Source organism: Oncorhynchus clarkii, chromosome 19, assembly GCF_045791955.1.
Source record: "Oncorhynchus clarkii lewisi isolate Uvic-CL-2024 chromosome 19, UVic_Ocla_1.0, whole genome shotgun sequence".
Taxonomy (NCBI): domain Eukaryota; kingdom Metazoa; phylum Chordata; class Actinopteri; order Salmoniformes; family Salmonidae; genus Oncorhynchus; species Oncorhynchus clarkii.
In genome coordinates this window covers 42,298,830-42,359,777 of record NC_092165.1, presented here as the reverse complement: position 1 = coordinate 42,359,777, position 60,948 = coordinate 42,298,830, and the positions used below count along the sequence as shown (strand labels likewise).

At 42.1% G+C, this 60,948-nt stretch overlaps 3 protein-coding genes across 4 annotated transcripts; 2 read left to right on the top strand and 1 right to left on the bottom strand.

Moving 5' to 3' along the window:
• Window positions 1-3,148: 3,148 nt before the first annotated feature.
• On the bottom strand, window positions 3,149-38,300 carry LOC139375229 (apoptosis-resistant E3 ubiquitin protein ligase 1-like). 2 transcript variants are annotated; one of them, XM_071116824.1, is made up of 23 exons: window positions 38,233-38,300; window positions 34,006-34,065; window positions 31,484-31,697; window positions 30,771-30,939; window positions 23,668-23,888; window positions 17,337-17,408; window positions 13,147-13,373; window positions 11,913-12,150; window positions 11,010-11,179; window positions 10,713-10,893; window positions 10,214-10,467; window positions 10,019-10,096; window positions 9,762-9,903; window positions 9,529-9,650; window positions 9,329-9,404; window positions 9,130-9,239; window positions 8,827-9,006; window positions 5,621-5,743; window positions 5,295-5,424; window positions 5,119-5,177; window positions 4,880-4,969; window positions 4,573-4,748; window positions 3,149-4,379 (listed from the first exon to the last, which is right to left on the bottom strand). In XM_071116824.1, the coding sequence occupies exons 3-23, from the start codon at window positions 31,629-31,631 to the stop codon at window positions 4,277-4,279; spliced, it is 3,069 nt and encodes a 1,022-aa protein (XP_070972925.1). In that variant the 5' UTR covers window positions 31,632-31,697; window positions 34,006-34,065; window positions 38,233-38,300; the 3' UTR covers window positions 3,149-4,276. The 2 variants fall into 2 exon arrangements, with proteins under 2 accessions (XP_070972925.1, XP_070972926.1); XM_071116825.1 differs by lacking the exon at window positions 34,006-34,065 and having other exon boundaries at window positions 38,233-38,291.
• LOC139375230 (rRNA-processing protein FCF1 homolog) lies at window positions 38,297-41,359 on the top strand. Its single transcript, XM_071116827.1, has 8 exons — window positions 38,297-38,389; window positions 38,640-38,704; window positions 38,951-39,022; window positions 40,148-40,296; window positions 40,391-40,463; window positions 40,596-40,683; window positions 40,803-40,897; window positions 41,038-41,359. Exons 1-8 carry the CDS (start codon window positions 38,387-38,389, stop codon window positions 41,084-41,086), a joined length of 594 nt encoding a protein of 197 aa, XP_070972928.1. The 5' UTR covers window positions 38,297-38,386; the 3' UTR covers window positions 41,087-41,359.
• A 320-nt stretch (window positions 41,360-41,679) lies between these two features.
• LOC139375228 (tubulinyl-Tyr carboxypeptidase 1-like) lies at window positions 41,680-50,556 on the top strand. The gene is made up of 7 exons (XM_071116823.1): window positions 41,680-42,798; window positions 43,430-43,518; window positions 45,199-45,255; window positions 45,904-45,978; window positions 46,450-46,831; window positions 47,811-47,920; window positions 48,180-50,556. Exons 1-7 carry the CDS (start codon window positions 42,580-42,582, stop codon window positions 48,250-48,252), a joined length of 1,005 nt encoding a protein of 334 aa, XP_070972924.1. The 5' UTR covers window positions 41,680-42,579; the 3' UTR covers window positions 48,253-50,556.
• The last annotated feature ends 10,392 nt before the right edge of the window (window positions 50,557-60,948 follow it).

Sequence of the window (60,948 nt, the reverse complement as noted above, 5' to 3'; positions counted from 1 at the left end):
CAGAACAAGCAGTATGGCTGGTGGCATTGTCGTGCTAGAGGGTTCTGTCAGGATGAGCCTGCAGGAAGGGTACCACATGAGGGAGGAGGATGTCTTCCCTGTAACGCGCAGCATTGAGATTGCCTGCAATGACAATAAGCTCAGTCCGAAGATGCTGTGACACACTGCCCCAGACCATGACGGACACTCCACCTCCAAATCGATCCCACTCCAGAGTACAGGCCTCAGTGTAACGCTCATTCCTTCAACGATAAACACAAATCCGACTATCACCCCTGGTGAGACAAAACCGCGACTTGTCAGTGAAAAGCTCTTTTTGCCAGTCCTGTCTGGTCCAGCGACGGTGGGTTTGTGCCCATAGGCACGTTGTTGCGGTGATGTCTGGTGAGGACCAGCCTTACAATAGGCCTACAAGCCCTCAGTCCAGCCTCTCTCAGCCTATTGCAGACAGTCTGAGCACTGATGGAGAGATTGTGCGTTCCTGGTGTAACTCGGGCAGTTGTTGTTACCATCCTGTACCTGTCCTGCAGGTGTGATGTTCGGATGTATCGATCCTGTGCAGGTGTTGTTACAAGTGGTCTACCACTGCGAGGACGATCAGCTGTCTGTCCTATCTCCCTGTAGCGCTGTCTTAGGCGTCTCACAGTACGGACATTGCAATTTATTGCCCTGGCCACATCTGCAGTCCTCATGCCACCTTGCAACATGCCTAAGGCACGTTCACGCAGATGAGCAGGGACCTTGGGCATTTTTCTTTTGGTGTTTTTCAGAGTCAATAGAAAGGCCTCTTTAGTGTCTTAAGTTTTCATGACCGTGTCCTTAATTGCCTACCGTCTGTAAGCTGTTAGTGTCTTAAAGACTGTTCTACAGGTGCATGTTCATTAATTGTTCATGGTTCATTGAACAAGCATGGGAAAAAGTGTTTCAATCCTTTACATTGAAGATCTGGGAAGTTATTTGGATTTTTACCAATTATCTTTTAAATACAGGGTCCTGAAAAAGGGATGTTTCTTTTTTTGCTGAGTTTAAGTTTCATGTGGTCTTCTGCTAGTGTCCAGCTAGGAATCCTTGAAACAGTCACCAGCAAATCTCAGCCTCCTTAAACAAAGACAAATTGACACAAAATGTAATAATCTCCATCACGTTTTAATTCCATGAACAATAAAGGGACTGCAGAGCAGGAACCCTGACATCCATCAGCCCACAGTTTTGTCATTTATTTGACACATAAAAAATTCCCACCTCCAAGCTGTAGGCAACTATGTCACAATATGTACACCGATCCAAAACCAAACCACACCAACCACTGAGCTTTCCCCATCACTTGAGCTGGAATCTTAAACACTGAGAGCAGGACCTGCTTATGAGTGAAACACTATCTGAACAATAACTTTAAAATCACAGCTGCCGTTTCTTTTTACATCTTCATTTTTTTTTATTATCTGAACTGCATTTAAACTATTTACACTTTTGTAAATGCACATGGTTTGTATAAGAATATTTAATATCTTGATTCCTATAGTACAATGCAATGCTACTTCTGCCAAGTCTTGTGTCTGACAGCAGCTACCATTTTAGTTGACTAGGTCATCTGATTAGTCTAACATTTCAATGCCCATAGACTTTCAGTCATTGCACTGACGCTAGTTAGCATCGGGAAACTACCTCTAACTGGACACAGAGACATACAAATGGTATCCACGAGTTCATCTGACTCTGGGAAAGTAGACAAAATCCATAAGTATCCCTTTAAGACTTTGCCCTAGGCAAATCATGGTGGAGGATGAAAGCTCACTGTGTCTCAAAGGAGAAATTCTGAGTGACTGGGAGGTGTGTGCAGTCAACCCCAGCAGCAATAACAAAAACCCAGCACCCTTAAGAGGTTCCCAATAAGGTAAAGTTATTCTGTTAGTACGAGGAGCTTGGGAAAGTGATACGTGCATTCTGTTCAACAAGAGTGAGGTGATGTTTAACTAAGTGGAAATCTCTTAGTGGCTGCAAATGCTAGGAGAGTTGAATAACAATAACGTAACCCGTCATGGGTTTGCATTTGTGGTAAGTTGTGAGGCTAAAGATTCAGGTGAATACAAAAAATACAATAATATTGCATACGAATGTGTCTGCTTTAGTCTACTGTGCTATGTTCTAGATGTTGGCTTTCCTAACTAGCCTGTACATGTGGGTAGCTGCACACTGCAATATGGGGTATCTGTACTTTACTATTTATATGTTTGACTACTTTTACCTCACTACATTGTTTAAGAAAATATTGTACTTTTTACTCCATACATTTACCTTGACACCCAAAAGTACTTGTTTCGTTTTGGATGCTTAGCTGGGCATGAAAATGGTCCAATTCACACACTTATCCATTGAACATCCCTGGTCATCCCATCACTGCCTCTGATCTGGTGGACTCACTAAACACACAGGCTTAGTTTGTAAATGATGTCTGAATGTTGGAGTGTGACCCTGGCCATGCCTAAATAAATAAAACAACTAGAAAATGGTGCCATCTTGTTAGCTTAATTTGAAATTATTTACACTTTTACTTTTGATACTTAAGTATATTTTAGCAATTACATTTACTTTTGATAGTTAGTATATTTTAAACCAAATATTTGTAGACTTTTATTCAAGTGGAATTTTACTGGGTGACTTTTACTTGAGTCATTTTCTAATAAAGCATCTTTACTTTTACTCAAGTATGAAAATTGGGTACTTTTTCCAATCCTGAAGAAATATTCATCTTGTGTTTCCTGTCTCAGTATCCATTACTCAGGTGGCTTATCTACTGAGTTGTAGGAGTCAGAGACAGCACACTATGGGTAGTAGTTAGAGAGGAGGCAGCTGAGATCACACAACCATGGGCAGGGACACAGAGGCACAGGGACACACACACAGGGGATGCATAGATGAGATGCGGAGGTAAACCCAGACAAGACGGTGAATGAAAACCAACAGTCAAGAGCACAAGACATGACAGCTATCAAGATAACCTTGAGTTCCAATCTCTTCACATGTTAACATCCAATTGATATTCCCATGTCAAACTGCAAAAACTACCAACAGTAATATCACTGTTGTTATACTAGTCTAGGCTTCGTTTAACTACACACTTCTCCAGATTAAGTCAGAGGCAAAGGGCTTGAATAAGGCAGGTTTTAAAACCAAAAACTGTTACGGCTCAAGACAAATAGCATTGTCATCAACAAGTCATCAACGGTATGGGTGAAAACAACATAAATCAGTCCATAAGTTAAAACAGACACACTGACATGGGGTAGCAAACCGTTTGTTCTTTTGAAAACCCATGTATTTGTAAACTGAAGTCATTGTGGATGTGAAACGATGATAACTAAAAAATACATGAAATCAGCTGTAATGTGTTAAACTCCCACCAATAAAAAAGTATGACCTCAAAGATCTAACAAGTACCTTTAGTCCCTTCTGTTTGAAAATATATCTGAACTGTTGCTATGACAACCTTTTAACATGCATGTACACATATTGAAATGAAAGAGTGATATAATATATACTGTATATACATTTGACATTTTAATCATTTAGCAGAGCGACTTAAAGTATGAGTACATACATTTTCATACTTTTCGCAGTATATACACACACATCCTTCCCTGATCAGGTAAGGCCAAAGTGCTATGGGGTGCGCAGCTTCTCCACACTTTGTGTAGGCTGCTTTTGCATTTAAATGTTCCTCAGCTTTTTTCCAAAATAAAATTCAAAAAACCAAAACAACACCAAGCTCACTAGGCTCTTTAACTAGCTCTATATTCTGTCTCAAAAACATAAAATTAAACAGCTCTAACATCTAGAATAAAACTACCCAGCCTTTTCTAACACTAGGTCATGTTCTTAATTAGAAAAGCAAACATTGTACAGTATATACACATAGTGCAGACACCTGACGACGTCCCAGAGCCTACTGGACTTCCTGTGGAATTCCTTTAATGCCCTCTACCGCTGAAAGAGGATCATGGGTAGCCCGTGTGAGTCGAGGAGGGATGTCCATTGTCCAAAGCAGATGGAGCGGGTAACAGGCGTACCAGGGGCCTGGTTGGTGCTGGTGTCATTGGTACCACACTGCTGTATGAGCAGGACCACAGTGTGACCAGAGTCTGGGGGTGAGCTCCAGGGATAGGGCCACTCAGAGTCTGGGGGTGAGCTCCAGGGATAGGGCCACTCAGAGTCAGGGGGTGAGCTCCAGGGATAGGGCCACTCAGAGTCTGGGGGTGAGCTCCAGGGATAGGGCCACTCAGAGCATGCCGAAGCCCTCACTGCCCTCACTGATGGCCAGCTTCAGCATCTTGTGCAGCTCCTCATAGGAATCATAGGTGGGGAGGCAAAGCTGGTTAAAACTAGAGAGAGAAGAATTCACAGATAGTCAGTCACTTTACAGTTTTTTATGAGACAAGTAGTGTGTCTGTGCATTACTCAAGTAAAGAACTGAAACCGACTGTATAGCACATGTATAAGAATGTGTAAGAGTGCATGTGTATGTGTCTGAGTGTGTGTGTGTTTGTGAGGGTGCGTGCATGCCCGTCCACTCACCAGGTGTGTGCGGTGGGCAGGGTGCTGTGTGTGGGAGCAGCAATGATCTGGAATGAGGGGCAGAGGGTGTTGAAGCCCCCAGGGGGAAGCTGGGAGGAGCCGGTGGTGAACTGCAGCAGGCGAGCCAACTCCTCCTGGGTGAAGCTGGACACCACGGCCCAGAACCACTTCATCACCTAGCACAACACAACACAGTCAGCATGGTGCACAACAGTAACACGTTTGACACATCTCAATCAATATAACGCTGTAGCAAAGCAGTGTCGTTCACCATCTACTATGGCTCCGACCAGGTGGTGTCACACACCTTCTCTCTGAAGTGCCACGACCCTCCTACGACCACAGCATGGGCCTTGAAGTCCTGGACATTGATGTCTCCTGTACCGCACATCAACAGCTGGGGACAAACAGACATTTAGACATTACAGTGCCATAGGCCTGAGATTTAGAAAGTAGGACACGGCATGCAAGCTTGGAAAGTTTGATAGGGGATGTAATTAGAGACAAAATCAGTTTGTTTTTCAGTTTGAGTTTTATTCAACATACCTCCAGCTCATTCTCATCAAATATGGCCAGGAGGTTCTCCGGAACAAGTTCATTCAAACCTGCAATTCACAAAACAGTTCATTGCCAAAAGCTTGGTTGCCTATCCCCTTAAAGACATTCCAGATTAGATACAGGGGTGAAATGACTCCATAATATATGGGTGTTTGTATCCCTACCTTTGAGAAAGTGCTCCACTTCGTCTCGCACCTGACTGGCGAGCCTGTACTGGGCCAGCAGGTTCAGATAATGCATCTTGTTCTCATTGTTGACAGCAATCTGAGCTCCTCCAGATATCAGCTCCACCACCTGAAGAGTGACAGAGTAACAGAGCTCAGGACATGACTGACAACACACCCACACTCAAACCCCGCACTGCCTTTCTAGGAGTACTAAGCAGTCTGCCAAGGAAATAATTATTCTGTTTTGTTAGTGCTTTCTTTTTTCTGTGAGATGACATTGTGGATAAGGGAAGTCATGTCAAACAGAAAGGTTCCCTCGTCACCTTCTCCAGCTGTCCTGACTTGTACTTTTCCTCAGCAAACACCAGGTCCATTTCACTGACATCATTGTTTAGGATGAAGCAGACTTTCGTTTTGTAGAACTCCTGATCATCCGTCTCAAAGTACTGCCGTGGAAAATTAAATACAAAAACAGGAAAATAGATTTAAAATAAACGTGTCATTCTAACTTGGTGAAACAACAAGGATGACTTATCCACTTAGAGCAGCAGGATGAGATCTTAATATGTTCTAGAAACACCACAATATACACCTCATACGCTATGAAATAAACAGATCGCCTTTCTAACCAGCCAAAGCATTGGGAGAGAGGTAGGCATTGGGAGAGAGGTAGGCATTGGGAGAGAGGTAAACATTGGGAGAGAGGTAACCATTGGGAGAGAGGTAGGCATTGGGAGAGAGGTAAGTATTGGGAAAGAGGTAAGTATTGGGAGAGATGTAAGCATTGGGAGAGAGGTAAGTATTGGGAGAGAGGTAAGTATTGGGAGAGAGGTAAGTATTGGGAGAGAGGTAAGCATTGGGAGAGAGGTAAGCATTGGGAGAGAGGTAGGCATTGGGAGAGAGGTAAACATTGGGAGAGAGGTAAGCATTGGGAGAGAGGTAAGCATTGGGAGAGAGGTAAGTATTGGGAGAGAGGTAGGCATTGGGAGAGAGGTAAGCATTGGGAGAGAGGTAGGCATTGGGAGAGAGGTAAACATTGGGAGAGAGGTAAGCATTGGGAGAGAGGTAAGTATTGGGAGAGAGGTAGGCATTGGGAGAGAGGTAGGCATTGGGAGAGAGGTAAGCATTGGGAGAGAGGTAGGCATTGGGAGAGAGGTAAACATTGGGAGAGAGGTAAGCATTGGGAGAGAGGTAAGTATTGGGAGAGAGGTAGGCATTGGGAGAGAGGTAAGCATTGGGAGAGAGGTAAACATTGGGAGAGAGGTAAGCATTGGGAGAGAGGTAAGCATTGGGAGAGAGGTAAGTATTGGGAGAGAGGTAGGCATTGGGAGAGAGGTAAGCATTGGGAGAGAGGTAGGCATTGGGAGAGAGGTAAACATTGGGAGAGAGGTAAGCATTGGGAGAGAGGTAAGTATTGGGAGAGAGGTAGGCATTGGGAGAGAGGTAAGCATTGGGAGAGAGGTAGGCATTGGGAGAGAGGTAAGTATTGGGAGAGAGGTAAGTATTGGGAGAGAGGTAAGTATTGGGAGAGAGGTAGGCATTGGGAGAGAGGTAAACATTGAGAGAGAGGTAAGCATTGGGAGAGAGGTAAGTATTGGGAGAGAGGTAAGTGTTGGGAGAGAGGTAAGCATTGGGAGAGAGGTAAGCATTGGGAGAGAGGTAAGCATTGGGAGAGAGGTAAGCATTGGGAGAGAGGTAAGCATTGGGAGAGAGGTAAACATTGGGAGAGAGGTAAGCATTGGGAGAGAGGTAAACATTGGGAGAGAGGTAAGCATTGGGAGAGAGGTAAGCATTTGGAGAGAGGTAAGTTTCGGGAGAGAGGTAAGCATTTGGAGAGAGGTAAGTATTGGGAGAGAGGTCCATCTCTAGGTCCTCAGAGGATGTGGGACTGAGACGGAGGACATACAGTGCCTTGCGAAAGTATTCGGCCCCCTTGAACTTTGCGACCTTTTGCCACATTTCAGGCTTCAAACATAAAGATATAAAACTGTATTTTTTTGTGAAGAATCAACAACAAGTGGGACACAATCATGAAGTGGAACGACATTTATTGGATATTTCAAACTTTTTTAACAAATCAAAAACTGAAAAATTGGGCGTGCAAAATTATTCAGCCCCTTTACTTTCAGTGCAGCAAACTCTCTCCAGAAGTTCAGTGAGGATCTCTGAATGATCCAATGTTGACCTAAATGACTAATGATGATAAATACAATCCACCTGTGTGTAATCAAGTCTCCGTATAAATGCACCTGCACTGTGATAGTCTCAGAGGTCCGTTAAAAGCGCAGAGAGCATCATGAAGAACAAGGAACATACCAGGCAGGTCCGAGATACTGTTGTGAAGAAGTTTAAAGCCGGATTTGGATACAAAAAGATTTCCCAAGCTTTAAACATCCCAAGGAGCACCGTGCAAGCGATAATATTGAAATGGAAGAAGTATCAGACCACTGCAAATCTACCAAGACCTGGCCGTCCCTCTAAACTTTCAGCTCATACAAGGAGAAGACTGATCAGAGATGCAGCCAAGAGGCCCATGATCACTCTGGATGAACTGCAGAGATCTACAGCTGAGGTGGGAGACTCTGTCCATAGGACAACAATCAGTCGTATATTGCACAAATCTGGCCTTTATGGAAGAGTGGCAAGAAGAAAGCCATTTCTTAAAGATATCCATAAAAAGTGTCGGTTAAAGTTTGCCACAAGCCACCTGGGAGACACACCAAACATGTGGAAGAAGGTGTTCTGGTCAGATGAAACCAAAATTGAACTTTTTGGCAACAATGCAAAACGTTATGTTTGGCGTAAAAGCAACACAGCTGAACACACCATCCCCACTGTCAAACATGGTGGTGGCAGCATCATGGTTTGGGCCTGCTTTTCTTCAGCAGGGACAGGGAAGATGGTTAAAATTGATGGGAAGATGGATGGAGCCAAATACAGGATCATTCTGGAAGAAAACCTGATGGAGTCTGCAAAAGACCTGAGACTGGGACGGAGATTTGTCTTCCAACAAGACAATGATCCAAAACATAAAGCAAAATCTACAATGGAATGGTTCAAAAATAAACATATCCAGGTGTTAGAATGGCCAAGTCAAAGTCCAGACCTGAATCCAATCGAGAATCTGTGGAAAGAACTGAAAACTGCTGTTCACAAATGCTCTCCATCCAACCTCACTGAGCTCGAGCTGTTTTGCAAGGAGGAATGGGAAAAAATGTCAGTCTCTCGATGTGCAAAACTGATAGAGACATACCCCAAGCGACTTACAGCTGTAATCGCAGCAAAAGGTGGCGCTACAAAGTATTAACTTAAGGGGGCTGAATAATTTTGCACGCCCAATTTTTCAGTTTTTGATTTGTTAAAAAAGTTTGAAATATCCAATAAATGTTGTTCCACTTCATGATTGTGTCCCACTTGTTGTTGATTCTTCACAAAAAAATACAGTTTTATATCTTTATGTTTGAAGCCTGAAATGTGGCAAAAGGTCGCAAAGTTCAAGGGGGCCGAATACTTTCGCAAGGCACTGTACTTTGTAGTTCATCCTGAGTCCGATGAGCTGGGCCAGGAAGGAGCGGGTGAAGCGAGCGCGGACCAGCTGCTTGTAGGCCCCGCCCAGGGCTGACTCGTACAGGCACTTCCCCACCACGCGCCCCGCAAACTCATACATCTTCAGACGCAGGTGGACCGGCCGCTCAGCGTTGGGGTGGACCTGAGAAGATAGACGGACAGACACAGTACCTCACTATCCTATTGGCTAACCCCAGCACTAGGTCACTGAATCCTGGCCTTAGCCGTATTGTTCTAGTTGTGCTGGTGAGAAGGGAGGTCTTACCAGGCCCTGGTTGTCGTCACTGAAGCGAGTAAACAGCTGATTGGTGGTGTCAAACAGCGTCTTACAGACGAGCTCAAACCACTCCCTTCGCGGCCCTCCCCAGTCCAGAGCTAGGGGCCCACACAACACATATACTGCGTCATTCAACAGCCCTCCCCACACAACACCAGCTGACTGGCCTGTCATCTGCTGATCTTACCTTCCTCATCCTGGAACACCACCTCAAAGTTCTTACTCCAGTCCGACACGGAGAAGTTCCGGGTGGATTTCAGAGACTGGGGAGAGATAGACATGTTAAAACACTGTCATTTTCACACTCAATATCACCTTACGAGTCTGCAGTAGCAGTTCTTAATCTCACTGCGGCTCTGAAAATAGTTACACTGTGGGTTCACTCACAGAGTCCAGGATGCAGTGGCGTGTGATCTTCAGGCAGGTCTTGGTGCGAGGTCTCTTGGAGTGGATGTGTCTGAGCTCCCTCTGGAAGAAGCTCACCTTGTCCTGGAACGTCTCCGAGCCACCTGCCAACGGCACAAAAACCATCCAGTCTCAATGCTTCTACAGAGGCCAAAAACGATCTATACCAGGTACACCCCCCAGTGTTACTGGACTTGAAAAGGAGGGATACCAACCAATATTCTTGTGCAGGAAACGGATGAAGGTGGCAGCCATGATGTTTCTGTCTTTACAGCTCAGCTCCACTGGCGGCTGGATCCCATCATCCACCACTAGAGTCAAGTACTTGTGAACGGGGTCAGGGCCATAGTATGTGAACTGAAGGGGCAGAAAGACGAGGGTGAACACACAAGCTCATTAAACCTACTGCTAAAGGTCAGACAATATTATGTGGAAATCACACGGTGTGTCACAGCATCGCTGCTTGTCCTACCTTTGTCCCTGGGCAAACTCGAAAGGTGAAAAGGCGCCATGGAATGATTTTCAGGTAAAACTCCTTCACTGACAGTTGCTGTGTAGCAGAAAAGTAAATGGTCCAGTCAATGACAGAAGTCTGCAACAAACCCGGCTGTAGAGCATGTGGTATGTCTGGTCAATACAAAATCCTTTCTATCCTCTCTTCACCCACCTTTGGCGATATGTAGCAGTAGACCTTTTTTGGTTTCTTGACCTTCTCCGGCTGGCCCTCTACAGGGGAGTCATGCTCGTCCTCCTCGTCCCCCATGGAGGGCCGTCTCTGAGGGGCCATCAGAGCCGAGGCTGGGAGCTGCCACGAGGAGTTACTGTAGTTACTGTAGTTCCCTGTGCCGTAGAGGTACGCCTCAAAGTAGATGCTGATCCCTGTGGTGGACACGTTCTTCTCCACACACTTCTTCTCATTCTCTGTTTGGTGGAAGGGTAGCAATTGAAACAAAAGAGTGATATGAGAACCCTACAACCACAGCTTTTCCTCCACCAAGACGAAAGTCTAGACTCTACATGTATTTCACTGTGGAGTATCTCATTTTGAGTATGATAGGCTGAAAATACATGTAGCAACTTGGTGAAATACCATTTGATCCACTATCCTATCACCTTCCTTCACATGGGCCTGTTCAATCATATCCTAAAATAGGACCCTTACTCACCACTGAGAACAATGATGTCGAACTCCCCGTTGCTGAGGGGCAGGTCGGTATAGGAGATGCGTGCCCGGAAACAGCCCTTCTTCCTCAGGGTGATTTTCAGCAGTACCTGGCACAGCTGCTTGTTGGATGACACTGACTTACAGTAGTACTCCTCCAGGCTGTCGTCATCCACCGTGCCCAGCTGAGAGGAGGAAGACACAAAATTGATTCCCATTGTCCAATTCCACAGTCTAAAATCAGGAAACAAATTAATTTATTCTGTTGTATGAGTGTTGTGTCGTGATATTGGGTTCTTACCGAGTGGACGTGGACGCTGTAGTTGACTTCGTCTATCAGTGAGGTGGAATTACTGGTGGGGTTGCCATATTCGTCCCGAGGCTCGATCTGCAGGGTATGCTGCTGGCCATATACTAAGACCAGGGTGGAGAAGTGGTAGGCTATCTTCGTTTTGGACGGGTCCACTGTCCCTGAAATGGACACAGAACATGTGGGGAAGAGATGAGCATTCAGGGGATATCTCAAATTAAAGTATGTAGTGTTTACCAGTACAATACATACATAGGGCCTGAGACAACAGAGGAAAAACAGCTTTCATTTACACAAAGATCCAAGTTGCTTCCATGTGAAGGGATCGTTTCAACACTTGTCAAACATAATTGAGCAAAGCTGTAGAGCATAATACAAATATTTCCAAAAATTGTAATAAACAATCAGATTCAAATAAAATGTTCAGGAAAATATCGATATTGCCTTAAATCAATGTTATGATCATCATCACCTCGTGCTATATTTCGTAAACAAAGCCGAACTACAAAACATATTGTGATGATGAATACTATTAACATACTTATTATCATGTTATGAGGACAAGCAATGGAAAGAACATTGGAAGAAACGTTCAGTGGTATCAATTCTGGTCTGGGTGGTCATTAATCATTCTTACTGCGCAACGTCAAAGTTCTGTTCTTTATCATAAGCAAAAACACAATTATCAATATCAATTACTTAAACGTCCTCATGTCATCCATGCTTCGCATGTATATTACAAATACAGCACAGTCCAGTCCTGAGATGAGTTAGTCACACAGTCCAGTCCTGAGATGGGTTAGTCACACAGTCCAGTCCTGAGATGGGTTAGTCACACAGTCCAGTCCTGAGATGGGTTAGTCACACAGTCCAAAAGGTCATGACTTTCTTTACCTGATTTGAATATCTTGTAGTAAGGGCTGTAGGCCACGTTGAGTCCTCCCAGTTTGACAGCTACCTCATAGCGTCCGGCCTTGCGGACAGTGAAGGCCAGTTTGACCACATTGGACTCTGGCTCCTGCAGAACCTCCTGGGTGATGGGAATGTCTAGGGCCAGCTCTATGTGAGTGATGTTGACCCTTAACCCCACGGGTCGGTGGGCAGGGAAGGGCTGGCCGTTCTTGTAGAAGAGCTATGGTAGAGAGTCAGAGCAAACCATGACAAACCATGGCAGGATGTCTAGTACCACAACTTGTGCCAACAATCTATTCTCACCTTGATATTGAATTGTATATTGTATTGTTGGGAAAAAGCTAGCAAGTAAGCATTTCACTGTACTGTTTTACACCCGCTGTGTTCCGTGCACGTGACAAATAAACCCGAAACTTCATTGTGTGCTTTATGTCCCCAATAAAAACCCAACCGACAAGACAAATAACAGAATCACTGACTAAAATCCGCAGAAACAAAAAAGTGTATCCCTCCTCTACATTCTCTTTAAAGGCCCATTGCGGTAAAACCTGATTTTCCTGTTTTTTTCTCTCTACACTATGAGGTTGGAATAATACTGTGAAATTGTGAAAATTATGATAATGCATTTTTAGTGTGAGACCTGCTTAAAAAGAATACCTGAAGATTTAGTGGGATGGAGTTTTTGCCAATTAGTTAATAGAGAGTTCCAACCCCCCCTTGGGGTTTCACAAAGAAGAAAAACATATCGCATGACTGAAACTTAAAGGAAAACTCCACCCCAAAACAATATTTTGGTATTTGTTTCATTAGTCCATTGTTGACAGTCCCAAAATGTGAGGGATAACTTTAACCCTTCTCCAAACCTTTCTGCCAATAACAGCTTGTTTTCAGTTTTTCCCTCCCCACTCAAACCACTCACAGACAGTCCTAGCAACATTATTGCTTGAGAAATTGCTCTTTGCTAAGTAGCATGTTTTGTTTATTTTTGACCATTTGAATTGAAAACAACCACAGTAAGGTACTTAATTGTTACCCAGAAATGATTTGATATTGAGATAAAAACGTCTACATTGGACCTTTAATATTTGAGGTGGGTGGTTGTGCTCTAATTGTAGTTTCAGAATTGTACTTTCAGAAATTGAACTCTTAAAATCCAGAAATGACTGAAGTATCCTAGATATGTGATTTCCAGCAGATGGGTAGGAAAGGATCTTACATGAACACGAAAGCTCATAGTCTGGCCCACTTCCTGTGGGTCCTTCCAATCCCAGGACACCTTGCAGGAGCGTGGGTCCAGGTAGTTCCCTCGTACATAGTCATAGATGCTGCGGTCACCCCTTCTCCCGGGATCCTCATTCTGCAGGAAGCTAACCACCCGCGCAGCAAGCTCACATAGGAACTTGATGGTAAAGACAAACGCTATGATGGAAACAGTAATTCCACCTGCCAGGGGGAGACATTCAGTCAGAGACCTTGTTTGAACACACTGAATGTGATTAAATGCACAGCATACTGAGGATGGCTCATAGAGGTCTTCACGGGTCCAACAGACCATAACATTTGGAGATCTGACACGGGACCCAAGCGGGTCCAGGTCCTAAATTCAGACTTTTGTCTCGGATCTGTGACGAGTCTGATATAATTGGCACGGGTCTCGGGTATGTGCAATTCAAATTGATTTACCGACTGGACCTGATTGGACCTGTCCTCTGTTAATTTACTGTTTGTGTGATGAGAAATGTGCGAGCTTGTTATCTCTGTTAGCCAATTGCAACTCAATAAATTGTATAGTTATGCTTGACTGAAAATGGTTCCAGCTGCTCACCTCACCTGCTGGAGAGAGACAGTAAAATGAGCCTTGGCCTAGGCTACTGTTGATTGTGAAGTTATTTTTCATTGAAGTAAAACGAAAGTTAGAGGAGAAAGAGTACAGTAAAAAGAAGCCGACAAGGGTAATGTCCTCGGGGACAAGGTTAAATATTATAGTGGACAAAGATGAGAAGAATGTTGGTGGCCAAAGGGACTGTGTGCAACTCACTATTCAGGTTTGATGCAATTGTCTACCTACCATTAATTTATTTCCATATTTATTATTGAATGTTTAGTCATTATTATTACTGTAAATACTTTGTATTATTATTGTAGGCCTATTTTATCATCTAAACGGGTTCTCTGCATAGCCTATGCAAGTTTTTTTTTCATTTTGTTGAGACATTTTCATTGGCTAAATTAAGTTTGTCTTTTCAATTTTGTGATCCGTATTTAGTTTAAGGTTAAAAGTAGGCCCGTTGTATAATAAATAGCATTAACCTATTACTGTAATTTGTTGAGTAGGCCTACGGTAGGCAATGACCTTTGTTGGTATTAGCTGCAATATACATTGCATTTGGAAAGTATTCAGACACCTTGACTTTTCCCACATTTTGTTACGTTACAGCCTTATTCTAAAATTCATTAAATATTTCTTCCCCCCTCATCAATCTACATGCAATACCCCATACACACAATACCCCATAATGACAAAGCAAAAACTGCAAAAAAAATAGCAAATTTGTGCAAATTTGTTAAAAATAGAAATATCACATTTACATAAGTAAAGTTCAGATCCTTTACTCAGTACTTTGTTGAAGCACCTTTGGCAGCGATTAAAGCCTTGAGTCTTCTTGGGTATAGACGCTACAAGCTTGGCACACCTGTATTTGGGGAGTTTCTCCCATTCCTCTCTGCAGATCATCTCAAGCTCTGTCAGGTTGGATGGGGAGCGTTGCTGCAAAGCTATTTTCAGATCTCTCCAGAGATGTTCGATCGTGTTCAAGTCCCGGCTCTGGCTGGGCCACTCAAGGACATTCAGAGACTTGTCCCGAAGCCACTCCTGCGTTGTCTTGGCTGTGTCCTTAGGGTCATTTTCCTGTTGGAACCTTCGAACAGTCTGAGGTCCTGAGCACTCTGGAGCAGGTTTTCATCAATCATCAATCCTGACAAGTCTCCCAGTCCATGCCGCAGAAAGAAATCCCCACAGCATGATGCTGCCACCACCATGCTTCACTGTGCGGAATGTTGCCAGATTTCCTCCAGATGTGACGCTTGGCATTCAGGCTAAAGAGTTCAATCTTGGTTTCATCAGACCAGAGAATCTTGTTTCTCATTGTCTGAGAGTCTTTTGGTGCCTTTTGGCAAACACCAAGAGGGCTGTTATGTGCTTTTTTACTGAGGAGTGGCTTCCGTCTGGCCACTCTACCATGAAGGCCTGATTGGTGGAGTGCTGCAGAGATGGTTGTCCTTCTGGAAGGTTCTCCCATCTCCTCAGAAGAACTCTAGAGCTCTGTCAGAGTGACCATTGGGTTCTTGGACACCCATCTGACCAAGGCCCTTCTCCCCCAATTGCTCAGTTTGGCCGGGCGGACAGAACTAGGAAGTGTCTTGGTGGTTCCAAACTTCTTCCATTTAAGAATGTTAGAGGCCACTGTGTTCTTGGGGACCTTCAATGCTGCAGAAATGTTTTGGTACCCTTCCCCAGATCTGTGCCTCAACAAAATCCTGTCTTGGAGCTCTTTGGACAATTCCTTCAACCTCATGGCTTGGTTTTTGCTCTGACATGAACTGTCAACTGTGGGACCTTATATAGACAGGTGTGTGACTTACAAAATCATGTCCAATCAATTGAATTTACCACAGGTGGACTACAATCAAGTTGTAGAAACATCTCAAGGATGATCAATGGAAACAGGATGCACCTAAGCTCAATTTCGAGTCTCATAGCAAATGGTCTGAATACTTAAGTAAATAAGGTATTTCTGTTTTTATTTTAAATACATTTGCAAAAATGTCTAAAATCCTGTTTTCGCTTTGTCACTATGGGGTATTGTGTGTAGATTGCTGAGGATTGTTTTGTGTTGAATCCATTTTAGAATAAGTCTGTAACGTAACAAAATGTGGAGTCTGGATACTTTTTCCGAAGGCAGTGTAAGCCTGTTCAAAACTTTTTGGAATGTTTTATTCTGTTGAGCCATTTTCGGTGGCCAAATGAAGTTCCAGCTGTAATGTTGTGTTTGCCGCAATATAACAAAATGACCGGTATTCCCGGTAGGCCTACTATGCTACTCGCACACAAACCATGAAAAGGAAGAACCAAAGAGGGCAAAATGCAAAACTTTATTTAATGCAGCAATATAATAACCTGTTCGTATTTTCACTAGAAACAATGACTTGACTTACTTGTGATATTACCCTAATAAAGTTTTGTGACGGTTTGGTGTGGTATGACTATTATTAGGCTTAGCTACTGCAGGCCTTTGACTGCGGTGTGCACTGGCACTCCAAGTGACTCCGACAGTTGAACTTGAGGTGAGGCAGAATGTTTTAGGCCTACCAGACTTACTCCTTTAATCTAACAATCACAGGAGGTTGGTGGCACCTTCATTGAGTAGGACTGGCTCGTGGTAATTACTGGACACTATAAAGTTTTGGACTTTGAAACAACAAATTTAGTTTTTTTGTAATTGGTTATTTGGCGTTTGGACAAACGGTGGATAATTTGGCCAATATCACTTGTTTACTAATGGCGCTGGCAGCGCCAAGTTGGAGGTTTCTTTCTACTATTGGATATGAACGGGTCTCTCGGCTCCGAACCAGTATGGGTCTGTTTTCCATGGTCTTTTCGGAAAGGGTCTGACTGTCCTCGGGTCCCTTCGGAACGGGTCTCCGTTTTTGGAAATTAAATGTATGCATATCGGGTTGGGTGGGAAAGCCACGGATCCATCCAACGTTTTGGACCCGTGAAGATCTAATGGCTCATGCTGATCTTATTAGTGGAGAGACCATTTGCAATGCAATTGTAGAAAATTTACTTCAAAGAATGCTTTAAAGGGATTGTTCACTTTCATCCAAAAGTATCTACATTGATTCTGAAGCTCAAACAGTCACTTATAGAAGCTTTGAACAAAGCGAATATCGAACCCATGACTTGATTGGGATTTGTGCCACCAATGCCAAAAGTTTAGCATGTGGAAACAGTGCCATACCTTCTCCATAGAATACTTACAGGGTAAGGAAACCCATTTTGTATTTTTTAGTGAACTACCCCTTTAAGGTCTATTTCCTTGAATGTGCTGTGGAGAAGCAGTAATTGTATGGGTAAAGCCTTGAAATCTTGGGACACACAAACAGTATCTGTAGTTCAAATATATTATATATATATACACAGTATATCTGATTTTTCTTTGATTATTTATTATTATAAAAAATATTTAAAAAATTACATATTTTACTAGGCAAGTTTCAACTGTACTAATATTTTCAACAAGTACCTCCTGATAATTCTAATGACAGGTTAGTTTAGGCCCCAGGCCTTGCTAACAGGCGCCCATCCCCTACTTCAAATGGCTACTGTCAGTAGAACTCACTCACCAATCACGTAAAACATGAGGTCCCTTATCAGAAAGCACAGTGCTACAGTACAGCCAAATATAAAAGCTCCCGCTGAAAGAGAAACAAAGACAGGCATCATACTTTACTTGACTTTCACAGCACAGAAAAAGCTTTTGACAGACATTTCATAATAATCTGATGTGCCCTACGCCCAGGGCACTAAAGTGGTCGCATAAGCTCCTACATATTTTGCTGTGTGACCTGACATTTTATTTTGGGAGCACCAGTGCGACCAGGACAAAAATGACCCTGATAATGACTGTTGTAATGATAGGTTTCACTGTGCAGTTGTTTCTGAGTACCTTAAGAGACAAAAGTGAGCACAGATTTGTTCAATCCAAAGCCTACATGTAAATAATATTAAAAAATATTAAAGAATGTATCAGTGACTTTCTGAAGATGTAACGGCAGGGGAATGCCTGTGTCTACCACTTTGTGTAGCCAGTAATCAAATCAAATCTGATTTGTCACATACACATGGTTAGCAGATGTTAATGCGAGTGTAGTGAAATGCTTGTACTTCTAGTTCCGACAATGCAGTAATAACCAACGAGTAATCTAACCTAAGAATTTCACAACAACTACTTTATACACACAAGTGTAAAGGGATTAAGAATATGTAAATAAAGATATATGATTGAGTGATGGTACAGAACGGCATAGGCAAGATGCAGTAGATGGTATCGAGTACATTAGAAACATATGAGATGAGTAATTTAGGGTATGTAAACATATTAAGTGGCATTGTTTAAAGTGGCTAGTGATACATTTTGTACATAATCTTTTCCAATATTAAAGTGGCTGGAGTTGAGTCAGTATGTTGGCAGCAGCCACTCAATGTTAGTGGTGGCTGTTTAACAGTCTGATGGCCTTGAGATAGAAGCTGTTTTTCAGTCTCTCGGTCCCTGCTTTGATGCACCTGTACTGACCTCACCTTCTGGATGATAGAGGGGTGAACAGGCAGTGGCTCGGGTGGTTGTTGTCCTTGAAGATCTTTATGGCCTTCCTGTGACATCGGGGGGTGTAGGTGTCCTGGAGGGCAGGTAGTTTGCCCCCAGTGATGCGTTGTGCAGACCTCACTATCCTCTGGAGAGCCTTACGGTTGTGGGCGGAGCAGTTGCCGTACCAGGCGGTGATACAGCCCGACAGGATGCTCTCGATTGTGCATCTGTAAAAGTTTGTGAGTGCTTTTGGTGACAAGCTGAATTTCTTCAGCCTCCTGAGGTTGAAGAGGTGCCGCTGCGCCTTCTTCACCACGCTGTCTGTGTGGGTGGACCAATTCAGTTTGTCAGTGATGTGTACGCCAAGGAACTTAAAACTTACCACCCTCTCCACTACTGTCCCGTCGATGTGGATAGGGGGGTGCTCCCTCTGCTGTTTCCTGAAGTCCACGATAATCTCCTTTGTTTTGTTGACATTGAGTGTAAGGTTATTTTCCTGACACCACACTCCGAGGGCCCTCACCTCCTCCCTGTAGGCCGTCTCGTCGTTGTTGGTAATCAAGCCTACCACTGTAGTGTCGTCTGCAAACTTGATGATTGAGTTGGAGGCGTGCATCGCCACGCAGTCGTGGGTGAACAGGGAGTACAGGAGAGGGCTCAGAACGCACCCTTGTGGGGCCCCAGTGTTGAGGATCAGCGGGGTGGAGATGTTGTTACCTACCCTCACCACCTGGGTGGGGGCGGCCCGTCAGGAAGTCCAGTACCCAATTGCACAGGGCGGGGTCGAGACCCAGGGTCTCGAGCTTGATGACGAGTTTGGAGGGTACTATGGTGTTAAATGCTGAACTGGAGTCGATGAACAGCATTCTCACATAGGTATTCCTCTTGTCCAGATGGGTTAGGGCAGTGTGCAGTGTGGTTGCGATTGCGTCGTCTGTGGACCTGTTGGGGCGGTAAGCAAATTGGAGTGGGTCTAGGGTGTCAGGTAGGGTGGAGGTGATATGGTCCTTGACTAGTCTCTCAAAGCACTTCATGATGACGGAAGTGAGTGCTACGGGGCGATAGTCGTTTAGCTAAGTTACCTTAGCTTTCTTGGGAACAGGAACAATGGTGGCCCTCTTAAAGCATGTGGGAACAGCAGACTGGGATAAGGATTGATTTAATATGTCCGTAAACACACCAGCCAGCTGGTCTGCGCATGCTCTGAGGACGCGGCTGGGGATGCCGCCTGGGCCTGCAGCCTTGCGAGGGTTAACACGTTTAAATGTTTTACGCACGTCGGCTGCAGTGAAGGAGAGTCCACAGGTTTTGGTAGCGGGCCGTGTCAGTGGCACTGTATTGTCCTCAAAGCGAGAAAATAAGTTGTTTAGTCTGTCTGGGAGCAAGACATCCTGGTCCGCAACGGCCACATACCTCTTGTGTCTGAGCCGTTGAATTGCGACTCTACTTTGTCTCTATACTGACGCTTAGCTTGTTTGATTGCCTTGCGGAGGGAATAGCTACAGTGTTTGTACTCGGTCATGTTTCTGGTCACCTTGCCCTGGTTAAAAGCAGTGGTTCACGCTTTCAGTTTTGCGTGAATGCTGCCATCAATCCACGGTTTCTGGTTTGGGAATGTTTTAATAGTTGCTGTGGGTACGACATCAACGATGCACTTGCTTATAAACTCGCTCACCGAATCAGCGTATTCATCAATGTTGTTGTTTGACGCAATGTGGAACATATCCCAATCCACGTGATCGAAGCAATCTTGAAGCAGATTGGTTGGACCAGCGTTGAACAGACCTGAGCTCGGGAGCTTTCTGTTTTAGTCTCTGCCTATAGGCAGGGAGCAACAAAATTGAGTCGTGGTCAGCTTTTCCGAAAGGAGGACGGGGGAGGGCCTTATATGCGTCGCGGAAGTTATAATAACAATGATCCTGAGTTTTACCAACCCTGGTAGAACAATCAATATGCTGATAGAATTTAGGGAGTCTTGTTTTCAGATTAGCCTTGTTAAAATCCCCAGCTACAATGAATGCAGCCTCAGGATATGTGGTTTCCAGTTTACATAGAGTAAAATAAAGTTCGTTCAGGGCCATCGATGTGTCTGCTTGGGGGGGAATATATGTGGCTGTGATTATAATCGAAGATAATTCTCTTGGTAGATAATGCGGTCGACATTTGATTGTGAGGAATTCTAAGTCAGGTGAACAGAAGGACTTGAGTTCCTTTATGTTGTTATGATCACACCACGTCACGTTAATCATAAGGCATACCCCCCCGCCCCTTTTCTTACCAGAAAGATGCTTGTTTCTGTCGGCGCGATGCGTGAAGAAACCAGTTGGCTGTGCCGACTCCGATAGTGTGTCTCGAGTGAGCCATGTTTCCGTGAAGCAAAGAACGTTACAGTCTCTTATGTCTCTCTGGAATGCTACTCTTGCTAAGATTTCATCAACCTTGTTGTCAAAAGACTGGACATTGGCGAGTAGTATGCTAGGGAGTGGTGCGCGATGTGCCCGTCTCCGGAGCCTGACCAGAAGACCGCTTCGTCTGCCCCTTTTACAGCGTCGTTGTTTTGGTTCGCCGGCTGGGATCCGATCCATTGTCCTGGGCAAAACACAGGATCCGCTTCGGGAAAGTCGTATTCCTGGTCGTAATGATGGTGAGTTGACGTTGCTCTTATATCCAGTAGTTCCTCCCGACTGTATGTAATAAAACCTAAGATTACCTGGGGTACCAATTTAAGAAATAACACGTAAAAAAAACCAAATACTGAATAGTTTCCTGGGAACGCGAAGCGAGGCAGCCTTCTCTGTCGGCGCCAGATGTGTACCACATGCCAAAACAGTCATTTATAAAGGCTTTAACATAAAACTTTCCATATTAAATGGAGGCAGGCTTACCTGGCAGAATGATATGATATAATGATGATTTGTATCAATCGGATGCTATTTTTTTTTCTATCAAACTCTGCTATTGAGCATGCAGTACAGAAACACCGCCAGCCAAACACCAGTTTCTTGAGTTCAATTGAAATTAAAGGTAAACTATGTTTTTCTTTTCTTCCTTAGATCTCAAAAGTGGTCTCCTGATATGGTTAAAATGGTTGTGCAATTCAAATGATATATTCTCTACAGATCACTTAATTGGAGTGCCAGAATGAACTATTTAACAATTCAAAGTATGATGCTACAAGTCTATACAGATGCTTGTGGCATAATAAAACCCAATCAGAAAGTTTTACTTCAGACTTAGAACATCCAATTTTACGTTTAAAATTTGTTTAAAATAATTGTGATTTTGAGAGTGAAATCTGAAAAAAGAACTGGTGGAATTTCGAAATCTGGAAAAACAAAACCGAGAAAATGTTTTTGTTGCGGCTTTTGGTGTTATTAGGGAGAATACATGTATTGGCTGGTAGATTATTTTTTTATCTACCTGCCACAGTGGCTCTTGGACCAAAAAGTTAGTTTTTAGGCCCTGTTCATAAACCATGTCACAGGTTATTCCAAAACCAGCATTTGTTTACACCTTGTTCAGTCATGTAACCTCATTAGCTAGCTAGCTAACAACCTGGTTACTTTATCAGTATATCTAAACATTTGGAGGCAAAGAAAGAAGCGAAAAGGGATAGCTTCTTTATAAGATCAATGATCATAGCAATGAATGAATGACTGATCACTTGCATGTCATCACTCACAAACTTGACGACCTTAAAGAGACAGTTTAGAATTTTCGATGTAATGCGCTTCAATAGATAGTGCTTTTGCACAATGTAGAAACATAATATTACACAAATGACTGTAATTATCAACATTTTAGCTTTTTATAATAAACAAATGTCTTTACCGGGTTAAATATTTGTTTCTAGAGCACAACATGTAACAAGTAGCAAGAATTCATATACACCCAATATGCTAGATCTCAATCAATTCAAAAATATATATATATCTTCTGGTGCTCCTAGATTTGACATTTTAAGTGATTTTTATTTATTTAGAGCACTGCCTACGCCCTTCATTCTCACGGGCTTGGAGGATTGACCTTTTTATTTCACTTTTGCTTTCTGATATAGCTGTAGATAATAAACCTTTAAAACTAGAACACATACCCATGTTGGACTCTGCATCCAGGACATTAATCCGAAAGTCTAATTGGTCCATGTTGTCCTGCACTAGCCAAGCACAGTAGTGTGTGGACAATCTGTGTATTCACCGATGCGTTACACCACAAAGCCAAATCAAGCTTTTCCAGAAATAGGACTTAGGCTATTCTTGGCATCAGAGAAGATACCTATCATAGGTAGCATAGCTATTTGCTTAGTGGGAGTGTACAAGCCAATGAGAATCGGTGTGTACTACAGTATGTAAATTAGGATAGGCTAAGAAATTGTACATGAGAATTGTAATGTAACAACATAGGCCTAGGCTACTTTCTTTCACATTATGTCTTAACTGTCTTAATATGGCCCTGTAGTAACAGTCAACTTCTCCTTTACAACACCTAGTTTTGTTCATCTGTGTGGCTATTGCTTAATAAAAAGTTCAATGCTAGGTCCTTGCAATTAGGGCTGGCATAATTACCATATAACCGTGTAACCGATGGTTAGGATGAGGGCCACCATGAAAATAAAATAACTGTCATAATGAACAGCTGACTGAAGTACTATCACCATCCTTAGGTGCCGATACGATATTTATTGTGATTATCACGATTCTATATGTGTTGCGATTCGATACAGTGAATTTAATTGTGAATCGATGTTCCAGACATTTTGCTCACCACATGTCTGTTGCAGAGGGACAAGAGAGAGCCATGAGAAAACTAGTTTTGATCAGTCATGGAAATAAAAGTGCTGAAAACAAATTTGCTGCATATTTAAAACGATAAGAGAACAAGCTATGAAGGACAAATACTGGAGTGTTGGTGCAGGTACATCCAACTGGCACTAACATTATATTGCGATATTGTATCTTGACGACGATACGATAACGTCAAAAATAATATCCCCATCACTATTAACAACATTCATGAAACGTTGTTGCTCCTTGAAGAAAGTAGCAACAAACAAGTCTTCAACGCAGCAGCAACACAAATAGAAATATAATGAATTTAACAGGCTTGGAACTAACTTTGGCAATTTCACTGGAGAAGTTATGGGTACCTGATGCGATAATTTCCATGGTAATGTAGACTGTTCATTCAAATTATGTTAACTGATGTGTAGCACATATTGAAGGGTACAATTCCTGCTTTTACTTCCTGCTTTGCTCTTATGGATACACTTGCAAAGGCCGCCAGTCACAGCCCTACTTGCAACGCATCAGTATCTTCTACAGCCAGTGTCTAAAATCACTCTTAAGCCATGGCAGACGCATTGCACTCACCGATAGACCACTTCTCATTCAGGCGCCTTTCAGCAAGGCTGTGCACAAGTTGGATCTCGTAGTCCTGGTCGCGGCTCCCCCTAGAGGCCTGGAGAACCTTGACGCCCGTGGACAGCTTGATGTAGTCTTCGTAGTAGTATCCCCACGCAGCAAGAGAGAGCTGCAACTGGCTGTCAAACTGGGCTAGATCATCCAGAGTCATACAACCCAAGGTCTTCAGTCTTCAGTTGGACCACAGTGCAATATGATCAAACACAGAGAAAAAACAGTCAATTGTATTCATTCACCTCTAGCATGGCCACAGTCTCAAAAAGGATAATACACAGAACGACTGAACAAGTAGAACCTGACTTTAAAGCTGGGTTGTAGTCTGTTATTGCTTTAAATATTGTGTACTTTATCATGCATGCAAAGCAAATATTGATCTATCACCCTGTTCTGCAATGTACCACAGTAACCTTAACATGATCTACTAGGTTAAATTTACATTAAGCCTTTAAGGGGCAAGTAAATAATAATAATAATTTATTAAATTTGTAAAGCGCTTTTCATTATCCAGGAATAATCTCAAAGTGCATAAAATAACAATTTAAATAGAAAAACAGTTAAAAAAAACAAAATATATATATTGAACAAAAATATAAACTCAATATGCAACAATTTCAATGATTTTACTGAGTTACAGTTCATATAAGGAAATCAGTCAATTGAAATACATATATTAGCCCCTAATCTAAGGATTTCACATGACTGGGCAGGGGCGCGGCCATGGGTGGGCCTGGGCGGCCATAGCAGGAAGAGAATGGGTCCTAGCACCTGTGGGACACCACAGGTTATGGTGGACTCCACTGATCTTGCCTCACCAAGGGTGGCGCACTGCTTGTGGTTAGAGATGTAGGAGGTAAACCATAGAGAATGGCACCAAATGGGGTGGCTGCAGTTTTACGGGCTCCTGACCAATTGTGCTATTTTGTGTTTTTTTTTTTTAGTTTTCTTCTTTATTTTGTACATAATTATTCCGCCATCGTTTATTATGACCGAAAAGAGCTTCTGAACATCAGTACTGTGATTACTCACCTCAAACTGGACTAGGATTTTTTCATTAATGAGTCAGACACAAAGGATATACTGCTCCTCCTGGACCAGGCCCAAATCCCTGTCATTTGTATGAAGAGGAGACGCCGTTACAAAGGTCGAAGAGCCAGATGGCTGGCGAGACTGCGCTGGCGAGTAGATAATCCGCCTTTACCCTCCGTTTTACTGCTAAACGTGTAATCACTGGAGAATAAATTGGATGAGCTCCGTAAGATCAGGAGGGGTAGTGTGTCTCTTTGATAACAACAGCTGGTGCGCAATCTCGAAATATTAAGGAAGTCTCATGCTTTTGCTCGCCTGAATTAGAGTGTCTCATAATAAGCTGTAGACCCCACTATTTACCAAGAGAGTTTTCATCTATATTCTTCATAGCTGTCTATTTACCACCACAAACCGATGCTGGCACTAAGACAGCACTCAGCGAGCTGTATAAGGCCATAAGCAAACAAGAAAATGCTTATCCAGAGGCTGTGCCGGGAACTTTAATGCAGGAAACCTAAAACCCATGTCACATGTGCAACTCGCCCTCCATTAGGAAAATCTGACAATAACTATATCCTCCTGATTCCTGCTTACAAGCAAACACTCAAACAGGAAGTAGCATCGACCTGGTCAATACGGAAGTGGTCTGATGAAGCAGATGCTAAGCTACGGGACTGTTTCTGGAATACGTTCCGGGATGCATCCAATGGCATTGAAGAGTATACCACATCAGTCACTGGCTTCATTAATGTATCGACAATGTTGTCCACACAGTGACAGTACCGGTACCCCTTGTATATTATTGCTATTTTATTGTGTTACAATTTTTCCTTTAGTTCAGCAAACTTTTTTTTAAACTCTGCACTGTTGGTTAAAACCTCTACGGGATCGGTGTCCCCCCATGGGACGGTTGAGCTAACGTGCACTAATGTGATTAACATGACGTTGTAACTAACAAGAACATTTCCCAGGACATAGACATGTCTTATATGGGGAGAAAGCTTAAATTATTGTTAATCGAACTGCACTGTCCAATTTACAGTAGCTATTACAGTGAAAAAATACCATGCTATTGTTTGAGGAGAGTGCACAACAACAACAAAAACTTTTATCATGGCAACTGGTTGATACATTCACCTCTGAAGATAAATAACGTACTTAAATTCAGCAATCTTGCTCTGATTTGTCATTCTGAGGGTCCCAGAGTTAAAATGTAGCATAGTTTTGTCAAATAAAATCTATTTCTATATTAAAATGTAGGAACTGGGTTCTACAGTTTGAACTTCTGCTATGTCTGCCACCTTGCTTCAGGTCCTGAGCTACAGGCAGTTAGATTTGGGTATATAATTTTAGGCAAAAATTAAAATAAAGGGTGCGATCCTTAATTAAGGGCTTGTAAATAAGCTTTTCCCTGTTGTATTCGGCGACCTGATTAGAGTTTAGGGCAGTCCCACAGATGGCAGTGTGCTCTCTGAGGCGCTGCAGTAGAATGTGTGATCTACTGTGTCGAAAGCAGTACTAAGGTCCAAAAGAAGGAGGAGTCAGAGTGGGGTTAGAGTTGGAGGATACAATGTTCTCTCGGATGGTGTTGATTTTAGCCTTGAAGAACTCAGAAAATCTGTTGCATTTTTCAGTAGTTGCTGTCGGAGGGCCAGAGTCTGTAGGATGGAGAAGACGACTGATGGTGGAAAACAAAGTCCTATGATTTCCTCGGTCGTTGTCAGAGTAGAAGGTGGAGTGGGCTGCTTTTAATGCTTTTAAATAACAAGCCTGGTATTCTTTATAGACCAGTAGATGGACAAATAGGCCAGCACTTCTCCACAGACGCTCTCGCTTGTGGCCATGGGTCTTCATGCTAAGCAGCTCCTCTGTGAACCATGGGGAGAACTGTTTGGAAGGATACTTTTTCAAGGGCAAGGCTGTTTAAGGTGTTCCTTAGAGTGCTGTTATACAGGTCAACCATCTATCTCATCAGGGATATCAGACTCATGACAGTCAGCTTGTAGGAGAGGGCAAACAGACTCCGGGAAGACGGACGTGTCAAGGGACTTGTTGTTTTTGAATTTAATAGTGCACTTATGGCAGAGCTGAAGTGCAGGAGTACTCACAGACATTGTAATGGCCCTATGGCCAGATACACATCTCATGCACATCCAGGTCTGAGGCAGGGACGTCTCCAGTGATGAAGTCTAAATAGTGTTAATTGCTGAAGGATGGGGCTGGAGAAATGTAGCTACTCTCAAATTCATAAACAGAGCTATGGATGCAAGGACTGACCATCCTATTAGATTACAGTTTTAAACATGTTTTGAGGCTATACAGTGTTTGTTTACAATTACTTTGTTTGAAAACAAAGGAGTAAAATACGTTTATATTTTGGGTTCTGATGGGGTAAGAAAATTGCCCCTTAGGGATTTATTTATAAGTTACAGTGACAAGAAAAAGTATGTGAACCCTTTGGAATTACCTGGATTTGTGTATAAATTGGTCATCAAATTTGATCTGATCTTCATCTAAGTCACAACAATAGACAAACATAGTGAGCTTAAACTAATAACACACAAATTATTGTATTTTTCTTGTCTATATTCAAATCGAAGTTTATTTGTCACGTGCGCCAAATACAACAGTGAAATCCTTACTTAATACATCACTTAAACATTCACAGTGTAGGTTGGAAAAGTATGTGAACCCCTAGACTAATGACTTCTCTAAAAGCTAATTGTAGTCAGGAGTCAGCTAACCTGGAGTCCAATCAATGAGATGAGATTGGAGATGTTGGTTAGAGCTGCCTTGACCTATAAAAAACACTCACAAAATGTGAGTTTGCTATTCACAAGCAGCATTACCTGATGTGAACCATGCCTCGAACAAAATAGATCTCAGAAGACCTAAGATTAAGAATTGTTGTCTCGCATGAAGCTGGAAAGCGTTACAAAAGTATCTCTAAAAGCCTTAATGTTCATCAGTCCACGATAAGACAAATTGTCTATAAATGGAGAAAGTCCAGCACTGTTGCTACTAGTGTCTGTCCTGCAAAGATGACTGCAAGAGCACAGCGCAATGCTCAATGAGGTTAAGAAGATTAAGAAGAATCCTAGAGTGTCAGCTAAAGAAATCTCTGGAACATGCTAACATCTCTGTTGACGAGTATACGACATGTAAAACACTAAACAAGAATGGTGTTCATGGGAGGACACCACGGAAAAAGCCACTGCTGTCCAAAAAAACATGTATTTATTTTACCTTTATTTAACTAGGCAAGTCAGTTAAGAACAAATTATTATTTTCAATGATGGCCTAGGAACAGTGGGTTAACTGCCTTGTTCAGGGGCAGAATGACATACAGGGGCAAAAAAGTATTTAGTCAGCCACCAATTGTGCAAGTTCTCCCACTTAAAAAGATGAGAGAGGCCTGTAATTTTCATCATAGGTACACTTCAACTATGACAGACAAAATGAGAAGAAAAAAAATCCAGAAAATCACATTGTAGGATTTTTAATGAATTTATTTTCAAATTATGGTGGAAAATAAGTATTTGGTCAATAACAAAAGCTTATCTCAATACTTTGTTATATACCCTTTGTTGGCAATGACAGAGGTCAAACGTTTTCTGTAAGTCTTCACAAGGTTTTCACACACTGTTGCTGGTATTTTGTCCCATTCCTCCATGCAGATCTCCTCTAGAGCAGTGATGTTTTGGGGCTGTTGCTGGGCAACACGGACTTTCAACTCCCTCCAAAGATTTTCTATGGGGTTGAGATCTGGAGACTGGCTAGGCCACTACAGGACCTTGAAATGCTTCTTCCGAAGCCACTCTTTCGTTGCCCGGGCGGTTTGTTTGGGATCATTGTCATGCTGAAAGACCCAGCCATGTTTCATCTTCAATGCCCTTGCTGATGGAAGGAGGTTGTCACTCAAAATCTCACGATACATGGCCCCATTCATTCTCCTTTACACGGATCAGTCGTCCTGGTCCCTTTGCAGAAAAACAGCCCCAAAGGATGATGTTTCCACCCCCATGCTTCACAGTAGGTATGGTGTTCTTTGGATGCAACTCAGCATTCTTTGTCCTCCAAACACGACGAGTTCAGTTTTTACCAAAAAGTTCTATTTTGGTTTCATCTGACCATATAACATTCTCCCAATCTTCTTCTTAATCATCCAAATGCTCTCTGGCAAACTTCAGACGGGCCTGGACATGTACTGGCTTAAGCAGGGGGACACGTCTGGCACTGCAGGATTTGAGTCCCTGGCGGCGTAGTGTGTTACTGATGGTAGGCTTTGTTACTTTGGTCCCAGCTCTCTGCAGGCCATTCACTAGGCCCCCCCGTGTGGTTCTGGGATTTTTGCTCACCGTTCTTGTGATCATTTTGACCCCACGGGGTGAGATCTTGTGTGTTATTAGTTTAAGCAGACTGTGTTTGTCTATTGTTATGACCTAGATGAAGATCAGATAACATTTTATGACCAATTTATGCAGAAATCCAGTTATTTCCAAAGGGTTCACATACTTTTTCTTGCCACTGTATATTCTTCAAAAATCAAATGAGTATATATCATGAATTTAAATGTCAAAAAATGTACGTAGCTCTCGCAGATTGCCCCTTTAAGGTTCATATAAAGTAAAATAGTGTGGTATGTATTGAGTCATGATGAAATGGCTTCCTCCACTGACAGATGTATAAAATGGTATATGGGTAATCTACTCAAGGAACAAAAGCTTCCCATAGTTCACAGCTGCTGTAGCTACAAGAAACAAAGTATAGTAACCACTATAACCCAGCTGCTCATGTTCACAATTACTTCAGGTAGGGAGTGAGTGTCACTGCTCAGACAGAGGTGAACTCATACTGTACTACAGTAATATGCAGAGGAGGTCAGTTAACAATCCCATTTGTATGACTAGCCCATGAATCACAATGAAATATCTGAATGTGATGCAACTGAAAACCGATATTTATTCAAACATTAGACAGAAAAAAGGGTCTGCTACTCCGTCCACTGAGAGCTACCCCCATATCCGCAGCATTGCATAACATCTACCATATTGTATGAGTAACAACACCTTAAAGCGGCATTCAGCAGTTGAAACAATAACAAAGCCGACTCCCCGCCCCGTTTCGGTAAAAAGCTGAAGGATGGGGCAGGAGAAATGTAACCAGTCTCAAAATCATAGACAAAGCTATGGACGCAATGACTGACCATCCATGAGATCACAATTTTTAACCATGTTGAGGCTTTATAGTGTTTGTTTACACTTACTAATTTACAAACATTGGAGTAAAACAAGCTAATACCACAGTTGAATCTAGCTCATGAGGCAATTATAAGTTATATTTTCAAGAATAAATGGGTACATATAATACATGTATAAGTTTTTTAAAAATGGCTGTAGCAACTGTGGATTGCCTCTTTAAGTGACCCTCTGAAATATGGTTTCCCAAACTTGGTCCTAGGGCCTAACCCCTAGGTGCACGTTTTGGTTTTTGCCCTTGCACTACACAGCTGATTCAAATAACCAACTCATCATCAAGCTTTGTTTGTTTAAATCAGCTGTGTAGTGATAGGGCAAAAACTCAAATGTGCACCCAGGGGGGGCCCTGGGACCGAGTTTGGGAAATGCTGCTCGGAAACACTGCAGCCACTGAGCTTAATGTCACCAAGTGCAGCCAGCCATGAATGGGGATGCTGCCCCCAAGTGGACATAAAAACACATCTTCTAAGGCTGTTATTCTATCTCTCAGAGAAAGACAGAAAGTGAAAGAGGGACCTCAGTGTTTCACAAAATGAGTGAATTCAGTAAGATGTTAGTGCACTAACTGTAAGTCTCTCTGGATAAGAGCATCTGCTAAATGACTCAAATGGAAAAAAAGTCATGCAGAATCGTTTAGTAATGTTAATTGTGTTTATGTGATGGGTTTGAATCTGCCCATGACAGGTGAGAGGTAGGTAGTGCTATTCTGGTAATAATTAGTTGCATGCTTGTGTAGTGGCACTGACAACATGGTGGTGGTATGCTTACGTATGATAGTAGTGCTCAAGGCTCTGAGAGCAGAGCCACTCCTGGAAGGCAAAGTCTCGCAGCAGCTGGATATGAGCCTCTGCGATGTCTCTCCAGCGCCGCTTCTCTCTCACCACGTACTCCAGACGAGTCAGAATACTCAGGCTCAGCTCCTCCAGAGTCTCCACATCTACACACACAGGCAAAGACAGACACAGACAAATCAGCCAGAGCAGAGAAGGATCTAGTCTATAGCCTGCCTTATCATAAATAAATTCACCTCAACAACACCAGATTGAGGCCAAGATAAGAATATACTCCTACCTGCAAACAGGCAGGCCCTAAATCACTAAAACCACACCATCATGAGCTTTGGGAAATTACACTAACCTAAAACCAAGACCTCTACCTCTTCAACGGCAGAGAATGAGCTAAATAATTTCACCCATTGGCTGAACATTCAAGAAAATATCCTTTGAACTGTGTAGGCTTTTGTACAAACTCCAATGGATGAGTAAATTCAAAGATTATCAATTCCCCTTGTTGTAAAAGAACTGGGATGCTGTGAATCAACTACAGAATAAATCAATGAAGATGTTACTGTGTTTGGTTGCAATCACATTAGCCTCTGGCTTCTTTACATCAGCAATAGTTCAGAGATACCAAACTGACACTGTTCCATGTCATTCATAAACGCTGGATCTTATCAAGTTGCTGATATTTTGTCAACTGACCTTCAAGTAAGTGTTTGTATTCGGAGAGACTGTGGCCTTGAATCCATTCTTCAATCTGACTTTCTTTGCCTTTCTTCCAGCGCACCTCCCAGAAGAAGATCCACGAGACTGAGCAGAAGAGGAAAGTCAGCAAAAAGCGGAGGTCCATCAGACCATCTTCAGCTCTGACTCAGACTCTTCTGCTCCCCACATAGGCTGGGCCAGGTCCAAAATACTGCACAATAAAATAAAAAGTTGCAAATTATGTTCATTCTCCAGCTTCTTCACTGGTAAAGAGCTATAGCAACAACAACAAAAACATCACAGGTTTAAGTCAGGCAGCTCATGAAAGGTAAGCCTAAACAATGACCAAGACAATTAAAAAGTTGTGACCATGCTCATCTAGCAACTAAGGTGCTTTCATTATACAGTAGCAGCATAGCCAGAGAAGGCATGCATGAATGTTAATGTCTCACACTGGAGGAGTGTTGAATGATGGGATAGGACATGTAATCCAGATGACATATGCATGAACTGGCAAGGTTCTTAAAATGTCTCATTACTTTTATCTCATAATCTAAACTAAAGACCACCAAAGTCCACAGCGACAAAAACATAGAATAAATGCATTGGCAACACCCATAGACATAGATTGTCTACAAGAACAACATCCCCACAAGATGCATATTTGCTACAGCACCCCTAATAATTGGTGTACAAAATTCCCCACACATTTCCAGACTCCCCACCAACCACCAGTCACCCCCACTTCCTGCAGGGGCGTTATTTCCTTCCCCCACACATTTAAGTAGGCACACCGGTAACTAATCAGTGTTGAGGTCAGGATAAAGATGAGTCTGTGACAGTAGGAGTGAAGTATTTGGAAAAAGTGCACCCTTGCCTTTTGGCTGATCCATTTGTGGTTTCAAGGTGGGTGCTGTGGAGTCAGTGAGGGTAACCAGAAGTGGTCTTGTGATAATTGTTTGTGTTTCTGCTGGGCAGAGGGAGCAGGCGCTCCGCATTAAATGAATGTGGGTAAGATATTTGTTTGCTCAAGAAAAAAAAGTGATTACTGGAATAGCAGTAAATGTAAAAGTTACCTAACGGAAGGGGAAGATTCTGGTGTTTGTGATGCTCGTTGTTTGGTGCGACGCAGACAGGGTGGCGTGAATGGTGAAACAGAAGTCGTTGTCTGTTCTTTTGAGTTTTGTTTGAGTCTTTGCCAGACAAAGTGATGTTAGGATATGTAAGTTAAACTGTATGAGATTTTGTGCCGACTACATTACGTTGTTGCAGGTGTCAAGCTTATGGGCATGTGGCAGCAGTGTGTAGGAGGGAGGTTCCTAGGTGTGCAGAAGGGCATTAGACAAAGGACTGTGTAGAAATGGGGAAAGTAGTGGTATGTGGCAATTGTAGGGGTGCCCATGGGCCTGGGGATAAGAAATGTCCCGTGCGAGAGGCAGGTTGAGGTTTCCAGGGATAGAGTAGTGCCGAAGTTGTCATATGCTGCGGCAGTGAAGAAAGTAGAGGAAGATGGGTCAAGGGGGAGGGATCCTGGAGTGGTGTCAGTAGTAGATCTGTACCAGTACAGAGGGATAGGATAACAAGTGATAGATGTTTCAGTAAGACTGGATTTTTAGCATTTATAGCAATGGTTATCAACTGTACTGCAGGGATGGAAGGTCATTTGCAGAAAATTGAGGTTGTGGTGGCAGCTGCAGAGTATTTGGGTGTGCGAGACTTGACATCAGAAGAGTTGCATGGTGTGTTAAGTGATGGTGTCCCATCCTTTCAGGTTGTTGGTCTGAAGTAGGACTAAATAGATTTAAATAGTGGAGTAGTGTGGTATTTTTTTAAAGTTTTTGTGTGTAGTGATTTTTTTTCTTTTTCTTCCCCAAGCAAAGTATATGGGAGTTGTACTCCAGTCTAGTAGGTGGCAGTAATGCAACATTTATTAGATGCCAACCACCCTTACCCTCATTGAAGAAGTAATCAATGTTGATACCTCATGGACTGGTAGTGTGATGTGTTTGGAAGATGTGTTATGTGCTAATATATTCCTTTCACCTGGATGAGGTACTAAGTTTGTCCTCTTTCCTTTTGGTGTTGACTTCCTTGGTCAGTGTGATTTGTTTGTCTTTTGTTTGACCACAGCCTTTGTTAGCTTGCCTTAGCCATTATACTAACGTGTACAAAGAACTGTGATAATATAACATCTGTGGTGTTAGGAGTAATACTTATGTGTTGTGCTGATGTAGCATATTCCTTATTTGAGTCCCAGAAACCATCCAACTGTCATCATAATTTAATAAAAGCTCAAAAGGTCTCTCTTTGTGTTCTTGCAGACACACCCATTTGCATTGCCTCCCACACATCCCTTAGTTTCTTTTACCTATTTTTCATGGTGCCGAAACCTGGGTTGGTAACGCAATGGGGGAGGGGGCTACCAACCAGCTAAGCTTTACCCGGGCCAGCTACCGGTCCAGCCTTGCCAGGCCCAAGTCCAACAACCAGCTCAGCCTTACCAGGCCCCCTACACCTACCTTGAGCTGCCGGCCAGCTACCCCCAGCCAAGATGGGAGGGATACCAGTTGCAGGTGGTTCTACAAAAAAACATAAATTCAGAAATATTAAATCAAGTTTTTTTGTACAGAGTACGATCTTGTTTTGTACAGAGTAAGATCTTCCCCTTGCATGCGTGTAGATCTTTGTTTTGGTCGCACTGTGATGCGCCGTCATCTACTTCTACACGTGGCTGCGTTGCATAAAAATGTCTAGTTCCTGCAAAGATGCTGGGAAATGCTAGATGTGGTTTGCTGGCTTTTGTAGAACCACTTGCAACTGGAAACTGACATTTCTAAGATACTTAGTTTTTGAGTCCATTTTAAAAGTATCTCCATGAACAGGTTAGTTTAAAAATCTACGGTGGCGGTTTGTATGGGGCTTTCCTGTTATGGACACCAAAAGTAATTGGCTCCCGAGTGGCGCAGCGGTCTAAGGCACTACATCTCACTGCTAGAGGTGTCACCACAGACCCTGGTTCGATTCCAGGCTGTCTCACAACAGGGCATGATTGGGAGTCCCATAGAGCAGCGCACAATTGGCCCAGAATTTGTTCTTAACTGACTTGCCTAGTTAAAAAAAAAAAAAAAATTAATAAAAATATGACATTGTCTGGGGTACAATCTGTAGCTTGATGTTGACCACTAGCTCAAGCTCAACCTCGACAAGACGGAGCTCCTCTTCCTCCCGGGGAAGGCCTGCCCGCTCAACTTCTCCATCACAATTGACAACTCCACTGTGTCCCCGTAGCAGAGTGCAAAGAACCCTGACCCTGGACAACACCGTCGTTCTCTGCACACATCACAGCACACTCGCTCCTGCAGCTTCATGCTCTATGACATCCGTAGAGTACAACCCTACCTCACACAGGAAGCGGCTTGAGGAAGCGGCGCAGGTCCTAATCCAGACACTTATCTTCCATCTGGACGTCATCTTCCATCTGCAAGTCACTGTTGGCTGGGCTACCCGCTTGTGCCATCAAACCCCTGCCATTTATCAAGAACGCTGTAGCCTGCCAGGTGTTCAACTGTCTCAAGTTCTTCCATGTCACCCCGCTCCTCCGCATACTACACTGGCTTCCAGTCGACGCTCGCGTCCACAAGACCATGGCACTTGCTTATGGAGCAGCAAGAGGAATTGCCCTTCTCGAAATTCAGGTTATGCTCAAACCCTACACCTCAACATGAGTACTCTGTTCTGCCACCTCTGGTCTCTTGGCCCTCCCACCCCAACAGGAGGGCAGCTCAACTCGGACCAGTCCAAGCTCTTCTCCGTCCTGGCACCCTAATGATGGAACTAGCTTCCCCCTGAAGCTAGGACAGCAGAGTCCCTGCCCATCTTCTGAAACCCTATCTCTTCAGAGCATCTTAAATAATGTCACAGCACCCCCCCTCCCCCCTTTTTTTTGCCTTTTGTGAACTATACTGAACAAAAGTATAAAAGCAAAAATGTCTACGATTTTACTGAGTTAGTTTTAAAGGTAGTCAGTCAATTTAAATAAATTCATTAGGCCGTAATCTACTGAACTGAATGGCATGAACTGGAACAGGCTGCCAATCCAGAGCATTCCAAACATGCTGAATGGGTGACATGTCTGGTCATGGAAGAACTGGGAAATGTTGAGCTTCCAGGAATTGTGTACAGGTCCTTGAGGCATGGGGCTGTGTATTATGCTGAAACATGAGGTGAGGGCGGCGGATGAATGGCATGACAATGGGCCTCGGGATCTCGTCCCGGTATCTGTGTATTCAAATTGCCATAGATTCAAATCAAATCAAATGTATTTAAAAAATGCCTGCCCACACCATAACCCCAAAGCCACCATTGAGCACTCTGTTCACAATGTTGACATCGGCACACCGCTCGCCCAAACAATGCCATACAGATTTGCAGTTTTGAGGCCGGTTGGGCGTACTGCCAAATGCTCTAAAATTACGTTGGAGGCAGCTTATGGTAGAGAAATAAACATGAAATTCTATGGCAACGGATCAGGTGGAAATTCCTGAAGTCAGCATGCCAATTGCACACTCCCTCAACTTTACATCTGTGGCATTGTGTTGTGTGACAAAACTGCATATTTTAGTGGCCTTTTACTATCCACAGCACAAGGTGCACCTGTGTAATGATCATGCTTTTTAATCAGCTTTTTGATATGCCACACCAGTCAGGTGGGTGGATTATATTGGCAAAGAAGAAATGCTCACTAACAGGGATGTAAACACATTTTTGTAGAGTATTTGAGATAAGCCTTTTGTGCATATGGAACATTTCTTTGATCTTTAATTTCAGCTCATGAAACTTGGGACACTTTGTTGCGCTTTATATTTTTGTTCCGTGATCCCCCCTTACTAGCTCTGACTTTGCTGATAGCTAGTTTATTGAGGAAAATGTACTGTGACATGTGGTTGTCCCACCTATCTACCTTACCGTGAATACATTAAAACGCTCTGGATAAGAGCGTCTGCTAAATCTAATGAAATTTGATTTGTCACATGTGCCGAATAGAACAGGTGTAGACTTTACAGTGAAATGTTTACTTTACAAGCCCATAACCAACAATGCCGTTTTCCCCAAAAAATAAGAAATAAAAGCAACAAATAATTAAAGAGCAGTAGTAAAATATAAATAGCGAGGCTATATATATACATGGGGTACCGTTACAGATTCAAGGTGTGGGGGCACTGGTTAGTCGAGGAAATTGAGGTTACATGTAGGTAGAGTTATTAAAGTGACTATGCACAGATAGAGTAGCAGCAGCGTAAAAGAGAGGGGGGAGGGATGCAAATAGTCTGGGTAGCCATTTGATTAGATGTTCTGGAGTATTATGACTTGGGGGTAGAAGCTGTTTAGATGCCTCTTGGACCTAGACTTGGCGCTCCGGTACCACTTGCCATGCGGTAGTAGAGAGATCAGTCTATGACTAGGGTGGCTGAAGTCTTTTTAGGGCCGTCCTCTGACACCACCTGGTATAGAGGTCCTGGATGGCAGCACTGATTTTCGGGGGGGGGGGGGGGGCTTAGCCCTTTCCACACAGCCCCTCACCCACTAGGCTGTATTTGTTTTGCTTTAAAGTATGTTCTACATTTGGGGCGGCTATAGAAAATTCCCCACCCACGTCCAGTCAACGCTGCGGGGTGGTACTTCCTTCCCTACACCATTAAGTAAGCACACCTGCACTTAATCAATGTTGATACCGCTTGGGAGATGTTATGTGCTAATATAGACTTTTCCTATTATTTTCACCTGGATGATTTATTTACTAAGTTTGTCGTCTTTCCATTTGGTGTTGAAGTCCTTGGTCAGTGTGATTTATTTGCATGGTGTTTGACAACTGCCTTTGTTAGCTTGCTTTCCTCAATGTTGAGCTACCTTTGAATATATATATATATATATATATATATATATATATATATATATATATATATATATATATATATATATATATATATATATGACGTGTTTAGCTATTATTCAGTTGTACTGATGCAGCCTATTCCAACTGTCATCCTGATTTAATAAATGGCTACCCTCTCATTGTGTTTTTGCAGACACGCCCATTGAGTTGCCTCCCACACATCCCCTTAGTTTCTTTGAGCTATTTTTCCGATGGGGAAACCTTCAAGGGTGAAATTATACCTGCTTTGCATATGACCCCTAATGAATGACAACTAGATCACGGAAGCTCTCTATCATTAAGGAGGTTGTTGGGCAGCAGATCACAGACCTGATAACTCCAGGAACGCTGTAAAATGGAAGTTTAAGTAATCAATATGCCTTGCTAAATGCTGGCTCCTTGGGTGTACGTGATACGTTACCTGGCTGGTTGGGAAATGTCGATCAATTAATGAGACAGCAGCAGCTAACTGTCGTTAGCTCAATACTCCATGTGTGTTTAGACAATACATCAATATCAACAACCAAAGTGATTCATGTGTTTTAGGCTATGCACACTGGCAGGGATTATAGTCAGCTAGCTACAACATAAATTCCTTCAGGACAAGTACAGACCAACTAGCTAGCTTGTTGCTGATACTGTAGCCTACGTTAGCTACCTACGACGTACGTTAAGCCGTCAATGTCAACTCAAAATCGAAATGTGGTATTCCAAAGCCAAATTCAGTGTTACATGTAATAATTCACCGCTCACGCATAGCTACGTTCAAATACATCAGATAAATCAATTTTAATTGTAAGAATAACAGTCCTACCTTGAATGTATTTATTATATTTAACTAGCTAGCGGCAACCGGAAGCCGAGATGCGCAGGGAAACAAACGTCGATTGTTGATGACGTTCAGACACAGTCACACGAGGGCTGTAGGCAGTTATACAAGTCAGCTGTTGTATTTTTAAAAACAAAACATGGTAAGTCGTACGATAATTGATCAAAATACAAGGCCATCATTTAAATATAGACCGTGGTTCTTGATTCGGCAGTTGGAATAATTTAAAATCTATTTCAATTGATGGGAGTTCGTATGCCTTTTTTTGCTCTGCTAGCTTAGCTGGCTAACAGTAGTCACTTGACTTGAGCTAACTGAAGTGTGCAGTTTTGCATAAACTTAGCAAACGCTATTCTTTACTTCTGACTTGTATTTCCATATGTTTACTTTAGGGGAAACGGAAGACAAAGAAGTTTGCATCAATGAAGAGAATGATAAGCTTGAAAGATCAGAGAATGTGAGTTTCTGCCAATGATGTTAGCTAGCACGAATATGAATCATTCACACCGTCTAGTTGGACTGATAAACCATGTCAATGTTGTGGATTAGCTAAACGTCAAACTAACAAGTTGGCATGGATTGTCAGAAATATCAGATAGATGGCTTCCTTAGACTCACTCATTTATTTAGTTTGACTAAGACATACTTTATCATGATATATTCCAGTTGAGTCCTCATGGTATTGACTCCTGAGTTTCTTTAGAAACGAGAAAGATCGTGCCAAAGTACAAGAGACAAAGAAAAAGGATCCATCAAAAATAAAGGAAAAAGAAGTGTAAGTAGCTTCACAAGTAGGCTGGTTGCCATTTCTGTTCAGCTATTAGAATCTACTCCTTGCCACTCCTTTCATTTGCCAAAGAGCAACTGGCCTTTCAGCAATCATCAAATAGGAACATTCTATGGTTAATGAGCCCGAGGAGATCAGAGGATTTTATCCTGATTTGATAACTCTCACAGCTATCATCCAATCACGTTTATACAGATTACACTTTGGAAAACATTCTAACTTAATTCATACATTTGATTGTAAACATTGGAACATTGGGCATTATGATGTAATACATTTCCTTGTAAACATAAACATTGGGCACATGGAGAATAGAGGATTCCCGTTCATTTCATTTTTGCCACCAGCCAATGTGATTTCATCACACGAGAAGTTCTTGTGTGATGTGGAGATGCATCAATTGCGCAAGAAGGGAACCGTGAAGACTTGTAAATTAAAGTTAATTCATTGGCTGGGCTATTAATCCACCATTTGTATGCTAGCCTGTGTATTAGTCCTAGCTTACTATAGTTTAGCATTATGTATAATGTAGCATATGCCTACTTTTTGATGGACTACAGCCAAGATTTGAAGGCGAGCCTAGGTTATGAATACGTTTTTAGGAAGAAATATGATTTGTGAGTGTCAGATGCTCTGGTGGCTATGATTGGTGGGTCATTTTACGTTGTCTGTGAGTTTGAATTCTCTCAATATCCATTCAGAAAGTTTTCTAAAGTAGCCTGTCTGTACTCCCAAGTCATGGTGATCAGCATATGTGCGATGAATGACGACAGGTGCCGGTTTTGCGTTTCTTTTCTCTCATTAATGGGATGTAGCTGAAGAAAACACAGCTCGATAGAATCTTGTAGGCTAATATTTTCCCTATTATTTCTCTCATTGCGGAGTTCTCTCTAGCTACTTTGAGCAATGGATGCCGAAAGGCCAGTCTCTTTGGCAAATGCAAGGAGTGGAATGTTAGCTAAAAGGACTGGTACCCAGACTACTTCACAAATATCAGAACAAACAAATACACCCATAACTCTTAACTAATATTCAGTATATTATGGACAAATGATTGATTATAGGTTGATACCTTCTTACTGTGTGTTCACACATTTATTTTCCTACCTGCAGTCCAAAATATCCATCGTGCCTGTTCTTCCAGTACAACACTCAGCTTGGTCCCCCTTATCACATCCTGGTCGACACCAATTTCATTAACTTCTCCATCAAGGCTAAACTGGACATAGTTCAGTCAATGATGGACTGCCTGTATGCCAAGTGTGAGTATCTGGCAAAGTTTATTCAGCGTGAACTCAGTTAATGTAACTAAGGAATAACCGGTGTATTTTTAAATTATACTCTTGCTTGTTCAAGGTATCCCATGCATCACAGACTGTGTAATGGCTGAGATAGAGAAACTGGGGATGAAGTATAGAGTAGCTCTGAGGTAACTAGCTGTTGTGAAGACCAACATCCAGATACACTACAGACATTCAGACACATACACACACATGTTCTGAGGGTATTATCAACGTTCCATAGGGAAGGTATATGACGGATGCATTTTCTGCCTCTGTAGGATAGCCAAGGATCCTCGGTTCGAACGACTGCCATGCACCCACAAAGGAACATACGCTGATGACTGCTTAGTTCAAAGGGTAACCCAGGTAATGTAGTTTAATCTACTAAATTGACAATGTATTACATTAGGGAAACTCTTTAGTCATTAGAGCACTGTGGTTTTATACCAGAGAAGAACACCAATTCAATCATGTATCTTTCACAGCATAAGTGCTACATCCTGGCAACTGTGGACAGGGACCTGAAGAGAAGGATCAGAAAGATCCCAGGAGTACCCATCATGTACATCTCCAACCATAGGTCAGAATTAACATCAGATTATCAGTGTTCAATTGGTCATTTGTGGTTATCACTGTTTCATCGCTAGTTTCTCTCTCTCTCATATAAAATGTCTTATACCATGATCTTTAAACCATGTCTAACCGTAATATTTTTCACAGGTTCAACATTGAAAGAATGCCTGATGACTATGGTGCTCCAAGATTCTAATATTCAGTTGATGGAATTGAAATTCTAGTTGGACTGTGGCTTTTGTCGATGAGGTTTTGATTTGTTTACCTGCTTATTGTATATTGTTAAAGGACTTGAGTTTATGCTCTACATTTTTAACAGAAATGGATGACAGAGTAATAATTTTGCAAATTTAATAACTGGTGTATTTCTTACTATTCCCGAAACTGTTTTTCACTTTGTTCCATAAAAGTACAAATGCATTCTGTCAAGGTGTGAAAATTTAAATAAATTAATGGAAGAATAGTCGAATGTATCCAGTATTTTTTCTATCATAGTGTGAAGAGGTAGGCTATACGTCATTAGTCATGGAGGGTGCATTTATTATAAACCTTTAAATTGTGCTGCATTTGGACTAGCGTTGGACTAGTAACCGAAAGGTTGCAAGATCGAATCCACGCGTTGACAAGGTAAAAAGCTGTCGTTCTGCCCCTGAACAAGGCAGTTAATCAACTGTTCCTAAACCGTCATTGAAAATAAGTGTTCGTTCTTGACTGACTTGTTGTCTGTTACAGCGGAGGAAATGTGAAGCTCGTTGAACCCGTCTGCGCATGCCCAGCTGCTATAGATCTGGGAGTGTCTGAGCGGCGCAATATTGTAGCAGGCATGAGATTAGCTCTCGCTACTCTGTAGCCATGGGCGTTCAAACTGGATTGATTTGGACTGAAACGAACAATATTGTGTCGTAAAATGGACTAGACTGGAATGCGGGCAGTAACTAAACGGAGTGTCGAAGAAATGTGATCGTATCCAATCTATCCCGGCGTTGTGGATATAGACCGAATGACCTCTGGGATAACGGTGCCGGCGGGTATTGGTGGTTTTTAATACAAACTACTGTTTGTTGTCTGTATACCCTTTTGGAAGATGCTATTTTTTCCCCCTTATGTTGTAGGCATTATGTGTATTCATAATTTCCCAATGTGCTTAGTTCAACTTCATTGTTGAAGTCTTATTTTCATGATGCCTAAAAATTCACGCATTTTCTAGTTTTAATAATATATTGTCTAGTTTCAGTATTTCAATGATTTACTTGACTTAACCTGCATTGTGATGTTTCTAAAGTGCCAATAACATTATCGTTCAGACGTGACTTGATGTAGGCTAACTATAATTCCCTTTAATCCCTGCTTTTGCAAAAAAAAAAAAAAAAAAAAAAAAATTGAACTCATCTGACATAAGTGGACAATTGTAACAACTACTGTAGCTTTAACTCCGCATTTGGGTGGAACATATGATTGTGTGCCATTTTGTTCATAAGAGGTACAGTATTTGAATTTGGAGACTGATACAGCCTGCAGTTTTGCAAAGTTCTACATATCCAGCGTGTCATGAATTGCTCATGTTTCTCACCTGCTGTGGGAGTGTTACTTGCTGAGAAACTGCAATCAGATTGACAGTTAAAGGGCAGGGCACATAGGCTGTAAACCATCTGTGCCAGGTTCCAGGACTGGGGTCCCTTGTGTGGGGGGATGCTAAGGACCACAGTGGGGTGTGTGGGGGTGGAGGAGAGAGATGAGGATGAAGGTGAAGAGGATTTGCGGGACGGAGGGGTGCCCTTCTTCGTAAACAGGGGAGGCCTACCGGTGGATGAGGAGACTTGGGAGCAGATGTGGAGGCATGTGGCTCGGATTCACCCTAATGGGGAGGCCATAGGGACACGCATCCGGGGAGCCAGTGATCTGCCCAAGGTAAGAGCAGGTGAAGTCCTCACCTAGACACCCTACTCTGTTGTTTTCAGTTTGACAGCTCTACAGACTACACCCAGTCTATTTCAACAATGTGAAAGTAAAAAATAATCAGCTTTTCCTCCCGCTAGTATATAGCGTTCAATGTGTCCTAGTCACATTTATTTACATTCAAGATAAACATGCAGTAAACTATTCAGGAGGATATATTGTCTAATAGTGTATGATGCTACATGCTTAATTCGATTCACACTAGAGATGGAGTGAAGATAACCCACTATGCAGAATGTTTAACTGACTCAGTTACGTCTCCTCAGATAACAAGTGGATGAAGCTGTCAAAATATGCAGCATTTCAAACCACACAGATACACATGCAGTCATAACATGCCACCAGATGTACAAGTGCTGTGCTGTCCAGATGAGGTTAAATGCTGCCTCTGTGCTCATAAGGAATTCCATTATATATTCAATTAATGTAGCATTGTGAGACTTGCTATATGGAACAATTAAGATAATGACCATGCCCATAAAGGATGGTTGTCAAGTTAAACAACAGGACATTCTCCAGCTCTGTGAATATAGAGATTGTGTGATACTAATGCTTCTTGTTGTGCTTTGCCTCTTCCCCATAGATTCCTACACCGAGTGTGCCTACATACCAGCCAACCACCAGTATCCCACAGCGCCTGGAAGCCATACAGAAATACATCAGGGACTTGCAGTATCCTTTGCCTGGAATGGTAGAACTGCTTGGTCACTATTGCCAAGCTCTGGACCAATGATGAATAGCCCAGGTAGCCTAGATAAAGCTGTGACTGTTCATTGGAGCTGTTGTTGGTCATTGTCAGTCTCTGTATGATTGTTTATCCCAACCTGTCAGTCTAGATAAGTTTAGGTACGTCAACAAAATGTACAGTAGGTTGATTATACATTAATAAATGTGTAGATATGTTAAATTCCATGCCTGATGCTAACACACTATGCTCTGGGTTGGAATTCAAGATATGTCTCCTGAAGTATGTGTTAGCCATGCACTCTATGTATTTATAAATAATTCATAGATATAGGCACAAGCTGATTTCATGCAAATGGAAACTGGGTCACACAGTAGATGTACTGAAGAAGATTATGGTGATTGGTAACTCACTGAGGTTCTTTGTAGCTCAGTTGGTAGAGCATGGCGCTTGTAACACCAGGGTAGTGAGTATGATTCCCGGGACCACCCATATGTAAAATGTATGCAAGCATGACTGAGTCGCTTTGGATAAAAGTGTCTGCTAAATGGCATATATACATATATATATAGTTTACTATGATTTACTCTTACTCATTATTTTATGACAATATCAATGTATGTCACATCTCAGAATGTAGACCATGTTTAGACTATAATCTATTTTGAGCATAAACATTAGTATCTCTCAGTTCAAGGAGCTCATCCATAATTCACAAACGAGGAACTATGAATATCAGAAAGCACTTAACGGGGTTCATTCCCCATGAGAATACGTTCAGTGCACAACCCAGAGGGTCTGTTTGGACATTTCCCATATTGTTTCACTCCCTCTGCATTTGTATGTACACTGGACAAAAATATAAAAGCAACATGTAAAGTGTTGGTCCCATGTTTCATGAGCTGAAATAAAAGATCCCAGAAATATTCCATACTCATAAAAGCTCATTTCTCACAATTTTTTTAACATCCCACTTAGTGAGTATTTCTCCTTTGCCAAAATAATCCATCCATCTGACAGCTGTGTCATATAAAGAAGCTATTTAAATAGCATTATCATTACACAGGTGCCCCTTGTGCTGGGGATAATAAAAGGCCACTGTAAAATGTGGAGATTTGTCACACAATACAATGCCACAGAAGTCTCAATTTTTTGAGGGAGCGTGCAGTTGGCATGCTGACTGCAGGAATGTCCACCAGAGCTGTTGCCTGAGAACTTAATGTTAATTTCTCTACCATAAGCCGCCTCCAACGTCATTTTAGAGAATTTGGCAGTATGTCCAACCGGCCTTACAACCGCTGACCACGTGTATGGTGTCATTTGGGGGAGCGGTTTGCTGATGTCAATGTTGTGAACAGTGCCCCATGGTGGGGGTAGGGTTATGGTATGGGCAGGCATAGGTTACGGACACAATTGCATTTTATCGATGGCAATTTAAATGCACAGAAATACCGTGATGAGATCTGAGGCCCATTTTTTTTTAAAGGTATCTGTGACGAACAGACTTAAATCTGTATTCCTAGTCATGTACAATTAGTATATTATGGCCTAATGCATTTATTTCAATTGACTGATTTCCTCATAAGAACTGTAACTCGGTAAAATCTTTGAAATTGTTGCATGTTGCATTTATATTTTGGTACAGTTTACTTAACAATATCCTACAGATACAATCACACGGGAACACAGTTTTTTGAAATCAAGAAGAGCAGGCCTCTTACTGCGTAAGTTTCACAGTTTCTTCTATCCCATTCCTGTTTCCTAATCTTTTATTTTAGCTTAGCTCTTAGATTATCCTGAGTGGATCATGGCCTTGTAGGGATATTGTAAATGTCAGACAGTAAGCAACATGGCAGCTACCTGCCAGAGAGAATCTCAGGATTTGGTGAAATAGCTTTTCCTGGGGCCGCAGAGGCCACAGTGGCAGCAGACAGAGGAAGTAGCTATGCATGTTTACCGATTGCTTTCATATTATGCTGATCATGACAGAAGCTGAAGGAATTGGATATCTGAATCGGCTGTATGTCTGTTGCACCCAAGGGCTTTGCGACCAGGAACTGTTATCATAGCCTAATAGGATCTGTTTCCCCGGCAGAAGCTTCTAATGCATTTTGCTTACTCGGTTCTTGACATTTAGCACCAGATGGTTTTATTTCAATGTCTCATGCAAAATACCAGTTTTTAATAATCAAATGTATTTATTTTTCCTAAAGGAGTTAGTCATTTTCCCTTTGCATACACAAAGATAACCTGTAATATGTACAAGTGTCTTTCAGGCCTTTTAGAATCCATGTTTATAATTTCTACCTTTTAGAGTAGACTATTTTGTTGCCTTGCCTTCAGGTGTATTCTAACCCTCATATTCTGTGTAGGTTGATGGACATCGCCAAGGAGATGACCCGGGAGTCACTGCCAATCAAGTGTCTGGAGGCTGTGATCCTTGGGATGTATCCTTTCCTTTAAATAGCTTAGGTGTTCCACGTGAAAACTGTAATGACTTTCTTATGCCACTGTTGTTACCTGCACATCATTTTTTTTCTTCTCATCTACCACACTCAGCAGCACAAGATTTGTCAATGGGGTGATAAATGATGACCTGGAAATGTTGTTTTCCAAATGAGTGCTTGTGGGAAGCTAAAAAAATAGCATGGAGTGATGCCTCAGTGTGGTAACAGGGATTTAGAGACACAGCTTTATGGGCACAATCAGGGCATCCAAGTATTATGTGATTAGAACTGACTAGTGTGCTCAGTCTGAGAATACTGTATGTGACTAATGTATTCTTGTCTTAAAAACAGATTAGTGGAGCTTGAAAACAATTGTGGTTTATGTTACCATGTAAAGGGGCACACCAGTTGGAGCATGCAACCAGGGTCAGTGATAAGGTTTTTCAATGTCCTTGACCTTGCCTGTCCCAGTTACCTTACCAACAGCATGTCGGGTGTGGAGCGCTTCCCCCTCAGCTTTAAAACGCAGTTCTCAGGGAACCACTTCTGCCACATCGTGCTGGGGGTGCACAGCGGGGGCCGCTTCGGGGCACTGGGCATCAGTCGACGGATGGACCTCATGTTCAAACCCCTGGAGTTCCGAACACTGGCTGACCTGGTGCAGGAGTTTGAGGGGGCCTACATGGGTTACTGGCATACCCTGAGGAAGGTGAAGATTGGCCAGTATGTGTCCCATGACCCCCACAGTGTGGAGCAGATAGACTGGAAACACTCCATACTAGATGTGGATAAGCTGACCAAGGAGGAAATGAGGAGAGAGCTGGAGAGACACACTCGGGACATGAGGATGAAGGTAAAGGACCCAGGGACACAGAGACCATGTGTTAGAGTGCAGGAATGTGATGGGATGTACAGAACTAAGGCAGGACATGTGCACACATCTGGGGACTGAGATGGAAAAATGTCCATGAGCCAAACCATGTTAGGGATCCATGAAACAGACCTGTCAGCTTCCTATGATTCTAGTGATTGCATTATGTCCAACAGGCACTGAACTCCTAGTTTGTAGACTTCCACAGTACCAGTATGGAATTTAGATTTGTGTCAAATGAAATTGGGATACATCTGAGCTCCATGTTTTTGATTCATGTGATGGGGAAGCACCAGGGTCATTTTAATGTGAATCCTTTCTGAGCAGATGGAAAGCACCTGTTAATCACTGATATTCTGACTCCTTTTGACCCTCTGTCTCATCATGCATGATGACATGGAGTTGACCTGCCATTTCACTAGCTATAATCCTCAAATGATGACCTTATGCGCTATCATCCCAAACAGTAATGAAAGGATCCTTAACGCAGGGCCCTGTGTATAATAAAACTAATGGGTTAGCTTTGCTCTGCTTGGTTGTGCGCCATGTATGATTGCCTCTATCAATCAATGGCTGATATTTTTAGGGAGCGGGCTCTCTCCCATTCACTGGACCCACAATCACATTAAAGATGCAGAGGATTTTACCATCATCACCGTCAACACTGTGCCTCCAGCATGTTAGGGCCTCTCACCGAGCAGCTCACCTTAGTACTACTCTAAGTAATTGAAAGCTGATGATCGGAGTGTTTGTTTGCTACTGACTTTCCTTCCACCTCGCTACTCTGCATTTATTGATGTGCCGTATTTTGAAAGACAAACGTTTAGTAATTGGAGTCTTACTTGAACTGCACTTTTCCTTAGTCTGTACAGAGGATATGACCAGAACTGTTTGTGTACCTCGTTTGTGTTTCCCCTTGTTGCTAATGTGAGGTAAACAGAACTGAGTGATTGTCTTTCAGATTGGGAAGGCTGCGCCCACTTCACCCACCAAAGACAGGAAGTGTAACATGGGCTCGCCTCACCGTAACCCGGGCAGCCCCATGCGCAGGAACAGCCGCATCGAGAGACGGTAATACTGATTGTGCACTATAGTCAGATATCAGGAGATGCTTAGTCTCACTATAGTCTCTCTGACAACACAGTAAATACTCATTAGGTCAATAAACAAGGTGCTAGCTGTAGTGGAGAGGGCTCTGCACTGATCTGAACAAGCACTAGAGGCTAGATGTCCTATGATGTAGTCCAAGAGGATTCTCTGAACAGTAATCTTTGTTGTGATCTGTCATGAGAAGTCATATCTTTTTTTTCTTTTTGGGGGGGGTGTACAGTCCATCAGGAGAGAAGAAAGTTCTTGATCCGAAGTCCCCTCCAGACATGAATGGATATCAGATTCGAGTGTGAGGAAGATTTCACTTCATAAAATCATCCTGCAAAACAAGACCGTAGAATGGTAGGGTTCTGTCCAACTAAAGGTTAGTTCCGGGGAATGGGCTTTTGTGTTCAGATTCGAAATAGGTTTGTACTGTGTAAGCAATTTATTTAGGGTATTTTGCATTCAACAAACGTGAGGTATACTGTACAGAGCATGGCCATGTCAATAACTGATTTTTGACTAAATGTAAGTTCAAAGCCTATAATTCTAAGTTCTCACAATGCTCAACTTTGGGGATATCAAACAGTCGTTTTACACAGCCAAATCCATTTAAATTATCTTGTCTAACTGGTTGGCCTATTCACAAGAACTTCTCTCCAAAAATGTGGCATGGGCCATTCATCAGCCCTGTGGTTATTTGTTGTTACCAGGCTTTTTGTAAAGCCAGAAGCTTGGTAGTGTAGTCCATTCTACAATACAATTGGTTCAGACAGTATTTAAGGGTCAAACAGGCATTGATCATGTTTTTAAAGATGTTCTGTAGGGTTTTGTTAATATGCAATATTACATTTAGCTTATTTCTTAACATGTAAAGTGGTGCAATTGGAAATATCATAGCAGATATCCATGTTGTCAATCAGTTATTAAGAATGACAATTATTGTGAGGATTATGTGCAATCTGTGTCTCCATGTTGTACTGTAAGTGTGTAAATACATTGAACCTTTAACCTGTTAGCCCTGCTGGACAGTAACTGCTTTTGTAGTGACTAGTTTGCAATCCACTTACCTTGTGCCTTTTAGGAACATTTTAATAGACAGTGATAAAGAAAACAAGTATTACTGGGTGAATCGTTTTTGCAATTTCACTAGGAAAATACACTGTACAATCCATCTACTCGATCCCAAATAGATGGTAAATTGAGCTATCAACACCTTACCCTGTGTTTGTGTGTTCTGCTATGGAGATGATGCGTGTGATTTGAATATTGGGTAATTCAGTGTACAGTAGTCTATTTAAACCTTTCAAAGCATGAAAAGTGTGATATGTTTTAGGATAGTAAGAGAAAGTAGTCAGTGTGGTCAACAGCATTTTTTAAATTCTGGGGTCACTCACAAGACAAAATCTCACACTCTCATAAAATGACTGCAACTAAGTGCGAAGGATGAAGTTGCAGCTGATATGGTTTGACATTATTTTGGGGGAAAGAGAGATGTTGAAGGCAGCAGTTACTTTTTATATTGACATGGTCTGATATTTTTGCCTTCGTACAGTATAAATAACATTATTCTTATTATCTTAACACATAGCCTTATTGTGGTTGTCTAGCTCTATTTAATATTTGCCATTTTTATTAAAGGTGCAAAGAGATTTGTTTACAATATTCTCATCTTCATTTTTAAATGACATTTAGGCCAGAGCACTTGAGAAATTGGAGTCTGCACCATTTAAAAAAAACTAGTGCCTCGGAGCACATTGATTGGTTGGGATTCCTTGAGCCTCTTTCATTTTAACATAGAGGTTGTTGTCTTGTACCAAAATATTATATGACCATTTATCACTATGTAGGACTTCCTATTGATTTAGAAATAAACTCTCCTCACCTCTCTCCCAATTAATCTGTTGTTGTGTTGATTTAGCTGACTTATGTCATGGGTCAGATGCCTGTGAGTTTATTAGAGCTTCAGCTACATTAAGAGATCTACAAAATACAACAATGGATCAAATGTAGAGCTAAAATCAATTAATACAGTTATCAAACAGTGTGCTGAGAACATGGAGGGCACACTGCCAGTCTACATACCAACCAAGAGTCCAAATTGGGCAGTGTGCACTCATCTGAAATACCTCTGCCACACACAGACGGACAATTCAAAGAATAAACGACGAGCAATAAACATTTCCTCCTTTGATTGTCCACAAAGAAACCTTAATACAAATCCCATACCGAGGATCTGTGCACTAGGGGACTATACAGTTATAAGACCATGAGCAAAGACATCTGCTTGCAGCCACACTAATTAGAATAACATTTTCTGTATCTTCTCTGTTGCATGCTGGTACACTGTGAGAACTCCTAGCCCATTTTGGGCTTCAAGACATCCTTAACTGTAAATCACAGGAGTTTTTTTATATCCTTTTTCTCTCTGCAATTTTGTGTTTTTGTTCCTTAGTGCAAAGATGTGATGATGTCACTGAGATTTTATCTAAGGTGGAATAACAAGAAATATTGTAACCAGAAATCACCTGTACGACTTTGTGACACTTGAAACTGAAATAAACAAGCAACTGGTATTTGACTAGATTTGTTGAAAATAAATGGTGTAACATTGAGTGATTATCGTACCTATTTTCCCATTCAGCAAATGCTTTATTTTTTGGGGGTACTGTGCTGGCTGTCTGCAGTGCACTGTACTGACGCCCAGGGATCCTGCTGCACATAATCAATTAAGTCTAATGGAAGCCTCACTGGATGGATAGTATACCTGACAGCACTGCAATCGGCTAACAAGGCTTAACTAATGAATCGCTGCCAACCTGACACATTTCATCATATCATGGGAGCACAGAGGACTGCCATGGTTGCTGCTCTCCTGAACACCCAGCCTCTCTTTAACAGGGGAAATCCATACATGAGGTAATGTTTTGTGTTCAGACCAGGGAGAGATGGCAAGACTTTGATAGCTCTCATACAACACAAGAGAATACTGGTGACTGTTCTCTTATGAAATTGCTCCTGTTAGTGTAAGTTATAGCTGAATGTATAGCTAGCCGAATATACTGAATGTATAGCTAGCCGAATGTACTGAATGTATAGCTTGCCGACTGTATAGCTAGCCGAAGGTACAGCTAGCTGAATGTATAGTTAGCCGAATGTACATGTACATAATGTAGGTATGGCATGTGAAATGTGTTTTAAGAAGTATGGTGCAAGTGCTTTAAGGAATCACAGCTGCAGTTGAAGTCAGTTTGTTAAGTGGGGGTGATGTTGGTAATGTTCAGTGTAAAGAATGATGGAGAACGATTTCAAAAAGTATGAAGGCACTGGGGAAGCCAAAACATAACTCTGGTCTTATCTGAAAGTAGATCCCAGTAGTACCTCCCCCACCTTATCTGCCCAGAACTCTTTATGAAATTAAAATACAGAAGGAATAGTAGCCTACTTTTTTTTTTTTTAACTACTGACCCATTTCTCCTCAGCGGGTGTGTTTGGTGCCACAGAGGGAATCTCTGTTCGAGCGGCACAGTCCAACTCCTGAACAGGTTTCAAGGTAGATCCAGGAACTGAAGCACTAAGGTATTTATTCTACTCATTAACTTATGTTTATAACTCTTTCAGTGATGGGATACAGAAATGACTTCCCTGGAAAAACCTGCTAGAGAAAGCATCTGATTCATTGTAGTTAGGCTAAAGTGTCAGACGTTGACAGTGTGTCATTCCAGTGAGATATAACTGGATGTTTTAGTGGTGACAGGAGTCCGTTAGCTGGTCTTCTAGACCAGGGGTTTCCAAACTTTTTCAATTGGGGAACATCCTGTGCCCTACCTGCACACGCGCTACGTCCATTTCTATGGGTACAATCACTGTTCATGACACAAACTGTTCACATCCCTCTTGTTGGTGGAGATAATTTTGCAGGTTTAAAGCTTATTTCCTGAAATTCTTCACATTTTGTCAGAAAATGTTGCAGTTTGAGCTAACTTTCTTGCAATTCTATAAATGTTCCCATGTCTAATGTGTACTCATGTGATATTTGAACATCTATGGGCAAAAAAAACCAAAATAAATGTTTTTTGCTGACATGGGCTATTTCTAAAAAGTTCTAAATAGCTCTCAAGGTATGCAATGACTAACATGACAAGAGGAGCTGATTATGCACTACCCAATTTTGAAATGGAACCTTGTGCATTCTACTATTAACTTCTTTTTTTGGGGGGGGGGCACAGTTTGAGAACCACTGCTCTAGACTGCATTGTACACACACAGAACCCCTGACTGTGCCCTATCACGCATGAACGTTCCCTCCCTGCAATCTGAAGGAATCATTCATTCATGCCTCAGCCAGCCACACACACACACACACACACACACACACACACACACACTTTCTCCCTGACAGACAGTGCCTCGCTGGAGCGAGAGATCTCCCATATTAATGGGACACTGCCAACATTCAGGTCACAATCTTAAAGGTCCAATGCATGTAACAATGAAGTACCTTACTGTGATTGTTTTCAATGGTCAAAAAGAAACAAAAATAGGTTCTTATCGAAGAGCAATTTCTCAAGCAAGAATTTTGCTAGGACTGCCAGTTATTCGCTGAGGTTTGGAACTCTTTCTTATGGTCTATGTATTAACTAATTTACATGTCACCAGGCAGGCCGAAACTCCATCCCATCTAAACAGGCTGACATTTCAGCTCTTACACTAAAAGGGCATTATCATTTTCACAGTATTATTCCAGCCTCATAGTATGGTTTGCGCCTACAGACAGTGAGTCACGTGGCCTGCTATAAAAAAAAGCAGACAGGCATTGAGGCATTCAGTTACTGTTCGATTGAACGTTAGAATGGGCAAAACGAGTGACCTCAGCGACTTTGAGCGTGGTATGCTCGTCGGTGCCAGGCGCACCTATTCCAGTATCTCAGAAACGGCTAGCCTCCTGGGGTTTTCATGCACGACATTGTCTAGGGTTTACAGAGAATGGTGTGACCAACTGGAGAATGGCAAGAATTGTGCAAGCTAACAGGTGGGCCACAAACAGGCAAATGATGGCGCAGAACAGCATCTCGGAACGCACAACTCGTCAGTCCTTGTCACGGATTAACACCATCTCAGCCAGGCAAGACAGGTTGTAGATCTTCCCAAAATACTGCCAAACTGATATTGTTATATGGAAAATATGAATTCAATATTTCTATCATTTGAGAAATAATACTATGACTGGCCCAAAGCCAGAGGGACAAAACACATCAAACACAGTTTGTAAAGATTTAAATGTTCTAATTTACTAGTGTAGCAGATTGTTTACTCAGTTTGTTCACAAAATATTAACTTTTAAAATCTAAAAGCTTCATGCATTCAAATCTCAACAGTAAGAGAATTTGTCAAATAAATTCCAACTTTGAACTAAATTCAACCTTTTTGGTTCGTTTTTTTCTCTCTTCATGTAAACAAAAACGATTCTTCAGAGGACATCCCATCCCCTCTGGACCTTGGGATGAGTAGTTTCTCTTCAGGTAGGAAACAACCATGTGAGCCCAAGGAACCAATTAAGTACAATTATTAACTTATAAAACATGGAATCACACCATGGGAAAATCATGTACAGTTTGAACAAACATTTTTAAATGCTTGACCTCGGTCCTCCTGATTATCAATTGATCACAAACAGCCCAAATTATACAGGGTTTCGGTCCAGCTGGAACCTGGCCAGGAGACTGAGATGGTCCGAACGGAACAATTAATTGGGTAAACTTTTCATTCACCAGAGATCCTCCTCTAATTGGGGGGAGAGACGACCAAGCAGCTTCAAACCTCCGCTCTGCCGTTGACCTCCACCTGAAACAACTTTTTTGTTAAGCCATAGCTCAATTCTTCTTTCTCTATATACTAACTAGACTCAAGGTCAATATCAAAGGCTATTTATGTAATTATTTTGGATATGTGCCCCTTACCTTTCTGATCAGCACCAGAATTGCCAAGCCTTGGAGTAGAAGATGTCGTCGACCGTAGCTCCAGCCTCAGAGTGCATGGTGGTCACCTCAGCTCAGTCTGTTGCAGGGGTGAATTAGTCGTAGGCTGACCGCAGGTTTAGGTAGTGGGAGATAGTCTGTCTGAACATGAGAAAGGACCTGGACAATGTTATTACATTTAGCATGTATTCAGCACCGTGAGAGAGGCACAAATATAGACATAGCAAGGGGCAAAAATGTGTCCCTTTGAAAAGAAACAAAAGCTGACCTTGATGCAGAAGGATGTTTGTCCTCAGGATCTATTGGAAATAAGTGAAAGAGTAACATACAGAAGTCGTTATTAAAGTGGAACTGACAGCATTTTAGCAACATCAAATCCTATTAAAATCTGTTCATATACTGTATATCCCCAAGAATAATATGACACCTTTTTTTATCTGACAAGTGAGCACTTAGATATGGCCATTTTCAAGTTTTCATAAATTCATAGAATGTTTGGGAAGGATACATAGTAAGGCATTTTTTTTTCAATTCTTCAGTAATATAGAGTGGGAACGTGGCTGTGCGTTTGGACAATTAATAGACACTGGAGTAAATAAAACCTAATAAAAGCGTCTGTCTTGTCCAAGACCACCAGAATCTATGCAGATCGGTGCGCTATAGCCAATCAGAGCTACAGTAGGCCTATAATAAGCCATTTGCAGGCCACACCAGCCTGCAATCATTCACTTTGAACTGGACTGTGTTTACAGGCAACAGCGCGACTTTAGAACGCATTCACCAAAAGCTGCATGGATGGATTTCTGCAATTATGTAAATACCACGGGAACTTCACGGCCCTATTGATCACATAACCATGGAAAGGTAGGCTCTCTCTCCCTTGTTTGCCATTTCACATCAACAACTAATTCTAGCCATAGCAAGGTGAGCTAAAATCTAATAAGGGGACATTAGATAAACCCTCTCGAACCTTTTCAGCTAGTTGGCCGTCAAAATTGCACTGAATAGTAGCCTGGTATTCCTTCTGCAGTTTACCTGACAATGCATGTTTGTCCAAACCCACGTCTTGACAACTGAATGTGAACTTGCCTTCCAGCGTGCCTATTTGATCGATGCCAAATACATAACTGTGGATAACAGTCGTTCAGCATAATTAGCTAGCAAAGCGATTCACATTTCTTGTTAGCTAACCAAAAGGACATCTGCATCTCTCACTGTAGCTACCGACAAAAAAATATGAGGTGAAGTCAGTCACTCACCCACTCCCCCAATGACAACCGAGGTAAAGACAGTTTCAAGTTGGATATTCGCGCTTTCAAACCACTTGAGCCACAGACTCCAAATAAGTGTCATGATGTTGGAAAAAAAATGTGCACAACATTGCAAAGGTTTTATTTTCACGATTTGGACATTAATTCGCTTTCCAAAGCTAATAAACGTGGAAATGTGAGCAACATTTTGTATTCCTAAATTGAATTAGTTAGGGAGCATAAACAAAGTACAAACTTTTTTTTAAAACATTTTACATTCAGAATGTCCACTGACTACCCTTCTTTCTATATTGCACACCCTTTAGTTTGTCAATTTTAATCTCACATGGTTTTACATGAATTTTTCAAAATGTAGAATTTCAATAGCTCCTTGGTCATGTGACCTACTGACCTCAAACCAGGTTCAGAATGTCCACTGACTGACTTTCATATCACACACTCTGATGTTTGTCTACTTTCATCTCATGCTATTAGACTTAAATCTGTAGGCTTCATTTTACATGGGTGTTAACTCTTTTTTTTTTTTTTTTTAAGTCAACAAATGTTCCATCCTCGCAATAACTATCTTTTACATGGACACTGAAAAGATCCGCAAATGGCTGTATGTGGTATGGATCAAGGACAGGAGAGTTGTTCGAACAGAGATGGTTAAAGAAAGGTCCCCAGGTAGGCCTCATGAAAAACACTGTTTCATGTGTTCTTTTTATTCACAGTAATAGGCAGGGATTTGTCAGTCACAGTGAGCTTGATAGCGTGAAATAATCCTTTTCATAGCATAACCTGATAATGACTTGATATTTGAGTGTATTCACAACAAGCCACCTGCAGACAACTTACAAAATGCAATATGTCTTTTGTGAGTAAAATCCTTTTTCCAAAATTGATTTAGGTACATTTTTGTGAAGGGGTATGAGGGTTGTGATATGGGTCATTTAATAGTAAAGTAATTTAAGGGATCAATACATTTCTATATTGCTTCCATAGTATTTGCATGAACCATCAGGCCAAGTGTTTTTGGTTGACCCTGCTGGACAGAAAGAGAAGGGGGATTCGAAACACGCTGCATTCAAATTCAGGTCTTAGTTATTCCATTGTACTGGATCTAATACATATTAGCATTTTAAATACATTCATAAGTGTAATACTTTTTTATGACATACTGTGATAAACTCTCTTGGCTGCTGGCTCTGTCACTTTCAGACATGCGCAGAACAGACTTGAACCACAAGGGGTTCTCTGTAAAGAGAGAGTAATCCAAAAGACACAGACACACCCTTGACTTTCAATTGGCACCATTGACCTATATGCATTCTCTCCTGATTGGCTCTGTGGTGCACAGTCTGTCAGTCTGGCTAAAGTGCCAGAGGTATGAGGAGAGACATCCACCTTTGTATTTATGGGAACAAATATTTCCTAACACTTTGGATCCTATTCTTGGACAGTTAGACACAATGCATCAATGCAAAATGTATTACTAATTACTGTCCCTGAGTAACCTCAACCTTGTGGGTCTATGGGTGTTTGGGCCAATAAAGTGCCAACTCAATTCTACCACTGACTAGTCTCTTATGCCCCTATGAATGGGGACACAGGGCAATAGTGTTTAATCTAAACCAGCCTTTTTTTACTGGAGTACACTAACCCCTAATTGGGGCTCTTTTCTTGACACACAGTAGCAGTTTACCAGATAATACGTCAAGAAGATCAAAACATAGATTGTTGTGAGTGTGTTATACATCCTGTGCTGGCCCCATTGTCATATCCATTCTGGATTCTAAGTGGTAAAATCATAGCTGAAAAATGCCTCTGTATGTGTATACATTTCTGCCAAGACAGAACTGCTAAAGGGGGTGGAGTTGCAATCTACTGCAAAGACAGCCTGCAGAGTTCTGTCATGCTATTCAGGTTTGTGCCCAAACAGTTTGAGCTTCTACTTTTAAAAATCCACCTTTCCAGAAATAAGTCTCTCACTGTTGCCGGCTGTTACAGACCCCCCTCAGCCCCCAGCTGCGCCCTGGACACCATATGTGAATTAATTGCCCCCCATTTATCTTCAGAGTTTGTACTGTTAGGTGACCTAAACTGGGATATGCTTAACACCCCGGCCGTCCTACAATGTAAGCTAGGTGCCCTCAATCTCCCAAATTATCATGGCACCTACCAGGTACAACCCCAAATCCGTAAACTCAGGCACCCTCATAGATATCATCCTGACCAACCTGTCCTCTAAATACACCTCTGCTGTCTTCAATCAGGATCTCAGCGATCACTCCCTCATTGCCTGCCTGTAATGGGTCCGCCGTCAAACGACCACCCCTCATCACAGTCAACCGCTCCGTAAAACACTTCAGCGAGCAGGCCTTTCTAATCGACCTGGCCCGGGTATCCTGGAAAGATATTGACCTCATTCCGTCAGTAGAGGATGCCTGGTTATTCTTTAAAAGTGCTTTCCTCACCATCTTAAATAAGCATGCCCCATTCAAAAAATGTAGAACCAGGAACAGATATAGCCCTTGGTTCACTCCAGACCTGACTGCCCTTGACCAGCACAAAAACATCCTGTGGCATACTGCATTAGCATCGAATAGCCCCCGCGATATGCAACTTTTCAGGTAAGTTAGGAACCAATATACACAGGCAGTTAGGAAAGCTAAGGCTATATTTTTAAACAGAAATTTGCATCCTGTAGCATAAACTCCAAAAAGTTCTGGGACACTGTAAAGTCCATGGAGAATAAGAGCACTTCCTCCCAGCTGCCCACTGCACTGAGGCTAGGAAACACTGTCACCACCGATAAATCTACGATTATCGAGAATTTCAATAAGCATTTTTCTATGGCTGGCCTTGCTTTCCACCTGGCTACCCCTACCCCTGTCAACAGCTCTGCACACCCCACAGCAACTTGCCCAAGCCTCCCCTATTTCTCCTTCACACAAATCCAGATAGCTGATGTTCTGAAAGAGCTGCAAAATCTGCACCCCTACAAATCAGCTGGACTAGACAATCTGGAACCTCTCTTTCTAAAATTATCCGCCGCAATTGTTGCAACCCCGATTACTAGCCTGTTCAACTTCTCTTTCGTATCGTTTGAGATCCTCAAAGATCGGAAAGCTGCCGCGGTCATCCCCCTCTTCAAAGGGGGAGACACTCTAGACCCAAACTGTTACAGACCTACATCTATCCTACCCTGCCTTTCTAAGGTCTTTGAAAGCCAAGTTAACAAACAGATCACTGACCATTTAGAATCCCACCGTACCTTCTCCACTATGCAATCTGGTTTCTGAGCTGGTCATGGGTGCACCTCAGCCACACTCAAGGTTCTAAACGATATCATAATCGCCATCGGCAAAAGACAATACTGTGCAGCCGTATCCATCGACCTGGCCAAGGCTTTTGACTCTGTCAATCACCGCATTCTTATCGGCAGACTCAACAGCCTTGGTTTCTCAAATGACTGCCTCGCCTGGTTCACCAACTACTTCTCAGATAGAGTTCAGTGTGTCAAATTGGAGGGCCTGTTGTCAGGACCTCTGGTAGTCTCTATGGGGGTGCCACAGGGTTCAATTCTCGGGCCAACTCTTTTCTCTGTATACATCAATGATGTCGCTCTTGCGGCTGGTGATTCTCTGATCCAGCTCTACGCAGACACCATTCTGTATACTTCTGGCCCTTTGGACACTGTGTTAACTAACCGCCAGACGAGCTTTAATGCCATACAACTCTCCTTCCTTGGCCTCCAACTGCTCTTAAATGCAAGTAAAACTAAATGCATGCTCTTCAACCGATCGCTGCCCGCATCTGCCCACCCGCCTAGCATCACTACTCTGGACGGTTCTGACTTAGAATATGTGGACAACTACAAATAGCTAGGTGTCTGGTTAGACTGTAAACTGTCCTTCCAGACTCCATTTTAAGCATCTCCAATCCAAAATTAAATCTAGAATCGGCTTCCTATTTCGCAACAAAACATTTTTCACTCATGCTGCCAAACATACCCTCGTAAAACTGACTATCCTACCGATCTTTGACTTCGGCGATGTCATTTACAAAATAGCCTCCAACACTCTACTCAGCAAATTGGATGCAGTCTATCACAGTGCCATCCGTTTAGTCACCAAAGCCCCATATACTACCCACCACTGCGACTTGTATGCTCTTGTTGGCTGGCCCTCGCTTCATATTCATCGCCAAACCCACTGGCTCCAGGTCATCTATAAGTCCTTGCTAGGTAAAGCCTCGCCTTATCTCAGCTCACTGGTCACCATAGGAGCACGTGCTCCAGCAGGGGTATATTTCACTGGTCACCCCCAAAGCTAATTCCTCCTTTGGCCGCCTTTCCTTCCAGTTCTCTGCTGCCAATGACTGGAAGGAATTTAAAAATTACTGAAGCTGGAGACTCATATCTCCCTCACTATCTTTAAGCATCAGCTATCAGAGCAGCTTACAGATCATTGCACCTGTACATAGCCCATCTGTAAAGAGCCCATCCAACTACCTCATCCCCATATTTGTATTTATTTTATTAGTATTTTTCTTTGCTCCTTTGCATCAGAATATCTCTTCTTGCACATTCATCTTCTGCACATCTCACTCCAGTGTTTACTTGCGAAATTGTAATTATTTCGCCACTACGGCCTATTTATTGCCTTACCTCCCTAATCTTACTTCATTTGCACACACTGTGTATATAGACTTTTATATTGTGTTATTGACTGTACGTTTGTTTATTCCATGTGTAACTCTGTGTTGTTGTTTGTGTCACACTGCTTTGCGTTTATCTTGGCCAGGTCGCAGTTATAATTGAGAACTTGTTCTCAACTGGCTTGAATAAAGGTGAAATGGAAAATACTGTATGTGAGTGTCCTACATGTAGTGATGGTACATGGAATATTCCTCAACTGCATATATCATAAATTGCTATTGCAAATATTATGTTCAACAACTGACATTTTCAGATATTATTTTGACAAACACACTTTGGTGCTTACAATTCATTCTCTATTGTCATAGATTTGGTGGGCACTGTCATCTGTGTGATATGACTTTCTTTAAGCACGTACTGATGAAACTGTCACTTAATATTTTTTCATCAAAGTCTACAAACACTCTACATGTATTCACTCTGTGATAGGGTTGGATCCTATATTCTAGTTGTATTATTGTTCTGTAAATGGTTCAGTGCCTATAATTTAAGCTGTGTGTAGAATGGGTAATAAAGGAAATTACCTCTACTAATAAATTACTACTAGATTATAGTCATAAGGAAAACAGCATACACATTTGATTTGTGTATTCATTTGCCTATAACTAATAAGAATTCCATTATTTTTATTTTTAAGTATTCTGTTATGGAAAAGACGACTGGGCGGACATTTTTTATTTTTATTTGATTTATTTCACATTTATTTAACCAGGTAGGCTAGTTGAGAACAAGTTCTCATTTGCAACTGCGACCTGGCCAAGATAAAGCATAGCAGTGTGAACAGACAACATAGTTACATATGGAGTAAACAATTAACAAGTCAATAACACAGTAGAAAGAAGAAAAAAAAAGTCTATATACATTGTGTGCAAAAGGCATGAGGAGGTAGGCGAATAATTACAATTTTGCAGATTAGCACTGGAGTGATAAATGATCAGATGGTCATGTACAGGTAGAGATATTGGTGTGCAAAAGAGCAGAAAAGTAAATAAATATAAACAGTATGGGGATGAGGTAGGTAAAATTGGGTGGGCTATTTACAGATAGACTATGTAC

Coding starts and splice junctions, on each gene's coding strand:
- LOC139375229 (XM_071116824.1), bottom strand. CDS start 31,631: ATGGACCTCCGCTTTTTGCTGACTTTCCTCTTCTGCTCAGTCTCGTGG. Junction 9,651..9,761: donor TTTCCTGCACAAGAATATTG/GTTGGTATCCCT, acceptor TGCCGTTGGCAG/GTGGCTCGGAGACGTTCCAG. Junction 4,380..4,572: donor CTGCCCACCGCACACACCTG/GTGAGTGGACGG, acceptor TTCTCTCTCTAG/TTTTAACCAGCTTTGCCTCC.
- LOC139375230 (XM_071116827.1), top strand. Junction 40,297..40,390: donor GGACTGCCTGTATGCCAAGT/GTGAGTATCTGG, acceptor TGCTTGTTCAAG/GTATCCCATGCATCACAGAC. Junction 40,684..40,802: donor TAGTTCAAAGGGTAACCCAG/GTAATGTAGTTT, acceptor TATCTTTCACAG/CATAAGTGCTACATCCTGGC.
- LOC139375228 (XM_071116823.1), top strand. CDS start 42,580: ATGCTAAGGACCACAGTGGGGTGTGTGGGGGTGGAGGAGAGAGATGAG. Junction 42,799..43,429: donor GAGCCAGTGATCTGCCCAAG/GTAAGAGCAGGT, acceptor TCTTCCCCATAG/ATTCCTACACCGAGTGTGCC. Junction 47,921..48,179: donor AACAGCCGCATCGAGAGACG/GTAATACTGATT, acceptor GGGGGTGTACAG/TCCATCAGGAGAGAAGAAAG.